The sequence below is a fragment of the Lactuca virosa genome, chromosome 2 (genome assembly GCF_052849685.1).
Source record: "Lactuca virosa cultivar CGN04683 chromosome 2, Lactuca_virosa_CGN04683_v6, whole genome shotgun sequence".
Taxonomy (NCBI): Eukaryota; Viridiplantae; Streptophyta; class Magnoliopsida; order Asterales; family Asteraceae; genus Lactuca; species Lactuca virosa.
In genome coordinates this window covers 38,766,494-38,838,582 of record NC_136427.1, presented here as the reverse complement: position 1 = coordinate 38,838,582, position 72,089 = coordinate 38,766,494, and the positions used below count along the sequence as shown (strand labels likewise).

General features: G+C 37.0%; 3 protein-coding genes across 3 annotated transcripts; 2 read left to right on the top strand and 1 right to left on the bottom strand.

Moving 5' to 3' along the window:
* Positions 1-13,680: 13,680 nt before the first annotated feature.
* Positions 13,681-16,772, top strand: STT3B (staurosporin and temperature sensitive 3-like b). Its single transcript, XM_079077929.1, has 5 exons — positions 13,681-15,355; positions 15,424-15,884; positions 15,979-16,101; positions 16,187-16,246; positions 16,375-16,772. Exons 1-5 carry the CDS (start codon positions 13,889-13,891, stop codon positions 16,502-16,504), a joined length of 2,241 nt encoding a protein of 746 aa, XP_078934055.1. The 5' UTR covers positions 13,681-13,888; the 3' UTR covers positions 16,505-16,772.
* Positions 16,773-17,469: 697 nt separating this feature from the next.
* LOC145159035 (uncharacterized) lies at positions 17,470-20,660 on the bottom strand. The gene is made up of 3 exons (XM_079077928.1): positions 20,048-20,660; positions 19,640-19,723; positions 17,470-17,806 (listed from the first exon to the last, which is right to left on the bottom strand). Exons 1-3 carry the CDS (start codon positions 20,528-20,530, stop codon positions 17,702-17,704), a joined length of 672 nt encoding a protein of 223 aa, XP_078934054.1. The 5' UTR covers positions 20,531-20,660; the 3' UTR covers positions 17,470-17,701.
* A 2,269-nt stretch (positions 20,661-22,929) lies between these two features.
* On the top strand, positions 22,930-24,274 carry LOC145156303 (protein PAL OF QUIRKY-like). Its single transcript, XM_079075732.1, has 2 exons — positions 22,930-23,649; positions 23,746-24,274. The coding sequence occupies exons 1-2, from the start codon at positions 23,339-23,341 to the stop codon at positions 23,831-23,833; spliced, it is 399 nt and encodes a 132-aa protein (XP_078931858.1). The 5' UTR covers positions 22,930-23,338; the 3' UTR covers positions 23,834-24,274.
* Positions 24,275-72,089: the final 47,815 nt, after the last annotated feature.

The window sequence follows — 72,089 nt, the reverse complement described above, 5'->3', positions numbered from 1 at the left end:
TCTTAATTTTCCAAAGGTGAAGATTTTCATTCATAATACTATACAACTTGCATGATTCCAAGTTTCGGTCCAATTGAAACTTGGGTGATGAGAATCTTCCCTTGTTTGGTAAATTTAGACACTACCACAAATGAAAGAATCAAATTTACATTTCCATTATTGCTAGAAACATACAAACATCAATTTTCCATAAATGCCATTGTAAGGAGATATAAAATAAAACAAAATTTTATTTATTTATTAAAAATGCGGAAAAAACATTTTCCTTACAATGCAACTTTAAATGAAAACTATGCTATTACATATTTTCTAGCAATCTATAATAACTCCTAAGTAGTAGCTCAAGAATCTGATCTTCGAACCATGCGATTGCAATCCATCTTCGAGATCAGATTCGGCATATTCCTTCTTTAAGTTTCATTCCCTTTGTTTGATCCTGCCAAACATCAAAATGCAACCGAGTCACATTTTGTATTAAGAATCATTAATAAGGAACTTAACAGAGTTAGATAGTGGACTTACCCGAAGCAGAGTCAAACTTTTTGACTTGACCTTCTCTCAGATCTTTCAGGTAGTTAGGGCAGCTTCGCAACCAATGCCCCTTCCTTTGGCAATAGAGCCATATGGACTCTTTGGTAATGGTACATGGGACTATCTCAGACTTAGCCTTTCTCTTTACCATTTGGTCAATCGAGTTGACTATGGCCGGTCCCTTTCCATTGGGAAGAGAAGGCTTTTTTGGATATCCAATGTTACCATTGTCAATGTCCATGGAGGTTTGGGAAGTTGATCTTCTAATCAAATTTGCTTTACCAGTCCTCCAAATCATTGCTGATTCAGCAGCACCAAGCAAATAGATAAGATCATTAAGGGTCATGTCATGGTCTGTTTCATAGTAGTCCCAAAGGAAACTCACTATGTGACTTAGAAATTGATTGAACAACCAACTTTCTCAAGACTTTGACACCCAACTCTCCCGTCTTGTCAATATGTGACTTCATCTCCAAGATGTGAGCACACATAGACCTTGCTTGCCAATAGGGCTTGAGTGACCTTGAACTATTCAAGAACTTGTGGGTTAGGGAGAATAATTGGAGGCGGTGGAGGAAGTGAAGTATGATTTCCATGAGCCAACCACGGGACATCATCTTCATTAGGAAATCTTGTTCCATGAGATTTGGGAAGATCATAGTTTTCTGAACCAGACATTTACAATGGGAGAAATTCAAGTTAGTTGATTTAAAGTCCTTAATATAACACCCAATATGAAATATTAAGGCTAGGACCCAACACAATATTTTATAACTTGGAAGATGGACGCCGTAATCCAAGCTACAAAATATTTGAAGGTAGGTGAATGACGATTCACCAATTTCCACCATGAAAAATGAAATAGGAATTAGGTTTTAATTGGTTTTGAAACTCCTAGATCTTTTGAGATTCATTGAAATTTTCAATGGCATGTTTAAATCTCGATTGTGCCCTCTCAAGTTTGTGACTGGGATGCCGAGGATCACAAACAAGGTGTAAATAACCATGCAAATATACAGGGGCGTAGCCAGAATTTTATGATAAGGGGGGCTTACACCAAAATAAAATATTAAAATCTTCTTTATATCCAAATAACATAATAGAGCTTATAAGATTCAAAAAGAAATTGATAAACAAAAACCGTCCAAATATGAGCTACATCGACCTATGCAATTAATCAATCTTCAAATGTTTTCAAACGATCATAAGCACCGATTCTCATCCATTAACCTTCTAGAATTAAAATAATTTGTTGGAACATAGATACATATTGTATTATGCTTCATTTCATAAGGACTCATTTATATAGAAATTGTAAAAGTATAAGTAGTCCCTTGCTCACTTTAAATTGGGCTCGTCTTTGTTTCATAAAATAAAAATCATTTATAATTTTATCTGTGAAAAATATATCGTCTCTGTGTGTGTGTGTGTGTGTGTTAAATAGCAGACAACCTTTAAGAAAATCATCACCTATGGTATTTCGAAGACGTGTTTTAACTATTTTCATTGTTGAGAATGCTTTTTCAGGTTGTGAGTATATATTGTGAACATTTTGCCTAATATTATCACTAACCGGATGTAATGGAGGTCATTCACATCTTTTTTTCGTTTAAAAAAATGAAAAATCGAATGTTTTTTTTTCTTATTCATGATTTACCCTAAAGTTATAAAAACCTAAATTACCAACTATAATACTATCATTAATTTAAATTGCTAATTACATAAATTAACAAAATAAAAGAACTAAATATGTAATAAGGATTAAAAATACCTATTACTAAATTTAGAGTTAAACTTTCAAATTTGGAGACCATAGTACTAAATTGGAGAATTTAGAGTTAAACTTTCAAATTTGGAGAACATAGTACTAATTTGGAGATCGTAGCTTTGAAGCAACCAAACCAAAATTTCTTATTTACTGTGCCGTCAATGAGTACTGTGGATATTATTTAACTAAAAGTATCTATTTTAGAATAATGGAGGAAGGGTTTTTAGTAATCATTCAAATTAAACAGATAGGTTAATTAAATAGATAAAGGGGGCTAGTGGACTTTACATATGTCTTCGATGGTTAATTAAATAGATAAAGGGGGCTAGTGGACTTTACATATATTTTCGATGTGGGTTAGTTTAATTGGGTCATCATATAGCAAGTAAAACAGATGGTATTAGGGGGGGGGGGGCAAAGCACCGGCTAGCCCCTCCATTCCCTCCGCCATTGCAAATATACTTGGTACCCTTAATATTTATCACTTAATCGATGTGTCGGTTAACCACACGTGCTCCACCGATCCTATGATAAACATTAAGTTACCCTTTGCCTACCTTGTTAAATCCAAGTTAGTGTGCTGGTTAACCACACGTGCTCCACTAACGACTTAAGCAAGGTGCAAAGTGTAATTTCATGGGTTAGCACCAAATTCACATTTTCCTAAGTAACTAAGATTGAGAATTTATAAGTGTTTAGTTACTTAGTATTTATCATTATACTTTTAATGAAGGGTGAATTAGAGTCCTGTCAAACCCGTTCGGCTAACGACCCTCCACCAGTCAAGGAAGCGGTGGGTGAGAGTGGACACCCATTAAGCTGCCATTTTATAGGTAGCAACCTTATATCCCCCTTATAGATCCGCTTCGTGAATGAGGTCTACTAACGGTAAGACTGACTTTGTTCTTATACATATATATATTATTAACTTATAATACTATAAATTATAAGGGTTGAATTTTAACTTTTAAAATTCGAAGGGTTTAACTTGGAATTAAAGTATTCATGAGGAGAAACTTTACAAATTCCAAAACTTGAGGGCAAGTTTGAACTATTCAAAAACTTTTGGATTTTCATAACTTATGAGTTTAATTAAGGTTTTAAAACTTTAATGAAAAGACTCTTGAACATCCATAACTTGAGGACAAGTTATGGAGTTCATAAGACAAAAAGACTCTTCAATTGTGTAACCTATGAATTTTAATGGATCTTTAAAAGAAACGACTTTTGGTAATCCATAACTTGAGGACAAATTATGGACTCCATAAAAAAGCATTTAGATCAAGAATTAACTAACAACCAATTTGCAAATAATTCCTATGATCTACCAAAACTCATAAGTGTATGAACAATCATATCAACAATTTCAAGAATTACATAAACACACATAAAACTTGAAATTTTGATAACAACCTTGAAATTGGTTTACCATAATCATTACCACATCAAAAAATAGGTTTTATAAGTCCAAAACAGTTTAAGGTAATGATTCTAGACCAATTCCATCCTTAAAACACGAAAATCTGCAAATTGGAAGACCAACTCGTCGAGTTCTATAAGAAACTCGTCGAGTTCATGCTTTAACACATGAACTCGTCGAGTTTTTGGCGAACTCGTCGGGTTTTCAGTCTGGGCAGATTCTTGGTTTTGAAAAATAAGTTGCATCAAGTATAAATGAAAACAAGCCTAGGCTCTGATACCACTGATGCGTTTTGAGCATTCTAACACTCCTATGGTGTACATGCAACCCTATAAACCTTGGATCTATTTTTTCTCTATTATACATGCAAATATTCAATATTCAAAGGTTTCATCCTAACTAGCATAATATGAAACAACTATACTACAAAAAGCCTAATTAGATGACATACTTTTTAATGAAGCTTGAAGTCTTGAACTTTAAGAGCTTAGCCCCAATAGTGTGGAAGCCTCAAGTGGAATCACAAATCACCAAAACACCTTGGAAAACTTGAGAGAATAGTAAGCACACTAGAAATTGGCCCACTCTTGTATCCTCACACACCAGTCCCATTTCATGTGCCAAAGACCTCTTTATATAGTATGGAGGATTAGGGTTTCATCCATGTAAACCCTAATACCCATGACCTTTCATTTCCATAGGATCCATGGGTTAAAAACTCCATGGACTATCCATGCAAGCTGTGACATCCCCAATTTCACGGCCAGAAAAGACCGATTTGTTTATGCTTTGTTTTAAAATCAGAGTAATCTTTTTAAGAAAACAGTTGCGGAATTTGTTCCCAAACAAAATATGATAAAACTTTATCAAAACATTTCTCAAGGAGAATGTACTTTTCATTAAATAATAAAACCTCGGGATGTCATGTTCCGATACAGACCAAAAAGCATAAATAGTACAATTTAACCTTACAGCAGTTATTTACAACTACTGGTCCAGAATCTCTCGTCAAGTCAACCAACTTATACTCTTGTGCCATTACCTGTAATGCAAAGAAAACTGAGTGGGCCAGGCTTGGGAGCCTGGTGAGCATATAGGGTTTTCAACCCACAATAAGTAAATTTATTATGTTTAAGCATCAAACATCTAACCAAGTTTTCCCATCCCCATTATCTTCTTTATTCTTAAAGATCTTAATAATCATTTGTCCTCCATTCATTCATTCCTAAGGATTCTCCTAAGGTGATTACCCGTTCCCATATTCCTCACTTTACGTCCCTAAAGTATCTATTTATAAGGGACCTAGTCTAAGGATTTTTCAATGGGGCGACAACTCTGCTTCGGGGTTTCCTTAGCAATTTAAGTCAAATAGGACAACCATCGGAGTGACAACATTGCTTTCCCTAGCAATTTATGTCGAATAGACAACCAAAGGGGTGACAACATTGCTTTCCTCTGCATTTTATGTCAAATAGGCACGAAGTACATCGTTTCCAGGGTTTATACAACAGGCACTAAGTCCATAGCTACCAAGATATATATATATATATATATATATATATATATATATATATATATATATGTATATATATATATATATATATATATCATATTTCTAAAACATTCTATCCCATCCCGTCGATCCCCACATACTGACCCTACACAATGATCTTACGAGATCTAGTCTAAGGAATCGATATGAACAACGAACTGACGAAGCTGCTTCGGAAATTCCTTGGCAGCAAATGAGGATCAATAAAGACATCAAATGAGGGGAATGGAATAAGTTTCACCACGAACCTCCGTTCGTAAAAACAACCACAAGACAATTAAGTCAGGGGTAGTTATCTAGATAAAAATGCCTAGCCGTGGTCCGAATATCGTGAGGTATTTTACCCCCAGACTCACCCTATCCAGCATCGAACTTTGCCTAGCAGTGGTCTGAATATCGTGAGGTATTTTACCCCCAGACTCACCCTATCCAGCAATATAACACCAGACATACCTATTAGTGGTCTATTACCGACACACTTTATTAGGCAGTCTACGAAGTTCCCTCAATTACTTCGTGAAAGGAAACGCTGACATATGAAGCTCGTTCGATCACTTCATAAAAGAAACGATGACTCCAAAGCTCTTTCAAAATAAAAAGTATGGGGAAATACTAATAGAGTACTCCCATACGCTCCCGTAACCGACACACAATAGTGTCCAAAAAGACTTTGTACATGATAGTACTTCTGGCACATTATAGTACTCTGGTATGCATAGGACTCGTACCCGAGAACATAATAATACCCCGGCGCAAGCAGCACCAAAGACACAGGGCTTTGAAAAGGACTTCGTACATAAAATGTACTTCTGTACGTAAGACGTACTCCACCGCTCATCGATCTCACCACACACGTACTCTTAATAAGAGGCTACCCAATGTCCAAACTTAATGGAACTAAACATCCCTTTTTAAGTCTTAACCCATCACTAGGCAAACCTACGAAGTTTATAATCAATTTTCGATACTATCTCCGTTTAGGCAACGCTAACTAGTGTATACTTAACACAGAGTTTTAAGTATAATATCATATATACACATCTTAACACATATTGAACCATAACTAGTTCGCACGTTGTATATCATCAAATATATATCTAACACATATTTCGGGCAATAACAAATATTTCACATACATATATATTTAATACTTTGATCAATACTTGTATTAGAATCATGTTCATGAAAGGGACTATGCACATGATACCTTATCGGATGAACACATAGTTCAAAAATATCTGATGAACACATAGTTCAAAATCACCTAATGAACACATAGCTCAAAAATATGTAATTCGTACTCCCGGATCTAAAATTTACCTCCTTACCTAATCCATATTCCCGGATCGGGTATGTCTAATCCATCTTAATAAACAAACAATATATATACACATAGTACATATTTTATAAGATACTTCATATCTATGTGTAAGATGAAAGTGACTATACACTCACTTGATAAGATGATTATCGGACAACACTACGGCTCTTCCAGCAGTATTCTTCGGTGAAACTGTGATCTCTTCACACACCGGGCTTCTTGCGGGCAGAGCTTCGGCTCGAAACTCTTTTCTTCTCGGGATCTTCGGTGCTTCGGGACTCGCTTCGGGTCTCGGGATGATAACGGGGCTTCGGGGGGTTAAAAGAGGGCTTAGAGAGAGTATCGGGAGTGAGAGAGAAGAGATTGAGCAACCAAACTCGGCTGCCCCTTGAATTCTATTTATAGGGCCATTTTTCTGGATGCACGTCGTGAATCTCAAATATTCACGTCGTGAGTTCAGTAGTCATCAGGTGCATCATCACAACTTGCATCTGTCAGGCTCCAGAAGTCATAAATACTGAGTTCACGTCGTGAACACTATATTCACGTCGTGAACTCTGACACAGTGTTAGGGTTCGCCCCCCGAACTTCAGAAATTCATATCTTTCGCATACGAGCTCCGTTTTCGACGTTCTTTATATCCACGCGTAGGTGAGATTATGCTCTACAACTCTCGTTTAGACTTCGTCGGCTAATTTTAACTTTATTTTTATTATATTATTTTTAGTAGGCCGGGACAGGAAAACTCCGTTAGAAAATCATAACTCCTTCGTCTGACGTCCGTTTTCGTCTGTCTTTTCACCGTTGGACTACTATCGACGATATATTTAATTCTCGTTTAGATTTTTTCGGCTAAATATCGCTCGATCTCATATTCGAACTTCGGGCTGTACACTGCTAAGCCGAAACTTCGAAAAATCATAACTTCCTTATACGAAGTCAGATTTGGGCGTTCTTTTCATGCACGCTCTCGGTTTAAAGTATTCTACGACTTTCGTTTAGATCGCTAAATCCAAATATCGCTCTATCGTAAATTCACTATTTACGCCGCGCTGTGTCGTGCCGGTTCTGTCGCGAAACTTCGACATGTCATAACTTCTTCGTTATAACTCGGATTTCGGCATTCTTTATATGTACGGAATCCTTGTAACATATACTACAACTTAGTTAAGATTAATCATTCTAAATAATCTTCCAGCAAAAAGTCATTTTTGATGTTTATCGTCTCTAAATTGACTAGCCCGGATCTACGGGCGTTACACAAGCTTAGCCCAACCTAAATGAACTTGGCCTATACTATATATAAGAGTTCATATTTAATTAGTTCCTTTTGATCACTAAATTAATTCTTGATCAATACTAATTAAATAATATGATTCCATATTAATATATTAGAACTTATAATATATTAATATAAATCATAAACATACTATTCTCAAAAGACTATCCATATAAATTGTTCCGGTGAAGTGCAACCCAAATGGACCATGCCAAATCGAATCAAGTACATACCAATTATAGTTATGGACTTAGACACTAATCCAACAGTTTTACTGGGAACAAATTCCACAACATTTTTATTAAAAGAAGTACTTTGATTTTTATAAAGCATAAACAAAATCGGTCTTTTTCTGGCCGTGAAAATGGGGATGTCACAATTGGTATCAGAGCATTAGTTTAAGCAAATTAGGAATAAAGATTTATTTCTAGATTTAAACTTAGAATTCTAAGCGATGATCGTGAGAAGAGTGTCTAATAAATTTAGGTAATACACCTAAATAGACACAAACACTAGCTTATTTAGGGAAAATGCCTAACATTCCTTTATGTGCTAAATGATTTATGATATGCATTATATGATCGGATCTATGGTCTGTTGCCGACCGGATCTGGAAAATTTATCAGATTTCTAAACGTTTAATTACGGTATTAGAACTGACATGTAACTATTCGGAGTGATAGAGAGAATTACACGTCGATCGTAAATAAAATCTTCTCTATCTAAATTCTCGTCACTACACACCGAACGTCTAAATTGGATGTATAGATCGACATGGTAAGCACTCAAAGTGGATTCGAAAGCAGTAACCCGCAGCCAGAGCCACAAGTGATTGAGAATGCACCAGAAGTAGCAGCTGCATCTGAGCCAATCACGATGGCAGGGGTACAGGCAATGGTACGAATGATGTTGGAGCAACAGATGGAAGAGACAAGACGATTACTTCAACAAAGTAAGGACGGACTTAATGTGCCAGTACGCCAGGCACCTACTATTGAGGCAACCATCTGGGTTGCTAAGTCAGTCGAAGAAATGATCAACGATAGGATCGCCAACAAGGTTGAAGTGGGCAAGAAGAGGAAATTTGAGGGGTTTTCAAGGTTTGACAAGAACAACATGTTCTCAAAGTTTGGAGGAGGAGGTGAAGCAAAATGGTGTGACAAGTATGGAAGGAAACACAACGGGAGATGCCCTAAGGAAGTGACTTGCTTCAAATGTGGGAAGACTGGTCACTATTCCCACAAATGCCCAACCGAGGAAGAAGTTTGCTTTAAGCGTAGTAAAGAGGGACACTTCAAGCAAGATTTCCCGATGAGAGCTACAAAACCGCTGAAACACCATGGGAGGTACTACGAAAAAGTGACTTGTTTCAAGTGTGGGAAGCATGGGCATTACGCCGATGATTGTACATTCAACCCAATGGTGTGTTACGAATGTAATGAGGAAGGGCACCTCAAGCAAGATTGCCCAAAAAGGAAAGGAGTTACAAAGCCAAATGCACTGCTGGAGCACTATGGGAGATGCTACGAAGAAGTGACTTGTTTCAAGTGTGGGAAGAATAGACATTATGCCAATGTCTGTACATCCAACAAGAGGTTATGTTACGGATGCAGGGACAAGGGGCATATATAGAAGGATTGCCCGAAGAAAAATGAAGCAGCAAGAGCGAATACACCTCCAAAGCCAAAAAGCATACTTGATGAAGCAACTGACAATGCAAGGAATCAGGAGTGAGGATGGATAACCGGAGATCAAGTTATGACATAGTCATGTAGATAGTACCACATGGTGTAGCCTATTAGAGGCATAGTCTAAGGTGAGCTTGAACACCTATGTAATCGTTTCAAGGAATAATATAAAACCTTCGTTTTGTTATCTGATGTGTTAAATGATTATGTGAAAATTCTTGCATGGTGACTAGAAAAACTGCGAGACAATACTTGGGACGAGTATGAGTAGGTGTGAATGGTAGTAGAGGCCTATACTACCGGAAGCACAGGATTCACACTTGGATCAGGGAAGGTCACAAGGTTACCAAGGCACTAGTAATTGATTTTGTTTTATTCAAGTATGTCGTTACCCTTGTTTCGGTAATGATTAAGAAGATATTGTTATTTCGACCCTAGTGGTCATATCAAATCGAGTTCGACTAAGATGAGAACTCAGTTCGATGTCACATCTGACTTCAACTAGAAGATTGAAATAAAAGATAACCAAAGCGATCAGTAGAAGTATCGCGATAGTTGTTAAAGAAGCTGGTAGTTAGAAATGCTACTTTTTAAGATGTGATTATATCACATTAAAACATGAAGGAAGTACATTCCATTCTGGAATTTGACTCTAAGAGACCTGAGTTGAAGTGTTGCATAATACGATGAAAGGTCATTTGAACATGACCCATCGGTCTGTCATAATAATCAAAATAAAGAACTTCTCTTAAGTAAAGTCTATTTAAGAAGGAGCAGGAGTCTCCAATAAGTATTGAGTTTGTAACTCGAAGGTTACAACATAGTATGAAGAACGGGTGCAAGATGGAGCATTGTATGTAGTAAGAAGTACAAGAGATAGATATTCATTCGAAGGAACATAAAAGTTATGATTATTACCTAGGATGAAGAGATAACTTATGGAGTCGTTATACAAGCCCTGTTTTGTTGATGATTCCGGGACGTAATAATCCTAAGGGGGAGATAATTTTAACGCACGCAGATTCGGGCTAGTCAATTTAGAGACAATGAGCATCAAAAATGAGTTTTTGATGGAAGATTATTTAGAAGGAGTAATCTTAACCAAGTTGTAGAATATGTCACAAGGGTTCCGTACAAATAAAGAACGCCAAAATCCGAGTTATAACGAAGAAGTTATGGCTCGTCGAAGTTTCGCGACAAAACCGGCACGGCACTGCGCGACGTAAATAGTGAATTTACGATAGAGGACTTTTTAGCATTATCAATCTAAACAAAATTTGTAGTATATGTTAAACCGAGAGTGTGCATAAAAAGAACGTCCAAATCTGACTTCGTATGAGGAAGTTATGATTTTTCTAAGATTTGGCTTAGCAGTGCACAACCCGAAACTCGAATTTTAGATCGAGCGGTTTTTGGCCAACACGACCTAAAGGAGAATTGAGGATCTCATTAATAGGAACTCAACGACAAAAAGACAGACGAAAACAGAGTCTGTATATAGAAGTTATGAATTTTACGCGATCATTTAACAGTATAATCTCCTCATACTGTTAAATTTAAAATAGGTCGGGAATTAGCCGATGGATTCAAAAGGAAATTTGTAGATCTTATTTTTACCTACACGTTCATATAAAGAACGTCGAAAACGGAGCTCGTATGCGAAAGTTATGAATTTTTGAAAATTGGTTGTTTTACCCCCTGTGTCCGATGCCACGTGTCAGCACTAGGCTTTGCCTTGATGCCCAAGCCAGCTCACGGAGTGAGCACTAATGTCTCACGACATGAGAGGCCTCTAGGCAGCCTATAAATAAGGTCGCACCTCTCCTTCATTCCTCACACCTTACCCTTTCTTCCTTCACTCTAAACACTCTCTAATACCCCCTAACCCCCCCCCCCCCAACCCCAAAAAAAAAAGCTTAGGGAACCTCCCTAGCACGAGGCGGAAGCCCCGGAGCTCCCGACGACTCCGACAAGAAGAGCTTTCAGCTCAGAAGTTCAGCCCCCGCAGAGCCCGGTTTCCAGCGAACCTCGTTGTAAGTGAGCTACGCCTACCCTATCTTTAGTATAACTTATGTTTAAATATAGTAATGTTATTAGGACCTTATAATAAATATTTGGGCTATTATTATGATTTATATAAGTGTCGTTATAATATCTTTTTAACCATTCGCGGTACGGGGAATTCGGTTTGAAGGGCCGCTTGGGTTGCTGGATTCAGAAGTGCTATATGCTAAAATGATCTTGCCCTCCGGTGTTTCATGTCTGGCCCCTGTCTGTACATAGTGGGTGAAAAGTATTATGTTAACTCTTATATAACATTAATAATAGCAAGACTATTAATTAGTCTCGGTGAACATTAGACTAAACTCTAGTGGTAATGATACTAGGTTTTGTTAAAGGAAATTGATTTAAGTAAACGAAGTCTGCCCGAGTTCAGAATCACCACCTTATCAGGTGAGTGCATAGTTACTTTCATCTTACACATAGATATGAAGTATTTTATATAAGTTACATGCTATGTGTGCATATTATCTGCTTACTTGCTATCTATGCTAGATGAATGATTTTATACATGTTTTAAATGATTTAAACTGTATATGTATTTTATATCTACAAAATATGTTGGGTAAAACATGGGTAGATGAAATATGATTTGGATGATGAGATGAGAGGTAATATAGACCATGAGATAAGGGTGAGAGGTGAACCGTGAGAGAAGCCTTTTACCCAAGTATTGGCCCCGTCATCTAGCAGAGTATGGATGACAACCACAGACTATTCTAGACAGCTCAGTGGAACACTAGCAGGCTCGCAACCTGTAGGTGTAGTGAATGAGATATTCACTTGTTGTACTCTAAAAATCCATTGACATGTATTGCGAGAGGAGTCTCAAAAACGATATTGTCGATAAACGAGATTAACCCTTATTTGACACACTAACCACTGGCCATCCCTCATTTGACACATCAACGATTGGTTAAAGTCCACTTCAGCTTCATTGCAGGTTAATCCCTTTAGTTTTTGCAAAAATGGTTTTTTTGGCCTAACATTTCATACTTCAATGGCTCAAAAGTAAAAAAAAAAAAAAAAAAAGAAGAAGTTTAGGAGCCATTTACAACCGAAAGTAAGAGTTTATAGGGTTTTTGATGACAATAACCAACTTTTTTAGTTTTCTGCTAATTTTTTAGAAAAATGGTTTTCCCACATCGTCCACTGTGGGTCATCGTATTTTTGAGGTTTGGGGAGAGGTTCAATATTTGGGGATGATGCTAACCAACCATTTAAGGACTATGTCGTACACCTTCTGTGACCACCTTCTAATTGAAACCTATAGGAATTAGACTAAGGCTGAAGGGAGTGGCCCACGAGCTCCCTCGCCATGAACTCGCCACCATTCGTTTTCCATGTGTTAAGCCTCTCACTTCTTCCATGCTCGCCAGGAGCTTGACGACAGGAAAGAGAAAAAGCATAAGAGAAGAAGGGCTATGATTGGTCCTTTTTTTGTTTTGTTTTTTTTTTTTTAAATCAAGCCCTTTGATTGGTTCTTTTTCAGTTTTTTTCCCTTAATTCAGGTGTATATGTGTTTAAGATAAAAGCTTATGTGGAAGGTAAAATATGATGTGACAATGTGATTAACATGTGCTAGACATGCTACCACTCCTCGTAGCCTAAGAATCTAAGGTGCTGTTTGTTTTTTCTAAAAAACATTTTCTAACCACTTATTGTTGTGCCGCGCAACACTTGGCCCTTCGCAGCTGTTTGTTTTTCAGAAGACTTCTGACTTAAAAACTGTTGCGCGTGTGCTGCGTGGCGCATCACTTAACCCTCTGTTTCAAACCTCTTCACACCTTAATTTAACTTATTGTAGCAATCTGCAGAGATTAAAAAACAAATAAACTTTTTATTACATGCTGCAGCCGTTTGGTCCCACTCTTCTGTTACAGAGGGTTGCAGAGATGTTCCGCAGACTTCAGACATTTTCGCTTCGAAAATGTCTTACCTGGTAGGCCACTTTGGTTTATATATATAAAAAATAAGTTAAATTTGTTTGTTTTTGTTTTTATTTTTTTACATATATTTATAATTTTTATATAGTCCTCCGGTAAATAACCCCAAAAATTATCATTTCGTTGGAAAAAAAAGCTGGTTGGTGAGGTTTTGGAATTTGGATCTTGCTCGCGACTTCAGAGTTGAAACACCACCACACCAGTCTACTATTCTACCATATCCGCCGTAGGGTTTTGAGGTTTTCTCCTAAACCTGACCAAAAATTCATCATCTATAACAAAATTTTGTTCAGTTGATCGTTCACAGGTCTACTCATCGACCATGGTTGGAAAAGTAGACGCCGCGAAGGGAGGTGCGAAGTCTTTGCAGTCGCCGGCGTCCAATCAAGCTTCCTCCAAGCCCGATCTGTCATCCATGTCCACAACATTCTCATTCAAAACCCTAAAACTGAAAACGAAGCAACAAGAGCTGTTGATCCGAGTCACAATCCTCGGCCTCGTCTACATTTTAGCTTTCATCACTCGTCTCTTCAGCGTTCTCCGCTACGAGAGTATGATTCATGAATTTGATCCTTATTTCAACTATCGAACTACTCTCTACCTAACCGAAAAAGGTTTCTACGAGTTCTGGAACTGGTTTGACTCCGAGAGTTGGTATCCGCTTGGCCGAATCATTGGTGGAACTCTCTATCCAGGTCTTATGGTCACCGCCGCTATCCTTTACTGGACTCTCAAATTTCTCCGATTCGCGGTTCATATTCGCGAGATCTGTGTGCTAACTGCTCCATTTTTCGCTTCCAACACAACGATCGTCGCGTATTTCTTCGGGAAAGAGCTGTGGGACTCAGGTGCAGGTCTAGTTGCGGCGGCCTTGATCGCTATTTGTCCTGGATACATTTCGAGGTCGGTGGCTGGGTCTTATGACAATGAAGGCGTTGCCATTTTTGCTCTGTTGCTTACTTTCTACTTGTTCGTTAAGGCTGTCAATACTGGATCGCTTGCCTGGTCTCTCGCTTCAGCTTTTGGATACTTCTACATGGTCTCCGCATGGGGTGGTTATGTGTTTATCATCAATTTAATTCCATTATATGTGTTGGTCCTATTGATCACCGGGAGGTATTCCATGAGGTTGTATGTCGCTTATAATTGTATGTATATAGTCGGAATGTTGCTAGCAATGCAGATTCGGTTTGTTGGGTTTCAACATGTTCAGTCAGGGGAACATATGGCTGCCATGGGAGTGTTCTTCTTGATTCAGGTATTCTACTTCCTACTTTACGTGAAGCACATGTTGAATGATACAAAGCTGTTTCAAGCCCTTTTGAGGATCGGTGTAACATCAGCAGTAGCTGTGGGTGCTATTGCACTTGGAGTAGGAACAGCTTCTGGTTATATCTCACCATGGACAGGCCGGTTTTACTCTTTACTGGATCCAACATATGCTAAAGATCATATTCCAATTATAGCATCAGTCTCTGAGCATCAGCCTACTGCATGGTCATCTTTCATGTTTGATTTCCACATTCTTCTTTTCCTATTTCCAGCGGGTTTATACTTCTGCTTCAAGAGATTATCAGATGCCACAATCTTCATTGTGATGTATGGTCTCACGAGTATGTATTTTGCTGGTGTGATGGTTCGATTGATTCTTGTGGCAACACCTGCAGTATGCCTCATAAGTGCTATTGCAGTATCTGCTACAATAAAGAATTTGACCCAAGCCATTAGAGGAAAAACCAGTCAAACAGTATCTTCTAAGGGAACAGGAAGCACAAAGGGATTATCTAAGGTGAGAATCTTTTTCCATTCTATTGTCTTCAATCTTCTATAGTATGTTACATCTTTCTTTTGTTTCAGCAACAAGCTTCTCTTGACCAAAGTATCCCATTCCTTAAAAATGGTGCAACTGCATTACTTCTTGGAGCATTCTACTTACTAAGCAGATACGCAATCCATTGCACATGGGTGACATCAGAAGCCTACTCATCTCCTTCAATTGTGTTAGCTGCCCGAGGTGCCCATGGGCAGAGGATTATCTTTGATGATTATCGTGAAGCATACTTTTGGATTAGACAAAATACTCCTTCAGATGCTAAAATCATGTCATGGTGGGATTATGGGTATCAAATCACAGCCATGGGGAATAGAACTGTGATTGTGGACAATAATACATGGAACAATACACACATTGCTACAGTTGGAAGGGCAATGTCGTCATATGAAGACGAAGCTTATGAGATTATGAGATCACTTGATGTGGATTATGTGTTGGTTGTTTTTGGTGGTGTTACTGGCTACTCTTCTGATGACATTAACAAGTAAGAAATTTCTTTATTTTACCCTATTTTAAGTCTGTTTATTCTGTGAAAATAATTCTACAACAATATAATAATGTTTGTGTTATGTGTATAGGTTTTTGTGGATGGTGAGAATTGGAGGTGGAGTTTTCCCTGTGATCAAGGAACCTGATTATCTTGTTAATGGTGAATATCGTGTTGATAAAGGAGCAGCTCCCAAGATGTTGAATTGTCTAATGTAAGTTTCTCATATAAATATTCCTTTTTCTTTTAATCCTATTTTTGTTTATTTTTTTATTTTTTATATATATATTCATTTATAGGTACAAGCTTTGCTATTATCGGTTTGGAGAGCTCACAACTGAGTATGGAAAACCACCAGGGTGCGTATCGTAACATAATTGAAAAGACATAAATGCCCTCGTCCTTGTCATTCATTAATGTGCTATATATATATATATATATATATATATATATATATATATATATATTTTGTTGTATGAAATGACAGGTATGACAGAGCACGGGGGGTTGAAATAGGGAATAAAGACGTGAAACTTGAATACTTGGAAGAAGCATTCACAACATCAAATTGGATTGTTAGGATTTACAAAGTTAAGCCACCTACCAACAGATGGTAACTAACTAAGAAAGACCAGAGCTTTACTTTACTACAACATATGGATATGATGATGATACTTATAATTTATCAATCAGACTTTTTTTTTTTTTTAGTGGTGGTGAGTCTTAGAAATTTGCGTATTCTACTTTCATTATGTAGCTTTTGTTTCTTTATCTCCCACTAGGTCTTAGTATGTTTGATTTTGCATCAACTGTTTCTTAATCAGAAGTATTACATACCAAAGTTGTTGGAGAATCATATGATTAAAGTCGCTTTTTTACCATTTACCTTGATTTGACTAAGTTCGTGTTTTTTTGAGCAACAAATCTAAGAGTAAATTACACAAATGGTGCCTATGGTTTGGGGTAATTTCCACATTTGGTCCTTAACTTATTTTTTTAACTCGGAAGGTCCCTACAATTTGTTTTTGTTGCGTGCTTGGTCCTTGCCTTATCTAAACCTTACCTAAAAAAAAACTATTTTTCCTTTTATTTTTTAATTTATTTAAATAAGGTGGAGTAGGTAATGTGAGATGGAAGTGAGGTTGGGTGTGTTTATTTAAATAAATTAAAAAATCAAGGGCAAAATAATCTTTTTAGGTAAGACAGAGGCCAAACGCGTAACAAAAACAAAAGGAAGGACCATTCATATAAATTACCCCAAACCATAGGTACCATTTGTGTAATTTACTCCAAATCTAATTTACTTTTAAACCACTCACTTTAACCCTCAACAACAAAAAAAAACCTCAACAACAAAAAAGAAAGACAACACGGGCCTTTGGTGTTGTGTTTGTGTTTAAAGATGATTTTTTTTTGTTAAGTTGTTTTTTTTGCATTAAGTCAAGAAAACATTCTATATAGATTTTTATCATATTAATTTATATCCCCATTATGGGGTTGTATCTTTTTGTATTAATGGGCTTAACGTGTTAAGCATCTATATTCGACAACTGTATATTAATGATTTCTTTTTGACTTGATATGAAGAGAATGACTTAATGGATAAACCAAAAGAAACTAGGTTAAAAAATACTAGAGAAATTGTTCTTAAAACACTGGTACTAGTTAACAAACTATTATAAGCTACTTTTGTGAGTTCACCAAACATAAGGTTTCAATAAGCTATTTAATACGTGCCAAACACAGCCTTTTTTACATCCTACTTTTAAGCAAAAAGATGTTTTGGTTGCCTTAATTTTTGAGATCCGGTTCAATCACATATCTTCCATGGCTTCAACCTCTTGTATCACCTTAAACGCAGGGTTTTCATAGTCTATATGCGGCTTAATCACATTCACTACTTCCTTCACTTTTGATTGCTGCAACAATTTGTCCAAGATAATAAGTACATAAAAAATGCATGAACAAATACTAGTTTAAAAGTAAGGAAACTTTGAATGAAAATGAAGTTTAAGATAGTCAAGGATTTTGTGATCTTCTAAATTGTGTTAATCAAAAGAATTGAATCAATATTTTGATAGACTTTTTATAATCATATTTAATAGGCACAAATACTAAACATTTATGAAATTAGTCACTTAACTATTATTTTTATAAACCTTATCCAATAAACTATAATAATAATAATAATTATCATAAAATGATAATAGTTGAGTGACTTAATCGACATACGAACAATTGTTTATTTAAATGGTAAAAAAATAACCAAAATGTTTACTCACTACACAAAATAATTAAATAGTTCAATGTCTAAATTGTTAAAAATCTAAAAAAAACAAGTGTTTTTCTGTCTTTTGTCTACTCTATACTAAACATTTATGAAATTTTCCACCCTTCAGAAAAAAGATTTATGAAAATCAAAGAAAGAAAAATGACAAAAAATAAAAACATATTTGAGAAATTAAGGATTTAGGGTTGGGAAATCTCGATACAATCCTTACATTTTGACCTCATATTCAATTAAGTCTCTATATTATTATTTTTTTTATTAAGTCCCGGATACGGAGAATTGTATTCAATTTCATCATTTTTCCAGATATCATGTTTCCCACCTTCAAAGTTTACACTTTGACCAACATTTTAAATTTTATTATAAATTTGGTCCAAAATTTACATTTTTAGTCTAGATTTCAAAAATTTGTTACAAATTCATCCTAAATTTAGTTTTTTTTTACATTTTTTTTTTAAAATTGTTTCAAATATGTTATTTTTTCTTTATAAAATCATATTTATACAAAGAAAACATATTTTTCACATAAAACCCCTTCTTTTTTCTATATAAAAACCTTTTATCACAAAATAATTTTGTTAAAATATTTTTTTTATGTAAAAAAAATGTTTTTTTGTATAAATTTGGTCCAAAAGGTTTTGTTCGTGCACCTATATAATTCAAAAACAAATAACATGTCAAAAATTACTTTTTGTAAATATCTTGGTTTTCAATGTGAAAATATATTTTTTATTTTAGTAATTATCTTTTTGTAAATATTTTGGTTTTTTTTATGTGGAAATATGTTTTTAGTTTTTAAGCAAAATCTAGTAAACATAATCAACTTCAACATTTTTTCTTATTGTTCAACCAAGGATGAAAAAAATTATTTTCACATAGGATCAAAAAATTATTTTTGTTTGTGCACATATATAATTCGAAAACAAATAACATGTCAAAAATTATTTTTATAGATATCTTGGTTTTTTATATGAAAATATATTTTTTATATTAGTAAATATCTTGGTTTTTAATTTGAAAAATATGTTTTTTAGTTTTTAAACAAAATCTCATAACCATAACCACTTCAACGTTTTTTATTTTAATATAAACCAATAAATTGTACACCCATTTTCACTTATAAAAGTTAATAAAGATAAACATTTTTTTATAAAAATGAAAGTGAATATATTTTTTTTTGGCTAAAATGATCAACATGAAACTTGTAGTAATCGTCAAAACAAACACGTGATATAAAGAACATAGAAAATGGAGTTTGTATGCAGAGATTATGATTTTTATAAGTTTTGAGGCAAATAATAACAAATATAATGATGTTAATAAAACTTAATGTGACCATTGTTTCTTTCTTATGAGTATTTTAACATATTTTTCACGTATAAGAACTTTTTTTTAATAAAAATCTTTTACATCCCTATTTTACCAAAATACCCTTGGAAATAGTTTTGATTTTGCAACTTACCAGAAGCTCATATTTGGTCTTTAATTCTTGATAAACCACAAGCTGACGTGGATCCGTCACTAGAATCGCTGTCCCAGCTCCAACCTGCATCACATAATCCCGACCCGACCCGACCCGTTTAGACACATCCGGTGGATTTTTAGGTTAATGGGATTTGGGTATTTGCGCTATGAATCAATTGGATTGGGATTTGAGTCATCTGACTATGAAATTATAGGGACTTGGGAGTATACATGCTTAGATCGGAATGGAATCATTCAAGATTGACCATCATGTAATTGTCTTCTATAATTCTAATCGCATGAGACAAGTCCAGTTTACAACAGAATCGATAACAATTAATGATAAAAGAACCAAGAACTTTAAAGTGAACAAAAGAACAAGAAGATAGAGACGGAATTTGATTACCTTGTTAGGTTTTCCCACAGTCCTTGAACCCAATCCACGACCGCCGGCACCGCCATTAGCAGCCACATTTGATCTTCCATCCCTCTTCTTCGGTCTTCCTCTTCGCCGGAGCACATTTCCAGATAACGGTACAGTCACCGTTCCGATTCCGATCCTCCTCGGTCTACCACGACCCCTCTTACTACCCATCGTTCCTGACATCATTTTAGGTTCGCGTGAAGAGTTCTCAGATGGCGTCTCGACAGCCTGAGTTTCACCACCACCAAATACAGTCATATGACCACCGGTGGTAGCGCCAACCTTCGGCGGACGACCACGGCCTCTTTTCGCCGTCGCTGCTGAGTTCTCAGTTGGTGGAGGTGATGGAACTGCAACACTGTCATTACCCAGTCCTGGTGAAGAAGAAAGAGGCTCAGAATCAGATCTATGCTTAGGAGGACGACCCGGTTTCCTTTTCGACAAACCAGGTGGAGAATTCATCATGTTAGGATCAGGATTGATTAGAGATACAGTCGATTCAATAATGGGGATGGTTAAAGTTGCAACGATTGATACGTTTGGAGCCGATCTGAAATTGTATACGTCGCCGATTACAAAACAAGAGGAAAAAGCCCCAAAATAATGGCCTTTTTTTTAACCCTAATTTAAGTATTATTATTTTTTTTTAAAGATGTTTAATTTTTTGGACCTTATTTTCTAAGTTTGTAATTAACCATAATATTTACGTATGAGTATCCATTTAACTTTAACATTTTTTTTTCCAATTTGCCATTATATTTTTTTGAAAAATTTTCATTTTAATCATTGGCCAGTCATAAATAAATATTTTAAAACGTAATAACCTAAATTGAAAAAGAAAAAATCAAAGACAAGAGTCAAAACTACTTCTTCTTGAGGGCGTCGTGTGCTAGTCAGTAAGTCAATGACTGTTTTTTTGTATTATTAGTGTTTGTTGTAATTAATGCACACATGTATTTTAAAATGAACGATAAAGACCTAGTGTAAGGTGTCGTTTGTTTTTACGAAGCAAAAATGTCTGAAGTTTGCAGACCACCTCTACAACTCTTGTAGCAGAAGAGGGGGACCAAACGGCTGCAATATGTACTAAAAAGTGTGTTTGTTTTTTAACTTCTGCAGACTACTGCAATAAGTTAAAGTAAGGTGTGAAGAGGTTTGAAACAGAGGGTCAAGTGATGCGTCACGCAACACATGCACAACAATTTTTAAGTCAGAAGTCTTTTGAAAAACAAACAGCTGCGAAGGGCTAAGTGTTGCGTGTGTGCTGCGCGACGCATCAATAAATGGTTAGAAGAAGTTTTTTAGAAAACACAAACACCGCCTAAGTCTCAAGTCTGAAACATCAAATAAACAATATGACATGTTAATATTTGAGCCAATAAAAATTATCATTTCTTTGGTTTCTCAATCAATATGTCATTAGAAATAACAAATTGTTTCTTCGATGAGTTATGAATGAATTAACAATTTTGATTTGCTTAAATATTAGCATGTCATATTGTTTATTAGATGTTATGGACTCAAGACTTACAATAGACATTTTCCCTTCATTTTAAAATGCATGTGTACATTAAATACAATAAACACTGTTAATAAAAAAAAGAGTCATTAACTTACTAGCTAACACGCTCCACCCCTCAAGGAGAAGTCGCAGTTTTGATTATTTATAAGGTGTTGTTTGTTTTTTCTGAGGCAAAATGTCTGCAGTCTGCGGACCACGTCTGTAGACCTCTGCAACAGAAGATGTGGACCAAACGTCTGCAGTCTGAAAAAAGAAGACTGTTTGTTTTTTTAACATCTGCAGGCTACTAAAATAAGCTAAAATCTAAATAAACTAATCGTTCTAACTACAAAGTGATTTTTTAATATTTTTATGACTTTATTATAAATAATTAACAAATCTAGATCAACTTTTATGTATTATTGTATAAAAAGTGAAAATAAAAATGGTACAAATTAACGTATATATTTGATAAAAACCAACAATTTTGGTCGCAAAGTTATACATAAACATTGTAATTGTGAATCAAAGAATTTGATACATAAATGGATGGAAATAAACTTTGATTTTTCCAATTAAATCAATTAAAACCGTACCATAAATATTTTTCTAAGAAATTGACGATACTATATTACATAATGATTTATAAAATTTAGCACAAAAAATATAAGAATATATTATGATTTTTTTTTCATATTTATATAAACAATTTCAGTGACCATTATTGTAATAAATTTTTATTTATAAATTTGTCAAAAGTATCATGTTTGTGTCGTCGAACTTTTTCTTTTAAGTATTGTAACTTTTTTTTTTCAAATTGTTTATCACTAATAAAGTTGGAATAAATATAAATTCAAAAAAACTAAAAAAAATAAAGATATATGTGTTTTTTTAGGCTAGAAGATGTTAGAAGACTCTGGTCCACATCTGCGCCAAGAAGAAGTCGCGCATACATTTTTAGGTCTACAGTCTTAAAAAAAAACAAACAGTCTGCGAAAACTAATGTCTGCGCGTGGTCTGCGCCGCGCAGACAGAAGAGGCTAAGAAGATCTGCGGGCAAAAAACAAACATCACCTAAATATAGTAAATTACATGAATCGTCCCTTGTGTAGGTGTCAAAATACACGTTTAGTCCCTATTTTTAAAATTAACTCGGATCGTCTCTTATATCGTAAAAATGTGCACATTTCGTCCCTAAAATTATTTACCAAACTTAAAAAGTTTGTTTTACCCTTATCTAATTATTTTTGAATTGTTTATTTATTAATCATATTTAAAAAAATAAAAGAAAATAACCCCTCCCTACCATTCACTTGTGGGTCCCAATCCATTCTCGTTTTCCTCTTTTTTTTTTTTTTTAAACCAGATCTCCAACTCCTTCATCCTTCACCAATTCATCTTCAAAAGATCTAGAGAGAAAGATGGGTCGTCGGAGCCACCGTCCGTCGTTGCCAGAGCTATCAAGAGAGAGAGAAAGAAGACCGCCGCTTCTCTCCAGCAGTCGACTAACACCCTTCTCTTGCCGGAAACCACTGTCCTCCGCCTCCGTCAATTTCTCCTCATCGGGACCCAACGAGGACTTCGATTCTCTCATTTGTACCACCACCGAAGAAGATCTTTAGAACAGGCTCAAAGAACATGACTGAATCGCAAGCTCCCCAACTCCTTCCCGCATCAGATTATCCATCTTCCCTTCCAGACTCGAATCTTTTGGGTCGTTATTGCTCGAACTGAAATCAAAGACCTAGTTTCCCGATTCTTTGAAGAGCACTATGATTATTAGCAGATGCTTATTTGATGGGTCTGGTGTGGGTAATGGATTAGGTTTAATGGGGTTGGATTGTTTGGAAGGGAATGGTGAGAGTTTGATGAACAGAGGGGATTCAGGGAAATACAATGATACTGGTGGTGATTCGGGTTCGGTGTCGGAATCAATGGTGTTGGAAACTTGTTCCTATTTTGGGCCGACAAATTCATCGATTTCAGCCTTAAATTTGACCCAAATTAGGGCTAACAATGAAGATGGTGGAGGTAATTTGGTGGATAAGAAGATTAAAGTAGCTGCACCTGGTTCGATTGAAAGGTAATGAAGAACAAATCTCAACTTATATACTTATGTTCATATTCCCCATGATTTGGCTATGAGTAATAATTACATAATTTTGTTTTCTATTGATAGTGATAATTATGTCGCAAATGGTTTTCCCGATAAAAAAGCTCGAATCTATCAAGAACAACTGATTCTTGAATCCAAGAGTGTAATCTAAATCCTTCATCCACGATTCAAATGCAAAGGACCACCACCGCCAGTTCAATATATTCTCGCCGGAGAAAGGCGAAGTGATGAGGATATATTGTATTGTGGTTTCAAGTCGTCGTTGATGTAGTGTATTGTGGTTTACATGGAATGTAAAAGGAAAATGGGGAAAGGGGAAGTGAAGGGGGATATTTATTTTATTTTATTTATTTTTTTACTTGAAAAACTAATAAACAATTAAAAGAAAACTAAAAAAAACTATTAAGGGTAAAATAGTCATTTTATATACGTCAGGGACGGTCCGAGTAAAAAAGAAACAATCAAGGGATGCTCCGAGTTAATTTTTGAAAATAGGGACTGAACATGTATTTTGGTACCTACACGAGGGACGATTAATGTAATTTACTATTATAAATATTTGGTTCCTCGACAAATATGTCATTAGAAATAATCAATTGTTTCTTAGATGAGTTACAAATGAATTAACAGCTTTGATTGGCTCAAAGATTATCATATCATATTGTTTATTAGATATCACAAAATCAAGACTTACCTAGGTCTTTTTTCTTTCATTTTAAAATGTATGTGTACATTAAATATAACAAACACGCATAATACAAAAAAGATAGCCATTAACTTACTATCTAACAATTTCCCCGCTCAAGAAGAAGTCTCATTTTTTACTCTTTAAAATATTTGGTTTCTTAACAAATATATCATTAGAAATAGCCAATTGTTTCTTAGATGAGTTTGAATCAATTAACAATTTTGATGTCTCAAAGATTAACATGTAACATCGTTTATTAGATGTCTCAGACTCGAGACTTACACTAGGTCTTTTTTTCCTTCATTTTAAAATACATGTGTACATTGAATAAAACAAACATCGATAATACAAAAAAGAGAGACATTGACTTACTTGCTAATATCACTCTACCCTCAAGAAGAAGTCGGAGTTTCGACTCTCGCCTTTGTTTTTTCCTTTTTCATTTTAAGTTATTACGTTTTAATATACTCATTCGTGATCGGCCAATGACTAAAATGATTTTTTTTCTAAAAAATAATGACAAATGGGGAACAAAAAAATGTTGGGGTTAAATGCAATCTCATACGTAAATATTGGAGCTAAATGCAAACTGAGAAAAATACGAAACCGACACGTCATCATGACCTATTGGTGACCGGCCAAGGGCCCGAAAATAAAATGTTTTCTAAAATATAATGGAAAATGATGAACAAATAATAAAGTCGATACTAAAACAAAACAAAGTTGTATATATAATGACTTTTGTGGCATAAACCCTTGAATTATCAACAAAGTGAAAGGTATCTCTTGAAATTAGAAATAAAATTATTGAAACTATATTATTTAGATTGTTTCGTAAAAATGTTGATTGGAAAAATAAAAATAAAAATATATTTAGTGCAATTTGACATCATCATTCTTAGAGAAAAGTACATGTTATTAACAAAAAAAACAACTACGAAACTCTAAAATCTATACAATAAGAAATGTACTTGTCTTTAACAAAAAAAAAGAAAAAAAAGAAACTCTAAAATCTATACTTATTGTATTGGTAGCTTCAGTCGATTAAAGTTCATTTATCAAGGTGATTATCTTTTTGTTTTGTTCACATTTTGATATTTTTTTTTCTGTACAAATCTAGGTAACGAACTTGTTGGAAGTGTTCACATATGACCAACTTTAGCAAGTTACAACTTACGTGACAACGATAATTACTTAGAATGGTAATAAACTATTGGTTTTGTTCACATCTAGGTAATTTTTTTTGTTCACATTTGACAATTCAACTTGTTGAAGTTGTTCATATAATACTATTATAGCATAAGAGAATGCAACATTGGTGGAGTTGATCAAAATGGGAGTTATTGGTGTATTGTGAGCTTTGTGAGCACCTTTAGTTGGAACATAGACGAAGAGAGGAGAAGACATGGTTTGCAGGTTTTAGGGTTTTTCAAAGGCTTTTCTTGAGAGAGAATTTCGAATAATAATGATCATAAACTATTGAATGTGACTTTGATCTTCCTTTTATAGGATTTGGAATGATTTAGAAAATCCAATGACGAAATCAGTAATCATTATGTTAGGAAGATTCAGCATAAATATTGAATCCACAAGACCGACTCTTCCATTATCATCCAAAAGTTACCGTTAGTCAAACGTGTCTGAAAATATGTTGGTGATGAAGTATATAATCAGTGAGAAAAAATCTTGCACAACAAAATAATGTGGGATGTTTAATGTCTCACTCGTTGTATGGTGTAATACAGGAGGTCTTTGACATATAGTGATTTGATGCTCACACACTGTATATTTTGATATAGAGGTTCCTAGTGATCAGTTTGTTTGTCATGTTGCGCATATTGTATAGGATAATATAGAAGTTCTTAGACACTGGGTGGCTACAGCTCACACACTGTATGGTTTAATACAAAGTTTCCTCAACATCAATGTTTATAATGTTTTACTCACTATCAGTGACATAGTAAGATCATTAACATGTAGGGAAATATATTTCAAAAACTGTTGGTTGAACAACCAATCCTTAATATCAAGGAAGATGATTGTAAAATCTTAGAACATGTGATCCATCATCAACTCATTTAGGAACATTGGGAAGGTTTTATAGATGCCATATCTCAAACTATGGTGATAATATATGAGGTTAAGGACATAAGTTACCCTTTGTCTAAAAAGGACCAGACAAGTATCTCTTATACTGTAGACATTGCTACCGGGGCAAGCCACATGGTAAAGCACAATGAATCAGCAAAAAACTAACTTGATACATATGGTAGCATGTTCTATGGACATGGTCCATGGATATGGTTTGGAATAATAATTAAATTTTAAAGAAACACCCAAGGCCTTATAATAATTTTTCTGATAAGGAATATATAGTCTCAACCTAAACGATATACAATGCTTAAGCTATCAACGCGAGTGAGTGACTCAATGTCATCTCAACAGTCGGTCTCACTGATGAGATATATTGACAAGAGTTTCATGCTATAACAAAGTTCTCCATCAATTATTTTAGACATGGTACAAGACAAAGCAAATAAAAAATAAAAAATAAAAAAAATAGTCTAAAAGGAAATAATCAAAAAGAGAAATTTGCAGCTTTTTCAGAAGATTCATTAACACCATGATATTGCGAATCTTCAAATGAATGCACATAAAAGGATTTCTATTAATCGAAACAGCTACCATCATAGTCTGTCTATAAAAGAGAGACATATTAGAAATCTTTTCACATAACAAAAAAAAATATCTCATCCCTTAGCATAAAAATGAAATCATAAATGCTCTTTTTCTTTGAAGAAACCATTATTCTGAAGGATTACAAGCTTCAAGTTTATCATCACAAAAGGAGGTCCATGAGAAATCAATATTTTTAACCAACGAGTTAAGCGTTTATAATCTTTGTAACCTTCAAGTTATGCAAATCAACATGAATATACTTGAAGGGTCAAAAGATTATGAACCAAGGGATAAGAGACAAGAATCATTATCTTGATAATGAGACCTTGAATCTCTAATAAGAGACAGGGGTAGCATAGAGAACTTCTATGAAAAATTAGTCATGCCAACCACTTTATCTCTACCTGTCCCTCAACAATAACTGAAGGGTTTTGATGAGGCGAGGAAAGCATTTAGAAAATCTGTCTTTACAACAATTCTTCCATTTCTTGTGTGCATAGTAAGATGTTCAGTGTCGAACTCGCCAAACATCACCCTCAAACTGAAAGTTGCCACCGCTGAATTGAAGATGTAGAGAGACTGTTTGGTCATGAATGGGGAAGAATCCTGAACCATGTACTTGAGAGGAAAAAGACACGAGGGATTAATCATTAAAAGATATAGGCATGCAATGTATACTCCTTTGGTAAAAATGAATGAAATAAAAAAGTAAATGAAAGACTTATTTTTTGTGTTTTTCCTTTTAGTTGAATAATAAAGTACTGAAAAATAACTTTAACTAAAGATTACTTTACAAATATTCAAAAATTATACAAAAAACATAAAGGAACAAAAACCTTAGGACATAGAAAGCATGCCCAATTCACCAGTAAGCAAAGTATTCTTTTTCTCATACAATAGCTTGGTGAAGATATCAACGAGTTGATTATCAGTTGGGATATACATCAACTCAATCTTCCCTTTTTGCACATTGTCCCTGATGAATTGAAGTCTAATCTCGATATGCTTGGTCTTGGAATGTTGGAAAGGGTTTTGAGTGATGAGAATAACATGTGCATTAACACAGCAGATGGGAGTCTCAGAAAGTTTGAAACCATAATCAAGAAGCTGGTTTTGCATCCATAGAATTTGAGCACAATATCTCCTAACAACAACATACTCAACTTTAGTAATAGAACATGACACGTAGGATTATTTCTTGCTAAACCAACTTAGCAGACTGTTTCCCAAAATCTGACAACCTCCATAAGTACTTTTTTGAGCAAGGCTACAACCTGTATAGTCCGAATCAGTGAAACCAACTAGTTTGAAATAAATTGAAATCAGAGTCACAAGCATACCAAAGTCCAAGATTGGGTGTATGCTTTAGATATCTAAAAATGCGCTTAACAACAACAAGAAGCAACTCTTTTGGTTTTGCTTGATAACAGGAACACATGCTAGTTGCAAACATGATATCAGGATGACTAGTCATGAGATACAATAATGACCCAATAATTCATAACGTTGGATTGACATCAACTCCAGATAAATCAGTTGAGATCTTCATAGACGAGGACATATGAGTCTTTGATGGGTTTTGCATGCAATAGCGTGGATAGATCCTTATACACTTAAGGGTACATGCAAACTATTTGATCTAGCCATAACACTATTGAAGTAACATTCTATTGAACAACAAGAACCCTATAACCCTAGCTAATTTCAAAATTCAAAGAAGATTACATATCTTTTGATTTTTTGTAGTAAACAATCAAATAATCCTTCTTGAAAAAACTCTTGGAAGCTAGCACCAGAAATCTTGTGCCTCTGTTGGTTCACACCCAAACCCTAGCAACTAGGAAACTTGAAGGGAAGAGAGGGAAGGGACAAAATTTTGGCTATGCTCTTAGCTATTGAAGTGGCCAAAACTTTTAGGCTGTAATGCCCTATTTATAGCTGACAAAGAAACCCTAGATAACCCTTAATTGATTAAAATAATAATATCTTAAATCAAGTAATTAATAGGTTTCCTAATTATCTCTAAAGGATATTCTATGTAACGCCCGCAGATTCGGACTAGTCAATTTAGAGATAACAAACGTTTAAAATAACTTTTTGATAGAAGATTATTTGTAATAAATAATCTTAACCAAAGTTATATTATATGTCACAAGGATTTCGTACATATAAAGAACGCTGAAATCAGACTTATAACAAAGAAGTTATGACTTGTTGAAGTTTCACAATTAAACTAGCACGGCTTCGCGTATCGTAAAAAGTAAATTTTTGACAAAATACTTTTTAGCCTTAGCGATCTAAACGAAAGTCACAGAAGATGTTAAACCGAGAGTGTGCATATAGAGAACGTCCAAATCTGACTTCATAAGAAGAAGTTATGATTTTTCGAAGTTTCAGCGTAGCAGTATACAACTCAGAAATCAAATTTTAGATCGTTCAATTTTTAGCCAAAAATATCTAAATGAGAATTGAAGATCTCATAGATAGGAGTTCAACGATAAAAAGACAGTCGAAAACGGTGTCCGTATGTAGAAGTTATGAATTTTACACGGTCGCTAACAGTGTAATCTTCTCATACTGTTAAATTTAAGATCGGTTGAGAATTAGCTGATGAGGTTAAAAGGAAACTTGTAGATCTTATCAATACCTACGTGTGGATATAAAAAACGTCAAAAACGGAGCTCGTATGCAAAAGTTATGAATTTTTTAATATTGTCTGTTTTACTTGCGTCCTGCGCCACGTGTCTGCACCAGGCGAAGCCTTGGTGCCTACGCAAGCTCACGACATGAAGAGCCCTGGATAGCCTATAAAGAGATCAAAAATTTACCCATTTCATCACACCTCTTCATCCAACCCTCTCCCAACCCCCCAAGGTCCTAAGACCTTTTCTCTAGCACTTCCTAGGTGTTAGTAGCGAAGCCCCAGAGCGTCCAAAAGCCTCAAGGAATAGAGCTTTCGGTTTAGAAGTTCTGCTCACGCAGAGTCCGGTTTCTCGCTAAACCACCTGTAAGTTGAGTTATGCTTACCATACTTTAAGTATAACATATGTTTAAGTTCATTATTGTTATTATTAACATATAAACAAGATTTATTAGTGATTCCAAGTCGTTATACTAATTGATCTACTTATGGGAGAGGTGTCTAGAATGGTCATTTTGGCTTGGTTGTTGGATTTCAGAAAGGCTATAAGCCAAAATGGTCCTGCCTCCCAACTGTCATGCGTGGCTGATCCTTACTTGATAAATCTTTAAGTAGACTTTGAATTAATGATAAATATAGACTAATATTTAGTGGCAATAAATATTAGACTAAGACTTGGTGATAATGATACTAGGTTACGTCAAAGGAAAAGACAATTGCTAAAAACGAAGTGTTGTCCGAATTTCGAATCATCACTTTAACAAGTGAGTGCATAGTTAATTTCATCTTACATATAGATATGAAGTATTTAATATTAATACATGCTATATGTGCTAAATATCTGTGTTCATGATATCTATGCTAGATGAACGATTTATAAATGTTTTGCTTGATTTAAATTGTATATGTATTTTTATACCTATAAATATATTGGATAAAGATGATTAAATGAAAGATGATATGGATGATGAGAGATGAAAGATGAAATAGATGATGAGAGGTGAAAGAGGATGAGAAGACATGACTTTAAAGCTGATCCAGTCATCTAGCAGAGTACAGATGACAATCACGGTCTATTATAGACAATCGAGTGGAACGCTAGCAGTCTTGCAACCTGTAGGTGTTTTTCAACTACGTGTTCACCAGATTTACTCTAAAAACCCTGGCAGCTATGGACTTAGTGCCTTATAAATGAACATGGGCAACTATGGACGTTTGCCTAATAGATAACATTGGCAGCTGTGCCTAATAGATAACATCTGCAACTATGGACTTAGTGCCTGTTAGATAAACCATGGAAGCGATGGACTTCGTGCCTATTCCTTAGGACAATCCTTAGGAATAAATAAATGAAGAATAAATGATTCTTAGGGTAGAACCTTAAGGATAAAGAAGATAATGGGGATGGGAAATTGGGTTAATTGTTTGATGATTAAACATAATAATTATATTATTGTGGGTTGGAAACCCTATGTGCTCACCAGGTTTCCCAACCCGACCCACTCAGTTTATTGTATCATAGGTAGCAATATGAAAGTTACATTCAGCTGAGAGATTCAAGGAGTATTAGGCCACTAGTTTAATTACTGTAAGGCTTGTAATATTTCGTTATGCTTATGTTTCTGTATTGACGATGACATCTCAATGTTTTAATATAGATAAAATACATTTCTTCGGAAATGATTTGATAATAACATTATCATGTTTTTGGGAACAAATTCTGAAAATATTATTCTTCAAAAAGGATACTTTGATTTTTAAATAAGCATAAACAAACGGTCTTTTCTGGCCGTGAAATTGGGGATGTCACAGTTGGTATCAGAGCATTAGTTTATGCGGACAAGTAATTTGTAGGATTTCTAGACTTAAACTTAGAAATGCTAAGCGATGATTGTGAGATGAGTTTCTGCTATATTTACGAAGTATGCCTGAATAGACATGAACACTAGCTTATTTAGGGGAGATGCCTAAATTGCTTTAATGTGCTAAATGATTTATGCTATAATATGCATTATATTCTTTATGATGCTATCGTTTGATCGGATCTATGGCTTATTGCTGACAGGATCTGGAAATTTTATGTGCTCAAGTTTCTAAACGTTTAATTACGGTATTAGAACTGGCATTTAACATTTCAGAGTAATAAGGAGATTTATACGTCTATCGTAAATAAATATTTCCCTATCTTAATTCTCTTCATTGCACACCAAATGTCTGATTTGGTGTATAGATTGACATGGTGAAAACTCGAAGAGGATTGGGAAATGAAAATGGGAACCAACACCCTGAGCCACGAGTAATTGAGTGTGCACTAGAGGTAGCAGTTGCACCCGAGCCAATCACGATGGTAGGAGTCCAAGCAATGATTCAGGCTATGATGGCCAAACAAAGGGAGGATATGAGATAAATGTTGCTTAATAGGGATGAACCTAATGTACCCATTATACTGTTGGATTAGGTGTCTAAGCCCATAACTATAATTGGTATGTACTTGACCCGATAGTAGCATGGTCCTTTTGGGTTGCCTTCACCGGAGCAATTTGATAGGATGGATATTTGAGAAAGAGGTTATTTATGATTTATTAATATATTATATGAATAATATATTAATTGAGAAATCATATTATTTAATTGCTATTGATCAAGAATTAATTTGGAATTAATTTAGTGATCAAAAGAGACTGATTAAATTTACGGGGACTGATTAGGTAAATCAGTAATACTTATAGTTTGGGCTAATGATCCATGTTGATTAGGGATGGACTAAATCTTATGAGAGTCCATGAAGGTTTAGTCCAAAGGGCCTATCAAATGTGAAGAGTACATGATGAATTAGGGTTTTCAAGTTGAAACCCTAGGAATTCCACACTATAAAAGTAACCCCTAAGCACCCTAGAACCGGCAAATCATTTCCAAGAAGAAACCCTAGCCGATTTTGGTGCCTCCTAGCCTCTATCTCACAATCACCCTTTTGCTTTTGGTGTTTGTGACTCATTTGAGGTATCACATTTGAGGTACTAAGCTCTTGAAAAGCCAAGAACTTCAAGCTACAACAAAGAGGTATTCATCTAACTAGTTTTTATGTTGTAAATCTCCAATTGTATGCTAGCTAGGGTTCATGCTTTGGATAAAATGAAATTGCATGTATAACTTGAGAAAACTTAGATCGAAAGCATTTAGGGTTGTATGTGCACCATATGATTGTTAAAGTGCTCAAAACCCATCAGTGGTATCAGAGACTGGTTGTTTTCTGTTATATTGATGCAATTGCATTGTTTTTAAAGCTGAAAAAGTTTCATTTTTTGCCTCTGACTGCTGGACTCGACGAGTCCCATGAGGGAACTCGACTGGTTGGATCAAATAGTGTTGAACTCGACGAGTCCATGCCCTGACTCGACGAGTTGGATCATCTGTTGGCAGATTTTTTGAGTTTTGGCCAGGTTTGGATTAGGATCATTACCACAAACTGTTTTGACTGATAAAATTAGATTTTTCTGATAAGGTAATGATTATACTCATCCAATTGAATGATGATTGTCAAATTTTAAGATAATTACTTGATTTTGTGAAAAATTAATTATTTGTAAAATTTGATTTGAATCATCTTGCTATATGAAATTAGATTAGGTCAATTTTGTGATATAGATAAATCATATGAATAATTTAATTGTTTTCAAATTGATCCAAAAGGTTTTGAAAAGTTTCAAAACTTGCCCTCAAGTTTTGAAATTTAAAATTTGATTAAAAGTTTTAATTGTGAAATATTAAATTCTAAAACCCTAGTATTTTAAATGTTTAAAATACATCCTTTTGGTTTCATAATTTAAATTTAGAATTAAATGTTTTAATTTTAGAAATTTAAATGGACAAAACTAAAAGGAATAATTATGGCTTTGTTGATAATTAATTAAAAGTTTAATTAAAGGAGTATTAATAAATCCATAATAGAATGGTTTAAAGATTAATTTAAATAAAAGTCTAATTTATTTAAAAGATTAAACCTCCTAGTATTTTAAAGGTTTAAAATACACTATTATACTATATAAAATTAAAAGTCTAATATATTATATATGTATAAGTTAAAAGTCAGTCTTACCGTTAGTAGGCCTCATTCACGAAGCTGGTCTATAAGGGATGTTTAAGGAAGCGGACTGTAAAATGACCGCCATTGGGTATACACTCTTACCCACCGCACTCTTGACTAGTGGAGGGTCATTATCCGAACGGGTAGGATAGGACATTCTCATTAATAAGTATAATGAAAATACAAGTAACTAAACCTTTTATAAATTCCCAATCTTAGTTACTTACGAAAAAATATGAATTTGATGCTAACCCATGAAATTGCACATTGCACCTTATTGGTCGTTAGTGGAGCGTGTGTGGTTAACCGACACACTAATATGGGACTAATGAAGGATGGAAACGGGTAGCTCATAGGTTATCATAGATCAATGGAGCGTGTGTGGCTAGCCGGCACATTGATTAGGTGATAAATGACTTCGAGTGTACCAAGCTAATTTGCATGGTTATTCACACCTTGTTTGTGATCCTCAGTATCCCAGTCACAAACTTGAAGGGCATAATCGAGATTAAACATGCCATTGAAAAGTTCAATGAATCTCTAAAGATCTAGGAATTTCATCTAAAACCTAATTCGTTTAAAAATTTTGTTTTCGTGGTGGAATTGGTAAATCGTCATTTACCTACCTTTAAATAGCTTGCAATTGGATTACGACATCCCTCTTCCGAATTGTGAATTATTGTGTTGGGTCCTAGCCTTAATATTACATTTGAGTGGTATATTAAGGATTGAATCAACTAACTTGAATATCTATGTAATCGTTTCAAGAAATAATATAAACCTTAGTTATGTTATCCGATGTGTTAGATGACTATGTGAAATTATTGTATGGTGACTTGGAGAACTGAGAGGAAATACTTGGGATGAGTATGAGTAGGTGTGAAAGGTAATAGAGGCCTATACTACCGGAAGCATAGGACTCACACTTGGGAAAGTCACAAGGTTACCAAGGCGCTAGCAATTGATTCCGTTTTGTTCATGTCTGTAGATACAATCGTTTCGGTAATGACTAAGAAGAAAAAAATTATGCCGACCCTAGTGGTCATATAAAATCGAGTCCGACTAAGATAAGTATGTTCAGAGAACCAAGATCGATGTAGCATCTGACTTAAGCCAGAAGATTGAAGTAAAGGATAATCGAAGCAATTAATAGAAGTATCGCAATCGCAATTAAAGTAAAAAGCCTGTAGCTAGAAGTGCTACATGCTAGAATGTGATTATATCACATTAGAACATAAAGGAAGGTATCTTCCATTTTGGAATCTGACTAAAAAATACCTGAGTCTAAGCGTTGCATCATACGATGAGAGGTCATTAGAACATGACCCATCAGTCTGTTATGGTGATCGAAGTAAAGAACTTATCCTAAGTTAAGTCTGTTTAAGTAGAAGGAGTCTCCAATAAGGGTCGAGTTTGTAACTCGAATGTTACAATTAAAAGCCCAACATAGGATAAAGAGCAAGTGCAAGATCAAGCACCGCCAACAGTTAAGAAATCTAAGAGCTAGATACTCATTTGAAAGGACATAAGAGTTACGGTTATTACATAGGATGAAAAGATTACACGAGGAGTCATTATACAAGCCTTGCTTTGTTGATGATTCCGGGACCTAATCATCCTAAGGGGGAGATAATTGTAACGCCCGCAGATTCGGGCTATTCAATTTAGAGATAATAAGCGTTTAAAATTACTTTTTGATAGAAGATTATTTATGATAAATAATCTTAACCAAGGTTATATTATATGTCACAAGGATTTCGTACATATAAAGAACGCTGAAATCGGACTTATAACGAAGAAGTTATGACCCGTTGAAGTTTCACGATTAAACCGGCACGACTCCGCGTATCGTAAAAAGTAAATTTTTGACAAAATACTTTTTAGCCTTAGCGATATAAACGAAATTCGTAGTAGATGTTAAACTGAGAGCGTGCATATAAAGAACGTCTAAATCTGACTTCATAAGTGGAAGTTATGATTTTTTGAAGTTTCAACGTAGCTGTATACAACTCAGAAATCGAAGTTTAGATCGGTCAATTTTTAGACAAAATGATCTAAATTAGAATTAAAGGTCTCATTAATAGGAGTTCAACGATAAAAAGATAGTCAAAAACGGAGTCCGTATGTAGAAGTTATGAATATTACACGGTTGCTAACAATGTGATCTTCTCAGACTGTTAAATTTAATATCAGTTGAGAATTAGCTGATGGGGTCAAAAGGAAATTTGTAGATCTTGTCATTACCTACGCGTGGATATAAAGAACGTCAAAAATGGAGCTCGTATGAGAAAATTATGAATTTTTTAAGATTGACTGTTTTACTTGTGTCCTGCGCCACGTGTCAGCACCAGGCGAAGCCTTGATGCCTACGCAAGCTGGCGACGTGAAGAGCCCCTGGATAGCCTATAAATAGAACCTAAATTCACCCATTTCATCACACATCTTCATCCAACTCTCTCCCAAACCACCCAAGGTCCTAAGACCTTTTCTCTAGCACTTCCTAGGTGTTAGTAGCGAAGCCCTGGTGTAACTCTCGGTTTCAGATTTGCTTCTTTATTCGGGGCTGCGGTCCAGTCTTCAGTGGTTATGAGGCTTAGGGCCTTGGTAAAGGAAGAATTTTTCCTTCTCGGGTATGGGTGTTATGGTCTAAGTGATCCAAGTGTTCGATTGTGTCTTCGTAGGCCAAGGGTATAATCGTAATTTGATATTTCGGTCTTTTATGGATTTTGGGTTTTTTTTCGGGAGGTATTAAGGCTTGGGTGTGTTGTTAGAAGCGTAGGGATTCTCGCCACCTTTCTGTGGATATAAGGTTTGTTGGAAACGGACCTAAGATGAGGAAGTTATGACATTTTGAAGAAATTAGCAGAATTAGCCCCTAATGGAAATAGTTGGCAAAGCGGTCCCATGCAGGCGAGGAAGGATACGCGTGTCTGGATGGGTACACCCAACGTAATGGTCAGAGTGCCAAACCCTAATTTTTAGGGGTTGGGAACTATTTAAACATATTTATGAGCTCAAGGCTCTTTCATTCTCAGCCTCCTTTGCCTTATAAGCATCATTTCAGAAACCCTAACCTCATTTTGAGTGATTGTAAGATCTAAGTGTGTTCTTGGTGTATTCTTGCACATTTTCAAGAAAGAGGTGTTTGGTGCTAGCTTGTGGTTCAAGGGAGGACGTTTAGATCCATACTTTTGGCTTCATTTCCAGCTCATAAAAGGTAAAAAGTTCTAACCTTGCTCATTAGAAGTTGAGATTTATGATTATATGGGTTTTGGTCCCATTTTGACCTCATGGATGAAATCTAGTGGTTGGACACCACTCCAGGAGCTTTGAGTTGCCACTCTTAGCATTTATGAGGATATAAGTTCATAAAGTTGCCACCTTTAAGGTTAAAAATCATCCATACACGTTTGAGGTGGATTATGTTGGATCTTAAAGGATTAAGTTGGTTGTTGGGTCCCATTGAGTCATGTAAATGCATAAAGGTGTCGACTTTATGCATTAAGAGCTTAGTTGGAAGGTCTTCTGAGGTTTTTATGGAAGGAATTAACGGATTAAGTCGTGAAATAAGTTTTGGGCAACTAGCGGTTACGCCTCGCGCAATTAAAGGTACGCCCAACGTACCTCCTTTTGGTCGCGATTTGGAACTCCTCGAGTACACCCAACGTAGCTGAGCGTACGCCCCGCGTTCGTCGATCTGATGGATTTTGGGTTGTGGCATTTTGGGTTTTGTTTTCCTTTGGGCCATTTTATTAGACTTGCTGTTTCGGCTTGGGCCATCTGAGATTTATCATTAGACAAGGAATTATTGGGCTTTAGGATAAGGCCCATATGGGTTCGGCACGATTTGGAAAATTGGACCATTAGTGGGTTTTTAGGTATCTTATAGTTTTGGGCTTGTTTGGTTTTGGGCTTGGGCCTTAGTTGTGAGTCTAGTTGGGCCAAGGGTAAAATGGTCATTTTACCCCAAGTATGGATTATGGAGCATAGTTTGGAACCCAATTGCTAATTGGGTGTTATTTTGGCATTAATAGTTTGGGAGGTCGTCAATGCAGCAGGTAGGGATTTCTTTCAGTAAGCTTCAGCATTCGAGGTGAGTCTCCCTTTGTGAATGTTATGGGTCGAAGGCACCAAGGCTGACCCTTTATTTATTGCATAGTATGATGGTTGGCTGTGTGATAATTATCATCGTTCATGTACTGCTTGATGATCATGTGATTTATGTTGTTATTATGTGGTAGTGGTAGGGGTGAAATAGACCCTGTAACCGGTTAAAATAGATCGGAGGGAAGGTCGGGCACCCAAATATGCCTGGCAGGGTAGGTAGGGCACCCATATATGATTGGCCGGGTAGGTCGAGCACCCACATATGCTCGGAAGGGTAGGTCGGGCACCCAGATATGTCTGACAGTATGTTTGTGTTGTATGTGGTATGTTGGGGGAACTCACTAAGCTTTGTGCTTACAGTTTTCAGTTTGTGTTTCAGGTACTACGATTTTCAAACCAGGGAGCTCCAGATGATTGCAAGGCACACACCACATGTTTCCGCATTTTATAATTTACTCTGATTTGAAATAATACTCATACACTTACTTTGTTAAACTTGTATGAACAATGTTTGGAGCAATGTTTTTATTGGATTAAAAATGAAATTTTATGGTCTTATTTTTGGGACGTTATAAGTTGGTATCAGAGCCTTAGTTTGAGGGATTCAGACATAGTCTCAGGTGTGTCTGAACTCAAACTGAGGATTTGGTATGTTTTTTTTTCAAAAAGGAATACATTTTTGAGAAAATAGTTTTCTAAGGCAACAAAGGGTGTGGTGCATGCAATCTGCAGCCGAGCTCAACTAAGTTTTCCCAAAATACCAAACATGTTTATTATGATATATGATATGATTATGAGAATTGCATGTTATTATGGTTTCGAGATCAATGGATAGAATGCCTTGATTAGTGTATGTTTTAAAATTGTATACGATTAGGATCTTATAGCCCTAGAATGATTGATTTGACCTTATTTCCTGTTCCTTGTTTGGTTGTGGTCCTAGGGTAGAGTCTTTTATTCAACAGTCTATTTGATCATGTATTGTCTATAATTTGCATGCATAAGGCAATCAGAAGTAAGAGTGGAGGTTCCCAGCATGAGTTGTAGTATATGAGTTTGAATGTTCTTTGATTATTCTCTGGATTGGAGCGCTACTGCACGAATGCTACTTGATTTGTGGGACTCTTAAGTGATGTGAGTTAGCTATTAAGTGAATGTGTTAAGTCACATGTAGTAAAGGTTGAGTAATCTCAGAGTGATGGATTTGACCCTATTGCGCAGTTCTCGTTTGAGTCTAACCGTTGTAGGGATGAGTCTTTTACTCGAAGGATTATTTGAGCTTTATTGCATGTGACTATATTCATGAGGTAGCTAACTGACATTATGGGGAGTTCTTCAGCAGCTGATGGCAGGGTGATGACGGAAACATAGGAAAGCCTAGGAAATGCTTTAGTGGATTTAGTTGCGCTGTTAGCAAGCATTAGAGTATCGGTTGAGATTGCGACTTAGAGGATTTGGGATGATTCTTGAGGAAAGTATGGATAGGTGTGGAAGGTAGTATTGGGTCCGTACTACTGAAAGCACATGATCAATACTCGAATCGGGGGGGGGGGGGAGTATTGGAAAATCTAAGAAGCCTGTGGGATGAGGATTCTTGGGTATATTCGGATCTCTTGAATGTTGTTTCAGTATGGTGTTGAGCACTCAGGAATGGGATTCAAATTCAGGTTCCAGCTCAGGTGCAGGTGCTGAGCCGATTAGCGAGCAGTTGCGGGAGTTCATCTCATCGAAGATTACTCGCAGTATTTTGGAGATCTTGGATGAGCGCTTGGGCACGTTCCGTGTTGAGGTTATGGATATTGTAGGAGCTAACACTCTTTCTTTCCGGGAATTCCATGCTTGTGGAGCTTTTACGTTCCATGGGGAGAGGGACCGCATTGCCAGTAGGAGGTGGTTAGCGGATATGGCTAATGCGTTCAGGATGAGTTTCTGCCCCAAGGAGGCGACGGTCAGATATGCTTCCTGCCTATTGAAAGACAAGGCACGGGATTGGTGGGAGGAAGTTGGTAGTGAGTTGGGTGATGATGCTGTTGATGCTATGTCATGGGATGACTTCTCGACCAGGTTCCGAGATGGGTTGCGCTGTGATTGAGGTGCAACAGTTGGCACGAGAGTTTCTGGATCTTCGCCAGACTACTAGGACTATGGCAAAGATCACTGCCAAGTTCGGAGAGAGGGTTTTATTGGTACCTCAATACGCAACAAATGAGGAAATGAAGAAGGTGAGGTATCGTGATATGTTGCGGGATGATATTAGGGAGTTCCAAGTATTTCAGGGTGTGAGACCCTGAATGATATGGTTTCTAGATCCCGAGAGCAGGAGATCGATTTGGATAACCTCGAGAAGAGGGGGATCAGATCAGGTGCATGTAGTGGAGGGTTCCGGGAAGAGACCCACGCCTTCGGATCAGTAGGGTCGGGTTCAGTGTAACACATGCGGGAAACCGCACGATGGAGTTTTTCGTTCCAAGTGTTTGGGCTGCTACAAGTGCGACAGGGTTGGCCATGTCAGCATGGATTGTCCTCAGGGGGCAAGCCCGTTATGTTTCCACTATGATCAGGTGGGCCACAAGAAGGCCGACTGTCCGATGTTGTCAAGTGGAGCAGTGAGTGCGCCTGCTCCGACTACTTTCATCATAGGACCAATTTCCATCAAGATCCAAATTACCAAAGTACCCCTTAAAGTAAACTTGGTCAACCTTGGTAAAAGCAAACAGTCAGCAGTCGACAGTCAAGGTCAACAGTCCTTGTTGACCCAACTCGTCGAGTGCATCTAGCAACTCGTCAAGTTCCTTCAGAACTCAGAGACCAAAAACTCGAGTCAACTCGCCGAGTTCATGCAGTGTCCAAGAGACGGGAAAACCCTAACCAACTCGTCGAGTTATATCACTAACTCGTCGAGTTCATGCATAATCCAGAAAGCGGGAAATCCTCATCTAACTCGTCGAGTCGACTATACAACTCATTGAGTTCCTTCAGTCCTTTTCTCATTCAGACGCTTTTAAGCCAAACCAAGGCTTCAAACTGTAGATCTAGTCTCCTAGGGTGTAGTTACCACGTAAAGTTGCTAACTTTACGTGCATGCAAGGCTTCAAGAAGCTAAAAAACTCAAACTAGCCTTAGGAAGAGGTTTTGGACATGGAGGAGGGCCAAAGATTAATAAAGCTTGATATTTATGTCCATAAGGGCCTAGAGGAGTCCAGATCTGAAACCATGCCATTGTGACAAGCTCAAATCCGAAAGTGACTCCATTTTGCACTAAAAATGACCATTTTCTTTTACAAGGGAAGATCTAAGAAATGAGAAGTCAAGGTAATGACTTTTTACTTTCAAATGAAATCCAAAACGATGTTGATGCTGGATCTACAAGCTCCTTCTCGTTCCAAGCTTCTCAACCTTCAAGTTTCTTCAACAAATGCAACAAAAACACACTTTTAGCCTCACAAACACTCAAAATAGGGTTAGCTTCTCTTAGGGTTTGCTTCTGGATGTGAAAAGGTAGTAAGGAGGCTGGGGGAAGGACTTAAGGTCCTTTAAATAGGGTGCAAACCCTAAAAATTAGGGTTTTCGTGCACAACCTCTACTCGTCGAGTTGGGGTCCTCTAACTTGTCGAGTAGATTCCTTAAACCACGCGGCCTGATCCGTCTCTACACGACGAGTTGGGGCAGCCAACTCGTCGAGTAGGTCTAAAACATGAATATATAAAGCTTTAAATTTTATACCTGGGAGTTGGGATGTTATAATTCTCCCCCACTTGAACTAGACTTCATCCTCGAAGTCTGTTGCGGTGCACAACTCCGGATAATGCTCCCACATCTATGCCTCCGACTCCAAAGTCCACTCGGAGCCCCTCCGATGTTCCTATTGTACCTTTACCAAAGGTACCTCCTGTTGGGTTTTATGTACTATAACACTCCTATGGTGCACATACAACCCTAATAGCTTTGGATCTAAGTTTTCTCTAGTTATACATGCAACAAAAATTTCCAAAGCTTGGAACCTACAACTAGCATACAATTTGACACATGAATCATAAAAGTAAGTTAGAAGATTACCTCTTTGTTGTAGCTTTTAGGAATTGTTCTTTCAAGAGCTTAGCACTCTAAACAAGTCACAAACATCATGTTCAATTGGAAGACAAATGAGAGAGAGGTTAGGAACCAAAAATCGTCCATACTCATGCAATGTCACTATTAGGTCCGATTTTGGCTAAAGGGGGTACACATATATAGTGTAGAATTCCAAGAGTTATATGTAACCCTAATTCTTACACTTAGGCTTATGATCCATAACTTATATGGACTAATAATTTATGGACTTTCACATAAGCTTAGCCCATTACAAATTAATCATGGATCATTAGCCCAAACCATATGTCTCACTGATTTACATAATCAGTCCCCGTTAATTTAATTAGTCTCTTTTGATCACTAAATTAATTCCAAATCAATTCTTGATCAATACTAATTAAATAATATGATTTCTCAATTTATATATTATACTTATAAGATATTAATAAATCACAAATAACCTCTTACTCAAATATCCATCCTATCAAATTGTCCTGATGAAGGCAACCTGAAATGAACCATGCTACTCTTGGGTCAAGTACATACCAATTATATTTATGGGCTTAGACACCTAATCCACCAGTCTCCTACTTGGGTAAGTCTAATAACTATAATTTTAAGTACGACTTCAAAACCCGACTAACAATCATAGCTCTCAAAATTCGCTGTCGAACTATGATCAATAACGCGTCCATTAGATAAGGGATCATATATTCCACCATTCTAGATATCGTATGAACTGAGACATGGATTATAATCATTCTCTCTGTTCATGTGTTGTTTCCCGATTTCCGATTTATGATGACTGACTAATTGAACAAATCAAATCAGTCCAGGCTTGGCCAAGCGCTTAGAGTTGTCATCACTAAATCATCGAGGGGCCCACAAATATCGCTTTTATCTCTTTTAGGGTAAAAGGAATGGATAAACTTCGACTCATGTGCTTGCTCTATTTACTCATCAATTCACACACAAAAATATGTTTTATAACACCAAGTTACTGGTGCGTTTTCACATTATCAATGTGCAACCGACTTGTAAACTGCAACTCATATCTCTCCATTTCAAGAATATAATATATTATCGTCTCATGATCACTCGTGATAAAATCCATGATGTGATTCAAATGAGCGTGGGTTTAATCCAATACTCAAATCTTATTACAGGAGTACTCATGAATACTGCAGCAAACTTGTGCTATGTCTAAACACCTTTAGACAGTATACAGACCCATTCATGACAGTCTAGCTTAAATACCTACTTCCAAAGTATGATCGACTATGGATAGTTTGAATAATCTAGTTATTCGGGAGGTCAAAACATGCAACGTGAAACACAAGAATAATCGAATCCAATATGGTCTCAAAACTTTTGAATATAAATAAAGCACCTTTTATTTAATCACCATATTGATTACACATTATTCATTGTATAATGTTTCGATTAATCAACTTAATACTTGAATTAAAACAATAGTTATCCCATGCTCCAAGCATGCACACTATGTTTATCTATGTTCCTTACTATGTGAAATAGATCAATTAAAAACATTTCAATGATGCTCATTTCACAATTCCAAATCCTTATTGCAAGTGTAATAATACCAAATTCTTTTCACTGCTAGAATGTGTTAGATTCTAAACTATCATGCAATATAACCTTTTGTAATGTCATGGTACTAAAGTCACATAGACTTTGCCAACGATATTACAAGGTATTCCTTTGGAGATTGTTACAAAACAATTCCATGGAAGCGAAGTCTCAATTTCAAAGTACATTCCTTTGAACATCCTTCTTGCATAAAAGTTTCTAACTTCCACATAGATTCGTAATATCCAACTCCCAATATGGAAACATTTCCATATTTTCCATACGACAACTCATTATTAATAGAATCATGTCTATTCATAATAATGTCAATATGGTCCATTCATTACTTGTGACATCCCCATTTTTACGACCATAAAATTCCAGTTTTATTTATGCTTTATAAAAATCAGAGTACCCTTTTAATAAAAATGTTATGGAATTTGTTCCCAGAAAAACATGATAAAAATGTTATCAAAGCATTTCTGAAGAAATGTATTTTTATTCATTTTCAAAACATTGGGATATCATCGTCAATATAGAAACATAAGCATAAACAGAACTTACATTCATTTACACTAGTGATCTACATCTCTTTTAAATCTCTCAGTGTAAAGTAGCTTCATATCGACACCTGTGATACAAATAAGTGGGCCAGGTTGGGAAACCTGGTGAGTACATAGGGATTTCAATCCCACAATGTTATATCATATATATAATTTAGAACTCACAAAATATACAATTTCACCATATATATAAGTAACTCTTACCCCACCTCATCAATCCTCAAAACGAGTCTATCCATACTCTCAGACCTTAAAATTTACCTCTTTACTTAATCCATACTCTCGGATCAATAACTGTGCCCGTTCTATAATCTCGGACTAGGGACAATTGTCTATGTCTAAATCCATACTCCTGGGTTAATGACAAATAAATATGTCCTATCCATACTCTCGGACTAAGGACAACTGAGCCATGTCTTAATCCATGCTCCCGGATTATGACAAACAACTATGTCCTATCCATACTCTTGGACTAAGGAAAATGACTATGTCTGATCCATGCTCCCGGATCGATGACATATTTTAAAGTTCTATTCTCTGTGTATAACTCACTCATACTCATAAGAAGATACTACCCAATATTCCTCATAATTAATTTAGGTTTACTCTTTATCCTAAATCACCATATATAATCAGGTATATTCTTTAAAATGTATTTCAGGCAACATCAAAATAACTCGCACATAAACATATATTTAATACTTCAATTAATACTTGTATTGAAATCATGTTCATGAAAGGGACTATGCACTCACTTGTTAAAGCGATGATTCCAAACTCGGGCAACGCTTCGCTTCTAACGATTCTATTTTCCTTCGATGAAACCTAGCATTATTATTGCTAAGTTTTAGTCTAATCTTTATTGCGACTAGTTATTAGTCTAGATTCATCATTAACTCAAAGTCTACTTTCATGATCTATCAAGTAAGGATCAGCCAGGCAGGACAGTTGGGAGGCATGACCATTTCGGCATATAGCTTTTCTGAAATCCAACAACCAAACCCAACGTGACCATTCTAGACACCTCTCCTGTAAGTAGTTCAATCACTATAACGACTTTGAATCACTGATAAATCTTATTTGTAGGTTCATAATAACGATATTATATTTAAATATAAGCTATATTTAAGGTAGGGTAAGTGTATTTCACTTACAGCGGGTTTTATTAAAAACCGGGCTTCGCTGGAGCGGAGTTTTTGAGCCGAAAAGCTCTTTTTCTCGGAGCCTTCGGGAGTTCTGGGGCTTCCTTCGGGTGCTAGGGGATACCCTAGGCTTTGGGGAGGGGGGGGTTGGGGGATGGTTAGAGAGATGTTAGAGAGATGTTAGAGAGAGAAAGAGAATGGGAAATGGTGTGGAAAATGAGGCTGTCCCGCACCTCTATTTATAGGCTGGAAATCTGATCAACTCGCCGAGTTGGAAAACTTACTCGCCGAGTCCATGACACATGTCACCATCTGGTGGCAAGACTTGGGGAGAAAGCAATGGCTCAGATCGCGCCACGTCACCACCTTCGCAGCAGCACACTCCCGACTTCTAAACCCCGTAACTTTCGCATACGAGATCCGTTTTTGACGTTCTTTATATCCACGCGTAGGTATTGACAAGATATACAACTTTCCTTTTGACTGTGGTCCTAGGGTAGAGTCTTTTATTCAACAGTCTATTTGATCCTGTATTGTCTATAATTTGCATGCATAAGGCAATCGGAAGTAAGAGTGGAGGTTCCCAGCATGAGTTGTAGTATATGAGTTTGAATGTTCTTTGATTATTTTTTGGATTGGAGCGCTACTGCACGAATGCTACTTGCTTGGTGGGACTCTTAAGTGATGTGAGTTAGCTATTAAGTGAATGTGTTAAGTCACATGTAGTAAAGGTTGAATAATCTCAGAGTGATGGATTTGACCCTATTACGCAGTTCTCGTTTGAGTCTAACCGTTGTAGGGATGAGTCTTTTACTCGAAGGATTATCTGAGCTTTATTGCATGTGACTATATTCATGAGGTAGCTAACTGACATTATGGGGAGTTCTTCAGCAGCTGATGGCAGGGTGAGGACGGAAACATAGGAAAGCCTAGGAAATGCTTTAGTGGATTTAGTTGCGCTGTTAGCAAGCATTAGAGTATCGGTTGAGATGGCGACTTAGAGGATTTGGGATGATTCTTGAGGAAAGTATGGATAGGTGTGGAAGGTAGTATTGGGTCCGTACTACTGAAAGCACATGACCAATACTCGAATCGGGGGGGGGGGGTCTTGGAAAATCTAAGAAGCCTGTGGGATGAGAATTCTTGGGTATATTCGGATCTCTTGAATGTTGTTTCAGTATGGTGTTGAGCACTCAGGAATGGGATTCAAATTCAGGTTCCAGCTCAGGTGCAGGTGCTGAGCCGATTAGCGAGCAGTTGCGGGAGTTCATCTCATCGAAGATTACTCGCAATATTTTGGAGATCTTGGATAAGCGCGTGGGCGCGTTCCGTGATGAGGTTATGGATATTGTAGGAGCTCACACTCTTTCTTTCTGGGAATTCCATGCTTGTGGAGCTTTTCCGTTCCATGGGGAAAGGGACCGCTTTGCCAGTAGGAGGTGATTAACGGATATGGCTAATGCGTTCAGGATGAGTTTCTGCCCCAAGGAAGCGAAGGTCAGATATGCTTCCTGCCTATTGAAAGACAAGGCACGGGATTGGTGGGAGGAGGTTGGTAGTGAGTTGGGTGATGATGCTGTTGATGCTATGTCATGGGATGACTTCTCGACCAGGTTCCGAGATGGGTTGCGCCGGTGATTGAGGTACAACAGTTGGCACGAGAGTTTCTGGATCTTCTCCAGACTACTAGGACTATGGAAAAGATCACTGCCAAGTTCTGAGAGAGGGTTTTATTGGTACCGCAATACGCAACAGATAAGGAAATGAAGAAGGTGAGGTATCGTGATATGTTGCGGGATGATATTAGGGAGTTACAAGTATTTCAGGGTGTGAGACCCTGAATGATATGGTTTCTAGATCCCGAGAGTAGGAGATCGATTTGGATAACCTCGAGAAGAGGGGGATCAGATCAGGTGCATGTAGTGGAGGGTCCCGGGAAGAGACCCACGCCTTCGGATCAGTAGGGTCGGGGTCAGTGTAGCACATGTGGGAAACCGCACGATGGAGTTTGTCGTTCCAAGTGTTTGGGCTGCTACAAGTGCGACAGGGTTGGCCATGTCAGCATGGATTGTCCTCAGGGGGAAAGCCCGTTATGTTTCCACTACGATCAGGTGGGCCACAAGAAGGTCGACTGTCCGATGTTGTCAAGTGGAGCAGTGAGTGCGCCTGCTCCGACTACTTTGAGGATCACCGATGGACGAGAGGTTAAGGCAGGAGCCCCTGCGGAGAGGAGTCGGGCCTTGCAGTGTCAGACAGGGGAGGTCAGGACTCCAACAAGCAATGTTGCGGGTATTTATCTTTTGCTTTCTTTCTGATTTTTATCAATATTTATGTTGTTTTGGAATCCTGCATCGGTTTGGGTAAGCGTATCTTTGGTTTATTTTTCTTCTTATGCTTGGATTATATGTTCAAGAAATGTTATATGCCATTTGCATGCCAAGAATCGTTAGTGGGTTAGTAATGGGTTCTATCTTGTATAGCGGGTTCCAAGTGTTCGGTTGTTATATCTTGTTTTGGTCGAGATCGGATCAGTGGCATTGGGTGGAAGGTCTGTGGTCAGGGTTCAGCGGAACCCTTGTGACATATGTTAAAACTTATATTAAGATTATTCATTCAAACTAATCTTCCATCAAAAAGTTGTTTTCGACACTTATTGTCTCTAAATTGACTAGCCCGGATCTACGGGCGTTACTATTATCTCCCTATTAGGATGATTACGTCCCGGAATCATCAACGAAACAAGGCTTGTATAATGACTCCATATGTTATCTCTTCATCCTAGGCGATAACCGTAACTTCTATGTTTCTTCGAACGAGTATCTGACTCTTGGACTTCTTGACTGCAGGCGGTGCTCGATCTTGCAACCGCTCTCTATCTTATATTAGACTCCACCTTATGACCCTCAAGTATCAATCGCGATCCTTACTGGAGACTCATTCTTCTTAACGGGGGCTGATTATGTAAATCAGTGATATATATTGTTTGGGCTATTGATACATGATGGGCTAAGTTTATGTAAGTATCCATGAAGAGTTAGCCCAAATGAAATATGGATCTTAACCCAAGTGTATGGATTAGGGTTTACCCATGACTCTTAGATTCCTACACTATATATATGACACCCCTTTGGCCTAAAATGGGTTGAACATGCATTCTTGGAGAAGCATAGCCGAATTTTAGTGCTCCATATTCTCTCTAAAAAGTCCTCCATTTGTTCATGGTGTTTGTGAACCATTTGAGGCATCACATTTGAGGTGCTAAGTTCTTAAAGGCCAAAACTACAAGCTACAACAAATAGGTAATTCTATAACTCAATTCTATGTTGTTTATGTCAATTGTATGCTAGTTGTAGGCTTCATGCTTTGGAAACAATATTGCATGTATAATTAGAGAAAACATAGATCCAAAGCAATTAGGGTTGTATGTGCACCATAGGATGTTGTAGTATACAAAACCCAACACCAGGGTGTATCGAAAATCTGGACTTATGTGCCTCCTCCAGTACAGTCTGCCCGATCCTTCCAAAAATTGGCACCCAAACCCGACCGCACCGGGTCAATAATCCATGGCTATCGGTAGAAAACCTATCCATCTCGCCTCGGATTCTCTCCTACTTCCAATTATCCTTCTTGAATCCCTTGGCCTGAGTCTCTTTGATTAGATCAAAAAGTGGCGAATCGATAAATATCCTCATAGTAAGCTCCCAACAGAAGAACTGGCCAACTTGTGGCTCAAAGCATCAGCGACCACATTCGCTTTCCCCGGGTGGTACAAAATCTCGCAGTCATAATACATGACCACGTCAAGCCACCTACGCTACCTCATATTCAGATTTGGCTAATCCATGAGGTACCTCAAACTCTTGTGATCCATGTAGATGGTACACCAAACCACATATAGATAATGCCACCAAATCTTGAGGGCAAACACCACCACTCTCAACTCCAGATCATGCGTAGGATACCGCACCTCATGCGGCTTCATCTGCCTAAAGGCATACATGATAACCTTCCCTGATGTATAAGAACTGCCCCCAAAGCAGTAATGGAAGCATCACAGTAAACGACAAAATCCTCCACACCCTCCGGGAGGGTCAATACGGGGGTACAACAACCTTGAAGAAATCCTGAATAAATCTCCGATAATATCCTGCTAAACCCAAGATACTCCTGATCTCTGAAGGAGACTTTGGGACCTCCCATTGCATGACTGCCTCGATCTTGGTTGGATCGACCAAAATACCGTTCTGGTTAACAAGATGTCCTAAGAACTGGACCTACTGTAACCACAACTCACACTTGAAGAACTGGGCATAGAGCCTTTCCCGTCTCAAAACTCCCAGTAGCTCTCGAAGGTGCTCCTCATGTTGCTCCCAAGTCTTGGAATAAACCAAGATGTCATCGATGAAAACAATAACTGATCGATCGAGCATTGGCCTACACACTCAATTTATCAAATCCATAAATGTCGCAGACACATTGGTGAGCCCAAACGGCATCACCACGAACTCGTAATGACCATAACGAGTTTGGAACTTGGTTTCTGCATGTCCTCCTCTCTAACCCTGATCTGATGATACCTTGATCTCAAATCGATCTTAGAGAACCAATGTGCACAATGAAACTGATAGAAGAGATCATCAATCCGTGGAAGTGGGTAACGGTTCTTCACCGTCAACTTGTTTAACTCCCGATAATCTATACACATGCGGTGGGACCCATCCTTCTTCTTTAAAAACAAGATCGGTGCTCCCCAAGGAGACCTGCTCGGTCTGATAAACTATTTTCCCAATAGCTCCTGAAGCCAAGAGTGTAACTCTTGCATCTTCGGTGGTGCTAATCGGTATGACGCATTAGAAATTGGCGCTACACCAGGGATTAGATTGATCCTGAACTCCACTTGCCTCGTGGGAGGTACGCCAGGTAATTCCTCCAGGAACAAATCTGAAAACTCTCTAACTACAGGCACATCCGAAATCGAAACTCTCTTCTCTACCCAAGTATCAACCATATATGCTAGATAACCCAAAACACCCATGTTGAAGATACTGCCAAGCCCTGGATGCAGAACAAAAAGCCGATCCAACTCTGATAAACTCTCCGAAAATAACCAGTTCTCCCCTACTTGGGGTTCGAACTACTACTCGTTGTCCCTCACATTCTATCATGGCACCAAATAAGCTCAACCCGTCCTTTCCTACTATCACACGTACATCCCTCATGGGGATAGGGATTAGATCGATCAGGTAAGATACCCTGAAAATCTCCAAAGTGCAATCCCGAAAAACAATCAATGTAGAAAATCTGAGCTCATTGGCGATGGAAACTCACAACGGGATCTCCAACTCCACAAGAGACATATCAAAACCCCTATTGAAGGACTGAGACACAAAGGACCGACTCGCACCTGATTCAAAAAGCACAAGAACATGCAAGGAGTTCACTAAGAATGTACCTAGCAGAATCATGATCATAAGCATACAATAAAATAAATCAATTGAATAATAAATCAAAACATACCAGTAATGACGTCAGGCGCTGCCTTGGCCTCCCCCGATATGATCTAAAAAGCTCTATCCCAGGCCTTTGTGGCGTCAACTCTCCCCTGCCGTCCATCTGTGATTCACAAAGTATTTAGGGAAGGTGCCTGTACGGGCCTGGAAATAATCAAGGGACATTGGGCCTTCACATGGCCCACCTGATTGTAATGGTAACAAATCCTAGTGCTCTGCACTGGGGCCTGCTGACAATCCCTCGTATAGTGACCCACCTTGCCACATTTTGGCGTCTAGTAGCTGATTGACAAGGACCCTCATGCGCCTTACCGCACTTGCCACAAGTGTGGCCCCTCTGTCCTCTAGATTGTGTATCAGTGAGCTTGAACTGCTTGGCTACAGACTGTAACTATATCGGAGCCTGCCTCTGCTCCCTCGTTTAGGTCTCAATCTCAATCTCTCGTTTCCACGCGGCATCCTGAAGCTCGAAGTGGGTGCTTCAGTGTTGGGTAGACAAAAACTATAGGATATCATTCTATAGTATGCTCAAGTATTGCGCCATGTGAGCCTGCTCAGAAGCAGCAACCTTGGAACAGAATAGAGCCCTCTCTGTGAACATCTTGTTGATCTCCGTCACCGACTCTGTCATCTGCCTCAAATCCAAGTACTCTTGAGCCAACCTCTCCCTCTCCACTAAGGGGAAATACCTCATAAGAAAAATCTCTGAGAATTGCTCCCAAGTAATGACATCCCTCTGCTCAGAAGTGTAGGAACCGGTCACCAGGTTCCACCAGTCCTTTGTGCCCAGTCGAAGAAGGTCCAGGGCGCACCTGACCTTCCACTCCTCTGGATAGGAACAGGTGAAGAAGCATCCCTCCACATCAAAAATCCATCTCATAGGAAAAATTGGGTCCTTGACCCTGTCAAACTCCGGGGGCTTCATGTTGGTGAATCCCCGGTACTCAAATGATCCTTCTCCTTGGCTTCCCATAGCAGCGATGACTGCGGTAACTACAAGAGTAGTAGCCTCAGCCCGGACGGCCTACCGCTCATCAAACAACTCTATCCATCTCATATCCGACAATCCTAGTCTATCCTGCTACCCGCTGTAGATCCAGATCCTCTCGTGAATGCCATACTAAAAAAGAACCAAAATATAGCAGAAATTCCACAATCCATACTATTAAAACCATCACAGAGAGACTAAACTCCCGGGGTTTGTGACTTCCTCGTTACGCGTACGGGTCCTGTGCTTTTATTAGTACGAGACCATACTACCTTCCACACCTACCCGTATTTGTCTCGATGGATCATCACAAACAACCCGAAAACAAACCAAACAACCAGGATATGGATACATCCTATTCTCACTCTCTTGAGAGTGGCCAATCATCCCTCAGTCGGCCTGCTTCACTCACACTCACTCACGAAGTTCCACCAACCCTGCACCAACTCGTACGTGCTTATCATACATAACAATGGATTTTATAGAGTCGAATACTTAATTCTCCCTAAGCCCACAACCCAGCAAGGAATAGGAAATAAGGCTAAACCAAACATTCTCAGGCTATAAAATCTTACTTATGTACAACTATGATGCACACACTAAGCAACTACAATAATGATGTCAATTTCATCTAACATACAAGAAGTTCTCCTAGGCTATCATGCATCATACATCAAGAAATTCTATCATGCGATTCCTGAGGATCTCTAGCCTATCACTAGCATGCAATTTTACGATAAACATCATAACAAATAATAGTGTGGGTAACTTCGGGTATACTTTCTTGCACCTACTGATCATACACATCTCATCCTTCCTTTGGCTACTTTTTGAAAACTTTTATAGTTCCTTAGTTTGAGTCTGGATTTACACGAATGCTCATCCAATTCGCTCAAAATAGGGCTCTGATACCAACCTGTAACATCCTAAAAATCAACATAAAACTTTTGTTTTTCAAAACCAACGTAAAACCATAAATGTTTACAAAACATAATTTCCAAAAATCAAAATCACAAATCAGAGTTTCCCAATATCCAATGTCATAAAATCCAAAGGATGTGAATGATCAAGCCTTCGCCTTACCCCTATCCTCTGAAGTACCTAAAACCATAACCAAAAAATTGTAAGCCAAATCTTAGTGTGTTCCCTCGAGGTACGACACACAACAAAGCAGATAACAACATGCATAATATGAGCCTTCAGCCTGATTAAAGTGCCTCACATGCCTACAACCTATCTAGTACGGTCTCCGGGCCTTCGGCCTGACTGGACGCCTCTCAGATCTTCATCCTATCCAGACCGCCATGGGTATCTTGTCCTTCAGCACAAAACAGGATCACATCAACCTAATAACCATAAGATGTTAAAATATAAAATAAGAATAAGTAACCAACAAGTATAGGTAATCATACAGATCTACCAATCTAATGCATACTTAGAGAACACAACTAATCATATAGATCTACCAGTTTAATATGTAACCAACATAACATCAATTCAATATACTAGGATACATAATCCAGTGGGCCAACATTGGTGCCTTTGACCCACAAGTATAGTGAGGAAAACTCACCTTACAGTCTGAAAGGTTGCATAAATGAATGTTGCTCTGAATGCCAACTCTACAAGTTACCTATACAACAAACAGTGACCTAATATCAATCTACTGCTCACTGTCACAACTAGGAAATTCTATATCCTTGTAACTATAACAATGATAGAAATTGTAACCAAAATTTTGAAAGCACGCTTGGTGTTTATTCAATGACAACAAATTTCATCAAAAACCCTATATAAACACTTCAATTGGTCAACGAAAGACTGGAAACCCTAAAATTTCCGGTTTAAGTCCAATGTGGACTAGGATTTCCTTATTGGGCCTAATGGACCAATAAGTTTCCAATTTGACTATTTTGGGGATTAGAACCCTCAAATGGGTTCTAATTGGACCCACTTTCATGAAACTAACATTTTGGGCCATAATGGATCCAAAATGAAATAGTTTATCTTAATAAGCCTTAATGGGCCATAAATCCATTTCTTTATATAATTTGGGTCGTGAACTACTCTAAAGGCCTAATGGGCTGAAAACTTTCTCTATGGGCCTTAAAAATCTCGAACCAAGATTGGAAGTGGGCCAAGTTAATCCATTTCTTCTTCCTTTAGCCCATTCTCGGCCATATATATATATATATATATATATATATATATATATATATATATATATATATATATATATATATATATATATATATATATATATATATATATATAGATAAAAAAAAAGAGAAATATATGGACTAAGGAGGAGTAGACACCTAATTTTTATCTCTTGGATTTCCATGCAAGTTCCCATATCTCCAAGAAACTATCACTTCAAGCTTTTCTCTTCTTCCCTCTTCTTCTTGTTTCGGTCGAGAATCCCACACACACACACAACTCACTTGAAGTTTCTCTCAAGAACTCACAACAACAACCTCTTATTTCCTCTCAAAAACAAAAAAATTTCGAGAATCATAAGAGCTTCAAGGAGGATTTCATCCAAAAATCACTTCAGGTTATATACTAGTGGTAAGATCTTACAAACATACTTTATTTCTACACTTATTCACTCTTCTTACCACCTTAATCTCTTAATCATTCTCCCTAGAACTCATCAAAATTCGAAGGACCCTTCAAGAAGCTTGCTAAGGCCGAAAACCACACCATCTCCTTCCATTTCTTCTTCAAAACCGAAACCACAAACCTAAGGTGAGTTCATACCCCCTTGTTTTCGGTTTTTACTTGTTTTTGGGGGGATAATACAAGTGTTATGTGTTGATCTATGTGTGCTTGCATGTTATATGTGATTTCTTTGATTTATGTTGTGAAAAATTGTGTTAATACATGTTATATCAAGAGATCTATAGCCAAAGTGTGAAAGATTCATAAACAAAAACATAATAAGACAACCTACTTCAAAGATCTAAGAGTCTTTAGGTTTAAGAAGTGAAAACAAAGCCAAAAATCTTTATAAGTGTCATTTATGCAAAAATAACAAAGATTTGGGTAAAATATGATATTTTTGGTTTTATAAGGATAAAATAGTATTATTTACATAAAAATCTGACTTTTGTGAAAATAACACTTCTCAAGGGGCCAGAAACATAAATTATAGCTTATTGGGCTTACATTTGGGCCTCACGGGTTTTTGGGCCCAAAATTGCGAAAATGAAGAATTTTAGGGACTGAAATTGTAAACTCATAAAAGTATTAGTCTAAAACATAATTCAACTATTTCAGGGGCTGAAAATGACCCTTTTTGCTAAATAGGACTAAAAATGCAAAGTTTTTAGATTTTGGGCCAAAAGTGTAAAACTTACGGCAAATGGGCCAAAAGTGTAAACTTTTTACAAATAAGGGCTGGAAATGGCAAATACAATAGTTTTGGGCTGAAATTATTATTTAAATTATGTTTGGGCCGAAAATGTCAAGAAAAATGGTTTAAGGACCATAAATGTCAATTTTCGTCAAAAGGGACTAAAAGTGTCATTTTTATTAATAAAGGGGCTGAAATGGTCAAAACCAATATTTTTGGGTCAAATAGGCTAATATTTAAATTATTGGGTCAAGAATATTTAACTTATAACGCATGGTTTTTAAAATGTTTATATATATATATATATATATATATATATATATATATATATATATATATATATATATATATATATATATATATATATATATAACCAAAGCTTCGTTTTAAATCAAACGTCAAAGTATTTTTAACATCGCGAATAAACATTTGGTATACAACAAAACCTACACTACGAACGTAAAACCGATAATCAGATAAATGATACAATGATTGGGCCCAAAATCTTCTATTCGTGCTATTGGGCCTTTGTGGCCCAATTCCATGATTAATGGGCCCAATATATTCAAACATGTTTATTGGGTCTTAGTGGCCCAATTACATGCCCAGTGGGCCTTTATCAGCTTTAACATGCTATTGGGCCTTAGTGGCCCATTTGCATTGCTAATATGGCCCTAAACATTCATTATATGCTTAATGGGCTATAACGTGTCCGTGGCATACTCGACAGCCTATAATAACATACATGATTAGTGGGTCACCGTTGTCCTCTTTCGTGTCTGTTTGGCTTACTTCATATTCAAGTAAACATCAATAGGGTTGTAAAACAATGTTATTCAATTTCAATGAGATTTAGTGAGAAATATCAGGTGGCACCAATAAGTGTCGACCGTAGCCTGTAGTTATAATCAGAATCTCCTGGAGGGAGAGCGAGAGTTTGTGTATAGATCTATACGGGGGTGACTCCCCTACACCTGAGCTGTTCGCTACAGTTAGACTAGGCCAGTCTAGGGTGACAAAATCTTGATCAAAACCGGCGTTTGGAAAAATGCCAAGACAGGCGAATTAGTCACTATTATGCATGGTTATAATGACTCACATAGAGATCCATTACCATCTAAGTATTCATGGGAAATCATATTCATACACTGAGGCCATACAAAGTGATTCACACGATAATACAAAACTATCATACTATCTAAATCGGAAAACATCGGGTTTTTCGGGAAACGACGTTATTCATTTCTACATACATCAACTTTAATACAAGGAACAATTATGAAAGTCATCCACTTCTATATGTTTTGAAATCACATACATATTCACATATTGGATCACCACATCATGTCGTAATTAGTTTTATTACAGGAAATATCGGATTTTCTGGGTTTTACAAATAATACAAACCTTTTATATCAATCATGCTTATGAACTCACCAACATTATAAATGTTGACCGTTTTCAAAATAACTTGTATTCGCAGGTAATCGTTAGAATGAAGAATCATCAAGTGTGTGTTTTCGAAATTTCTTTTGTGTAATGTCAATCATCAAACAATTTATGTTTTGGATTATGTAATGTAAAACAATGTACTTGATGTGAACAATGTCAGTTGTAATATATTGATGCATGGTGATGTTTATGTTATGTTTCATGTATAATCATTGTGATGATATTTCAATTTAAGTCACATGAGCCCTCAGACGTTTCCGCCGTCTGGTTCGGGGGTGTGACAGGTTGGTATCAGAGTTTTGTTTATAGTGAACTAGCATATCTAACCATACATGATATGCAACTATAAACATAATGGGAATAAATAACTCTGAACAAAAATAAAAATTTCATACTTATGTGCTTATATTAAAACAACAATATAACAACATTTAAAAGTCTTTGGAGGATTCGAGCATTTTCGATTGTGCTCGGACAGTTATGAAGCCATATTGGGGGTAAATGTAGCTTGATCAACTACATTCACCCAAAGTACGACTGTCATGTTCCTGAGTCTGATTGTGATGATCGATGAAACAAAACTCAAATTTTATGCCCAAGAAGAGAAAGCGTATAAGATCCAACTTAAACTAACTAAAATAATAAAGGAATAGTCTATGTGTAAATACTTATGCACTTTCCTACAGACGCTATGGCAGGATTTCATCTTCCTGGGGATCCCTATTTCCCCGCGTAATGGAATGCAGGATGGCTCGAACCTGAAGAAGAAGGACCCGAAGAAGACCCCGAGGTGGAGCCTGCGGAAGAGCTTGAAATAGAAGTCGAGGGCGGACCTGCCGAGCCAGTGGTAGACTTGGAGGAAGAACAAACCAGTGACGAAGACGATGGTGATTCGGACGCAGAGTCTGAAGTCATCAACCCACCTTACCCGATTAGGGTGCCCGCTCATCGGATGGGCCCAAATGGCCCCACGCCTCCATGGGGTGTTGATATTTGGAGATGGAGCAGGCAGCAGGGGCAGCGGCCCCCATATGGGATGGCTAGGGAATTCTATGATCTGAGAGACGGAGGGCCAGCCGACCGGGCACTTCCTGTCATGAGGAGGCGGTTACGGAACACTGGCGACCTAGCCCAGGACACAACCAAGCAACTGAATCAGATGCGAGCCGCAGTGGCAAGAACGGAACGAGAAACTCAGGAAGTAATCCATAACTTTCATGTACGTCAAGCAATTTGGGAGGATCGACTACGAGCCACAGAACGACAGGTGGCGCGTCTTCATGGCGCATCCACGTCATCAACCCCACCACCCGACACATCTCGGCGCACTCCGGATCAGTAGACCCCTCTACTAGTGTTATGTTTCTTTTATGCGCACTACGTTATGTACTGCCGACTCATAGAGTCGTTATGCTGCCAAACTTTGTACCCTTATGTATGCACTCATAGAGTCGTTATGCTGCCAAACTTTGTACCCTTATGTATGCCCTTTCGGGAAAATTTTCATATATTAAAGCGGATATTTTTAGTGAAATATGTCATGTGGTTTTTTTTATTTCATATTATCACACGAATTCGTCTCAGAACCAAAACAACCTATATACTCTGTGGATAAACTTAATATTCGTGCCAACTCTACGATTACTCGCTATCATAAATACATCATGAGGATGTAAGTGGACACATTGTGAATCATACGGAGATGATGTCTAGGCTAGATTTATTGAGGTGTTTAAAGTGGGATTTCTAAACTAATATACTCTTTATACCAAACAGACCCTACCTCCGATATGCTCCTACCTGGTTGCCCCTTATCAACTATAGATCAGTAGAGCTTGGGATTGTTGAGGAATCTAGACTATTAATTAGTCATAAGAGATAATAATAATTAAGACCTAGTGATAATTAAACCTAGGTCACATCAAAGGAAAATCCAAGTGCTGAAGCGAAGCGCTGTCTGATTTCTAAGTTATCCACTTTAACAAGTGAGTGCATAGTTACTTTCAGCTTACACACATATATATATATATATATATATATATATATATATATATAAAGTATCTAGAATATTAAATGCTATGTATGCCTATTATATGAACTACTTGATATATATGTTTGATAAATTATATGACTTCACTTGGTTAATCATATATGTATTTTCTTATATATTTGTATAAAATACGTTAGGTAGTAATGGGTGATGAAACTAATGAGATGATGATGAGAGGACTTTACTTTTCATGAACTAGTCATCTAGCAGAATATAGATGACGACCATGGAATATTCTAGACAACCCAGTGGAACGTTGGCAGGCTCGCAACATGTAGGTGTTAGTGGACTATCAGTTCATTGATGTAATCTATTCCCCCATGGTTGCCTTATTGACACATATTGCTATAGGAATCCCCAAAGCACTATTGTCTACCCATTGATGATAATGATCCTTAGGATACGTCCCTTGAGATCAGTATTTTAGGACCAATATGTGAAAATAACGGGAATGGGTAATCGGGTAAAATATTTGATGTGGAATATATTATTAAAGAAGTTAATTATTGTGGGTTGAAAACCCTATGTGCTCACCAGGCCCCGAAGCCTGACCGACTCAGTTTCTTTGTATCACAAGTAACGGTACGAAGTCCCAGGAATGTTGAGTGATTTAAGGAGTTTGTAGTCCATAATATAATAAGATGTTGTAAGGCCTATAATATTTTCGTTATGCTTATGTTTCTATATTGACGATGACATCCCACAGTTATTAATTAAATGCATTTATATGGGATTGCTTGGTAATAATATTATCAAATTATTGGGAACAAATTCCCCATTATAATTCTTTAAAAAGGATACTCTGAAATGAATTAATTATAATTAAATTAGTCTTTTTCTGGCCGTGAAATTGGGGATGTCACACATGATATGCCTTTGAAGTAAAAGAATATCCAAGAAAAATAGCTTCATCCGCTTTCGTATCGAATTTGTTATGGCTCTCCTTTGAATTATAAAGAAAACACATGGAACCAAAAAACATGAAAGAATTTCACATTGGCTTTATGATTCTTCAATATCTCGTAAGATTTATCAAAAATCTATTCTTAATGTAAGATCTATTTTGCGTACAACATGTTGTTCCAATGGCATCTTCCCAGAAGTAAAGTGGTAAATTTGCGAATGAAAGCGCTGTCCTCACAGCTTCACAGATCGAACGGTTTCTCCTTTCAACGACACCATTCTATTGCGGTGTGTAAGGAGATGAGAGATTATGATTGATTCCTTTGTTAGTAAAAAATTCTTCAAATAATTGATTATTGAATTCAATCTCGTTGTCACTACGAATCATCGTTACTCGCTTTTCTAACTGTAGCTTAACAGTTTTGACAAAATCATTCATAGTCTGTGTGGTTTTAGATTTCTGTTTATGAAAGAAAACTCATATAAATCGAGAAAAATTAACAAAAATAACAAGAATATACTTATTACGACCTATTCTTTCAGTTGAAGATGAACTACATAAATCTATATGAATCAATTCAAGTGGTTCAACAATTTTAGTATTCATGAGTGATGAATGACTTTTGCGACTTTGTTTTCCCAATTCACAAATTAAACATAAATTTTCTTCTTCATATTTAAGTAAAGGAAGCTCTCACACAAGATAACCAAGAAAAATCTTGTTGATATCTTTGAAGTTTATGTTCGAAAGTCTTTGGTGCCAAAGCCAAATATCATCAGAAGATGATTTTGCAAGAAAACAAATTGATGGCTTTCCTAATGGGCTTCATATCTAGTGGATACATTTCTCCTTTCATCTTAGACTTTAGAAGAACTTTCTTTGACTTTTTATGCTTAATTACTGATCCTTCTTCATCAAATTAAACTTTCAAACCAATATATACAACCAATTTTGAAACACTTATTAAAATTATGTTGTAAACCATCAACATAAGCTACCTTTCATATCGCAAACTCTCCATTCATAATCATCCCATATCCTTTTATTTTGCATGTTTCATTATTTCCATACTTCACTCTTCTAGCGTCCTTCAAACTACAAAATTCCCTCAACTCTTATTTCCTTCCATTCGTGTGGCATGAGCAGGCACTATCAATACTGCTCGAAATGAATCTCATACACAATTAATCTAATTTAGGAACTCAAACCATCTTGGGCCCTGGTGAGATTTGTGATTTGGAGTTAAAAACTGAAAAAATCTTAGTCTTGGCAATCCAAAAAGGATTTTGTAATCAAAACATTATTCACAATATTTCACCTTTTTATAAACTTGAGTCTTTTTGTCACAAAGATTAAATTCAACAAAGGTTATTTTGTTTTGAATAGAAGACTTTATTATTGGAATTAACTCTTTCGGAAACCCTTTTTTCTTGTTCTTTCTTCTTTGAATTTTATTTCTTGAAACAAACTTTTGATTAGAAACAACTTTGTTTTTAACATATGGTTGTTTTGAAATATTTTCTGTTGATGAATCTCTTTGTTTTGCAATAATATTTTTTGGTTTAACACTCCTAGTGTAAAAAGAGTTTGGACCAAAATTGGATTTTGGACTTTTGATTTTTCACATGAGATTTTGAACAAGAGCAATCAACATTTTGAGATTTAACAACATTAACAAAATTTGTTACTTTCTCCTTTTATTTCCAAAATTTCTTCTTTTTTTTTTAAAAAAAATATTCTTTTTGTGTCTTGCTCTCCTAGCCTTAATCTTTTCTTTCACGTCCTCTTTGATCTGAACATCTTGATCACACATCTTAGATTTGCCTTTTAAATCATTCAAACTAGATTTCTCCTTTGAAATAGGTTTTGTATCAGGAGTGTTAGAATTTTCTACAACAACTTGTGAAGTAGATGTTACATTTAAAGGTTTTGAAATATATCTATTCTTCACTCTCCAAGAAGTATTTTTTTTGTAAAATCTGTTATCTCCTCACCTTATCTATTGGTACAGACCAAAAATGACTCTCGCAAGAATTAACATTATCAATCTTCACAATAGAAGTTAAATCAACGGTGTTAGTTTTGTTTAATCCGTCTATAACAAAAACTTGATTAGGATTACTTTTGACCTTTGTATAAACAACTATTTTTTCTTTCAAAATCTCAATTCCATTAAGAGCAACAAAAATTTCAAATTCAACAGAATCTTTAAAAACCAAGTTCCATTTTGGTTCATTACCATTGATCACAAAATTGGAACACTCAATTTCATCTTCTACTGAAATCTCACTAATCTCACTTTAATCAGAATTAGAACCAATTTCACCATTACTATACTCCTCAGAATTCAATTTATTAAACACCAATATATATTTTTGATTTGAGTTATTTTTGATTTGCTGTTTATCTTCTTTAGTTAGTACATCTTTCGTCATTTTCTTTATTTCCTTTGTTTCAAAAATTCTTAAACATTTTCTAAACCAACCCTATAAGAATCATTTAAGGATTCGTTAAAAGATATCAAAGATTCACATTCTTAGCATCATGCATCTATTTCATCTTACTAAAATTCTAAGAATGACAAAATTTTCTTGTGCATTTCATCATATATTTTGCAGTTCAGATAGAGTTGAGTGATATGTCTATATAAGTGTTTTGCGATTTAGCAAATGATGTTTAGTTGTTTCATAAGCATCCTTTTATAAGAATTCAAAATACAAACATTGTCTTTAATTCTAAGAATATCTATTTCTAACTTCATTATCTTAAGCCTTCTTTCCTCATTTCTAAACTTGTAACTACTAAGATCATCATCAATTTTAGATACTTGCAACCTATTCCATCTTATACTTTCACTTAATTCACAAATATTATATCGCAATTCAATTAATTCATTATCATAATGAATAATGGGAATATCCAAAGATTTAAGAATGGAATGTACCTCATCAGCTACTTTGTTTCATGCTTCCATATGTTCTCCTGCACTCTTCGCAGTAAAACATGAAGCATATGAGTTCACATCATAAAAAATTATACCATTCTATGAATTTCCTTCAAGATCCTCTAAACTTATTCTTTGGACCATCAAGTATTTTCCTTTTTTCACACCTGCAGGAATATTAACAACAAACATTGCGGTTACATCCCAAAAATCATGACAAAATTTTTATTCTTAAAGCCACTCTAAATGCATAAATTACAAAAAACATATTTTCCAAAGAAACCCAAAATCAAGAATCATAGTATCCCAAAATCATAATCCAAGGAAGAATGCACGATGATGTTCACAATCAAGCCTTCTTCTTGCCCCTATCCTCTGAAGTACCTGATACCACAAAGTCAAACTGTAAACCAAAGCATAGTGAGTTCCCCCAAAGTACTCCACATAAAAAGATCAAGTATTAAGCATGCATATAGGGTTTTTTAGCCCATGGCCATAACCCAACCATCTAGGGTGTGCTGGCATATTGCCTCAACCCAACCATCTAGAGTCTGTTGGCTCATAACCTCAACTCAACCTGTAACATCCGGAATCCTAGGTATACTAATGGTGTGTTTATTTTGTGGTTTATTGAGTGACTCGACGAGTTGTGAGTCCAACTCATCGAGTAGAGTCGAGTTGACTGCGTGGGTTTAATGAGCTGACTCGACGAGTCGGAGAGCCGACTCGCCGAGTAGGTGTTGTGTAGTGAAACCATAAATCCCCAGGTTTGGGGCCTATATAAGGGAACTTATAGCCTCATTTGCGGCTCATGAGTTGCCCAACTTCACTGAGAGAAACCCTAGTCGCCTTTTTGAGCTAAAAGAGAGAATGTTGAGCTTATATTGAGTATTTTGGTGCATCTTTGGAGGGAAAAGAAGGAATTCAAGAAAAGAACGAGAAGAGGCTGTTAGATCTGTTTCTTGTCATCCAAGAGCTTCTGTAAAAGGTGAAAAGTTCATACCTTTATCATTCTTATGGTTAGATCTCTTGATTTTGGAAGGTTAGGGTTTATGCCACCTTTATTTGGGATTTCGAGCTTACAGAGTTGTCTTGAGGTTTAGACCTCAGATCTGGACCTTGTGAGGTCCCTAGAGTCCAAAGGTCCCAACTTTATTCACCAATATGAAGGATATTGTGCTTAACACATTGTGAGAGCATGTTTTGGTATGTTGGAGCAAAACTACCATGCATGAACGTAAAGATTGAAGTTTTACGTGACAATGGAGTCTTGGGATGCTAGATCTAGTGTTTGGAGTTGTAGAGCTGCTTTGAATTGTCTAAATGAGAAATCAGATTGAAGGGACTCGCCGAGTCTATGAGCTGACTCGACGAGTCGGCTGGGGTTTTTCCCCGATGAGTCTGGACATGGGTGACTCGGCGAGTTGGCGAGACAACTCGACTAGTCAAGGTGGACTTTCGTGATATGACAGAAGAAACAAGGGACCTCGACGAGTCACATATATGCACTCGGAGAGTTGGGTCAAACATGGACTGTTGACTCGAGTTTGACTTCTGTTGACTTTAAGGTTTGGTCATACATGAGTAATGGAGACCATGGAGGGGTAAAATGGTCTTTTACCCAATCCAAGAGTTAGAAAGAGAAAGAGAGGGCAACCTTTTGGTATTGAGTATGAATAGACTATTAATAAGAGATATTTATCCTATGCGATAGGCGGAGGCTAGTTCGAGATTTCCGTGTGCGAGATTATTACTTGTTAGCTTTCGAGGTGAGTCTTCTCACTATACTTACCATGTGTGGTATCTTTGTGTGACTAAGATGTCTTATGTGCTTATCTATGTATTATGATATTATGCATTATGTATTTGTGATTTATGCTGAGTATTATTATTATGAGCTTCCTTGATTTGTGATAAACAATTTTAAATAAAAAAATGTGTTGATAATTTGTTGCTAGTGATTTTGAGGAAATGTGACATATGTTTATTTGTGTTTTGAAATGAAAAATTGGTTTTAAATTTTACGGTGTTACAAGTTGGTATCAGAGCCTTGGTTTGAGATATTAGGATGCACCTTCGGGTGTGTCTGGAGTCAAATTGAGGATTTGAGAAAAGTTTTCAAAAGAAAAGATTTTCTGAAACGAGTAAGAGTTCTAAGAGAAAAACGAGAAGAAGCAGTGTGTACAATCAGCCAAAGCCTAAACGGTGATTTCCCAAAATACCCTTACTTATTTATTTGTGTTATGAGTTATTATTGAGATATTAGTGATGCATACTAGAAGATAGGCTAGGTATTTCATATATTAGGGCTAAAGTTTCCTGATTTGTGATGCCTTAGCCTAGGGATTGTCGTTATCTGTTATGTGCCTTGAGTATGTGCTGAGTAAGAGTATCTAGCAGGAATCACTTAAAGAGGGAGTTCTGAGTCGAGAGATAATATAGGAGAGACTAGATGAGCATTGAGGAGTCTGCTGAGAAGAGTAATTAGATACCATGAGAGGTAAGGTAGCCTGAGTTCAGTGATGCGTTTTGAGAGCAAGTAGAGCAAATAGAGTTGTAACCTAGAGTGGTTTTACGTGTTGGTGGAGATTATTCGACGCCCGAATGCTGCTTGCTTTGTGCTTTGTGGAACTCTTCATGATGGGAGTCAGCTAATAAGTGAATATGACGATATTCAGGAGGTAGATGGCTGGCATCATAAGGATTTCTTCTACAGCTGATGGCAGAGAAGTGTGAGAACCTAGGAAGAGCCTAGGAAGTGTTTGTAGTCAGAAGAGTATGCTGATAGAGGAGAGTATTTGCTGGGTAGTGACCGAGTATATCGAGATTGGTGATCGAGAATGGTTGAGCAGCTACTTAGGAAATCTGGGACGATCCGTGTGGAAAGTATGGGTAGATGTGGCGGGTAGTATGGGCCCGTACTACTGAAAGAAGAGGACCCGTACTCGAGACAGGGAGAATTCTAGAGGTTCTATGTAGCAAATTGAGAGGTGATAACATGGTTTGGGTACCATGATTCGTGGCAGATTGAGAGGTGATAACATGGTTCGGGTACCATGATTCGTGGCAGATCGAGAGGTGATAACATGGTTCAAGTACCATGGTTCGTGGCGATTAGTGCTTTAGAGTTTATCAGTTATTCCGTTGTGATTGATCAGAATGAGAGCAGATATGATAGAGTGTGGGGCCAGAGGGCCAAGTCGAACGAGTTTCAATGGAGCATACATTGAGAGGGAAATCGGGTTAGTTTCTGAGAGATTTTGGAGGTGCCAGTTAGAATTGCAAGACTCAGGGATTAGTAGACCTGATGCTTATTAGAGGATCGTGGTCTGAGTTGAGCAATCGACTGATAGATGAGGCATCACCTTCTGTGACAAAAGTTGTGTTGTCCTCGTTTCTTGGGAGAAGCAAAAGAGGTAGCAAGTTCCAGTTTTAGAGTTTGGAGGCAAGCCCCGTGGGGTAGCACAGGGTTGCAACCTTTCCGCCAGAGTATTTGGGCAGTATGTTGTTGCGAGGTATTTCTTATACCATGAGAGAGTTATTAGTGAGATTGAGATGGCAGAGACTAGAAAGGTGCCTTTGTGCGTGAGGCATGTTTTTAGCAACAGTTCCCGACGATCAAGAGGAGTACATCGGCGTATCGACTGTGAGAGTGAGGTCTCTTGCTTTTATAATTTCCCGCAATGGGAGGCTGGTCAAGGAATCATAGGCGACGTGCGTGATAGTGCATTATTTATAGATTGAGAGTCAGGATTGTTTCGGAACAGTCGGGGTATCCGGTGGTGTGTCGGTCTGAGGCATTCAAGATGACTAGAGATAGTCACGTTGGGAGGATTCTGAGGTTTTTTCTGAGATGCGGGATTTTTGGAGTTGCTTGGTTTCCATCGGGAAGATCAGTGAATGATTGCGTGGTTCGTTTCAAGAGTCAAGTGTGATATACCTGGTGAAACAGTTTATGAAGTAGATTGTTGGTATGCCTATGGTGATGATTCGAACCCTGAGTGGGGGAGATCCGAGTATTTTATTGAAAGGATCAGAGATTTGTTCAAGGGTGGCTAGAGAACTGGATATAGAGACCTGCAGTATGAATGCATGAGACCAGGGTTTATTGGTAGTTGAGGCGAGGTGCAGAGCGACATAATGCATGTTATACATGTTCAGGAAAGGACGAATGTCTCCACGGCAGGTGGCCATTGGTCAGAGACCTTGTGGTGGTTAGAAATTCTTCAAGGTTGTAATGGTAAGTTCAAGGTGGTTGGCTCGAAAGGATAGTTTCGACGGTTGAGAACTTCGGGCTCAACGTATGGGTTGTTATATGCACTTTGGAAAGGGCAGAAGTTGATTGGGCAACCAACTTCAGGGTCGGTATGAGTATTCTTGCATGGGTTTTGAGAAATAGAGGAGGGAGTCTCGGATTGTCGTCAAAATGTTCTGAGTCATTGATGATTCCTCTGTATTTCAAATTGAGAGTTGGGATATTTCGATGTTACGAGTTGTGTGAGAGGAAGATTTGCTGTGAGATTCTGAAAGGATGCATTGTGGTATCTGAGTATGGTGCCGTAAGTAGGAGGTCAGTGGTTGAGGCAAGACATCATGAGGTTCTGTGATGGTGTACCAAAGTATCCGAGTATGATGCCCTGAATTTCAGATCATTTTGAGACTTGAGTTATGAGATGGCAAGAGGAGCATCAAGTGACTATGGTTCCAGCGGGAGCCGTTCAACTATTGTCATCAAACGGGAGTATCCAAGAGTGTAAATTACAGCGAGAAAAGTGTTTGGTCACGACAGTTGTCGTCACGAGTGGTGATGCTTAACCCGAGTGGGTGTGTGTACCTATCTATGTTGGACCGTGGAGTATTCGATAGTGAACTCAGTGGGGTGATGACTCGAGAATAAGGTTATAATTATCATACTCCCACTTGCATGATGATTATTAGCATAACACTTAGGCTCGCACTAGCTTTGACATGTACTCAGAAATCAGCTGGACTTCTAGAAATCAATACTTTATTGACTTTCTTACCAAAGTTCAGATTTCTGATACGAGATGCATTGATAAAACTTTATCAAAGTCATACACCTTTCCTTAGATAGCTCATATGTGTGTCTAAACAATTTTAGAACTATTAAAAGGGATGCCGTAATCATAGTCTCAATTGTTTAAACCTTTGCCATTTCTCACAAGTCCATGTTAGTGTGCCGGTTAACCACACACGCTCCACTAACGACTTTGAGAATGCAAATATCATAATTTCTATCCCCTTAAAATCTACTTAGCGAAAGCGTTTCCTCATCATCATTTTCATGAATCGGAGAGAAACCTTATGACACTTAGATTTTATGATGTATGTGTTCATATCCATGTGAATTTTTCAAAACCATAATCACAAGACAAGGTTAGTGACAAATCCAAACTCATATGGACCGAACTTGTGCAGTCTTAACTTCTTGCCACCTGGCAGCACAAGGGCCTGCCATTGCTTCCAAGTTGTTATGCAACCGATTGAGAACTCTCAGAACTCATATGCAAAGCCAACTTTAACTGGAATGGGCACAGAAATAGGAATATGTCAACACGAAAGGTTATAAACCTCAAGTCGTGTGCTAGTGATAAACTACAGGTTTTATTATTGATTAGACTTTTTCAAGATCTACTAGACTCCCACAATCCTCTTGACATATAAGACTCTCTTGCCAAGAACCATTCCTTGACAAAACAAATATTCAAGAGATAGTGTGGATTCTTATCAAGACAAACACTTCACACAATTGGCCTTAGTTGGTCTTTGTTTTATCCAAAACATCACAACTTACCAATTTCAAATATACAAGAGTAGAACACATTTTACTCTTACATTTGACAAGTGTTAATAAACCTTCTTTAAGATGTGTCACTCAAGTTACAATCTTGGAGTATGACTCTAAGACTTGTTTTGGAACGAAGTATGTATCACCTTCTTGATTTAACCATTTCAATAATTCATGACTCCTCTTCTTAGCCATAAGAATGCACTAAGATGTCCCTAGAGGATGAATTGTGATATGGTCTCACAATCATTAAGATGATCATAAAACATGATACTAAAGTACTCTCCCATCTTTTCAAATTTGAGAAACTTTTATCTTTCTGCCAAATTTGATTCTTCTCATTCGTTCTGCCATACATCGAAACTTTTCCAATGCTTCAGAATTATACTTAAACTTGTAAGTACAACCATATTTACTAAGCTTTAGTAAATCATGACGAATAGTCTTTATCGATCTTTTGTGGTGGACTTGACCAGTGCACAAGAATGTGTACTCGGTCCCTTAGTCCTTCACTTGACTCACATATCCATGTGAACAAGGAACTAGTCTTAATTTTCCAAAGATGAAAATTCTCATTCATCATACAATACAAATTGCATGATTCGAAGTTTCTTTCCAACTGAAACTTGGTCGATGAGAATCTTTCCTTATTTGGTAAATTATGACACTACCACAAACGACATAATCAAATCCATTTTCCAATGTTGCCATCAATGGAATCATATAAACAACAATTTTTCACAAATGCCATTGTAAGGATACTTAAAATAAATAAAATCAAACATTTTCTTTTATTTTAAAACTTGCGGAAAAACTTATCCTTACAATGCAAATGCATATGAAAACTATGTTGTTATCTATTCCTAAGCAATCCATCACAACTCTTAAGCAGCAGCTCAAAAATTCTGATCACCGAACCATGCGATCGAAATCCATCTTCGTGATCAGAATCAGCTCACTCTTCTTTAAGCTTCCTCTCCTTTCTTTGATTCTTAAAACTTCAACATGTGACCCAGTCACATCATGTAATAAGAATCTCCAAATAGGAACTTAATAGAGTTAGATAGTGGAATTACCTGAAGTAGAGTCAAACTTTTTGACCAACCTTATGATCTTTCAGGTAAATAGGGCAGCTTTGCAAGCAATGCCCCTTCCTTTGGCAATAGAAACATATGGACCCTTTGGTAATGGTACATGGGACTATCTCAGACTTAGCCTTTCTCTTTACCATTTGGTCAACCGAGTTGACTATGGCCGATCCCTTTCCATTGGGAAGAGAAAGCTCTTCTGGATTTTCAATGTTACCATTGTTAATGTCCATGGTAGTTTGGGAAGTTGATCTACTAATCAATTTTGCTTTACCAGAGCTCCAAATCATTGCTGATTTAGCAGCACCAAGCAAATAGATAAGATCATTGTGGGTCATGTCATAGTCTGTTACATAGTAGTCCCAAAGGAACTCACTATGTGACTTAGAAAGTGATTGAACAACCAACTTTCTCAAGACTTTGACACCCAACTCTCCCGGCTTGTCAATATGTGACTTTATCTCCAAGATGTGAGCACACATAGACTTTGATTGCCAATAGGGCTTGAGTGACTTTGAACTTGTGGGTTAGGGAGAATAATTGGAGGAGGTGGAGGGAGTGAAGAATGATTTCCGGGACATCATCCTCATTAGGAAAGCTTGTTCCTAGGAATTTGGGAAGATCATAGTTGTCTGAACCAGACATCTTTTGGGAGATATTCAAGATAGTTGATTTAAAGTCCTTAATATAACATCCAATATGAAATATTAAGGCTAGGACCCTACACAATATTTTATAACTTGGAAGAGGGATGCCGTAATCCAAGCTATAGAATATTTGAAGGTAGGAGAATGACGATTCACCAATTTCCACCATGAAAAACGACATAATTTATTAGGTTTTAATTGGATTTGAAACTCCTAGATCTTTTGAGATTCATTGAGTTTTTCAATGGCATGTTTCAATCTCGATTGTGCCCTCTCAAATTTTGTGACTGGGATGCCGAGGATCACAAAACAAGGTGTGAATAACCATGCAAATATACTTGGTACCCTTAATATTTACCACTCAATCGATGTGTCGGTTAACCACACGCACTCCACCGATACTATGATAAACATTAAGTTACCCTTTGCCTACCTTGTTAAATCAAGCTAGTGTGCCGGTTAACCACACGCACTCCACTAACCGACTTAAGCAAAGTGCAAAGTGTAATTTCATGGGTTAGCAACAAATTCACATTTTCCTAAGTAACTAAGATTGGGAATTCATAATAGTTTAGTTACTTAGTATTTATCATTAATACTTTTAATGAAGGGAGAATTCTAGTCCTTGTCCTACCCGTTCGGCTAACGACCCGCCACCAGTCAAGGAAACGGTGGGTAAGAGTGGACACCCATTAAGTTGCCATTTTATAGGCAACAACCTTATACCCCCCTTATAGACCGGCTTCGTGAATGAGGCCTACTAACAGTAAGACTGACTTTGTTCTTATACATATATATTATTAACTTATAATACTATAAAGTATAAGGGTTGAATTTTAACTTTTAAAATTCTAAGGGCTTAACTTGGAATTAAAGTATTCATGAGGGGAAACTTTACAAATTCCAAAACTTGAGGGAAAGTTTTGAACTATTCAAGAACTTTTCAATTCCATAACTTATGTGTTTAAAGTAGTTTTAATGAAAAACTCTTCAAGTTCCATAACTTGAGGACAAGTTATGGAAGACTTTAAAACATTTAAAAATAAGACTCTCCATTTTTCATAACTTATGGAAATCTTATGAGTTTTAATAATCATAAATGTGACTTTTCATATAACTTGAGGACAAGTTACAAAAACACATATTATGAACAACTTTTAGATTAATTTGGATTGAAAACATATTATCACATAACTTTTCTATTAATCTAAATCAACTCATAAGAACAAGATAATTCAAATCAAACAATTTTCATGTAATTAGCCTAACCATTAAACTAATACAAAACATGAATCTATTGACAATCATCTCTGAAATTGGATTAGCATGAACATTACCACATCAAAAACAGGTTTACAAGTTCAAAAACAGCTTAGGGTAATGTTCCTAGTCCAATTCCAGCCAAAAAAACTCAAAAATATGTTGTCAGGGGGGTCCAACTCGTCGAGTGCATGAACCAAATCGACGAGTTGGATGATTTTACACATGGACTCGTCGAGTCCCCTGTCCAGACAGCAAAAAATTCGACTTTTTCAGATTTTTTCAGCAAATTGCATCAAGTATAAAAGAAAACAAGCCTTGGCTCTGCTACCACTGAAGGGTTTTGAGCATTCTAACACTCCTATGGTGTACATGCAACCCTAAATACCTTGGATCTATGTTTTCTCTATTATACATGCAAACTTGAACTTTCCAAGGTTTTACCCTAACTAGCATATAATCATTGATACTTGAGTAATATAAACAAGTTAGAAGACATACCTTTTATGTAGCTTGATTCCATGGAGCTTAAGAGCCTAGTTCCTCAAGTGTGACACCTCAAATGGTTCACACAACATCACCAACATCTTGGAATAACTTGAGAGAAAAGGTTCCTTTGCTCAAATCGGCTAGCCCTCATGTGTACACACACTAGTGCCAATTTCTTGAGCCATGGGGTCCTTATATATGGTGGCTATTAGGGTTACACCATGTAACTCATGTCTTTCCATATTCTCCATGCTCCATGGGTTAAAACCTCCATGGAGTATCCATGGGTTACTCCATGGGTTTAGCCCAACATGAAGAACTATGGACCAAAAGCCCACAT

What these genes read in the sequence shown, in the direction of transcription:
- STT3B (XM_079077929.1), top strand. Translation starts at nt 13,889, where the DNA reads ATGGTTGGAAAAGTAGACGCCGCGAAGGGAGGTGCGAAGTCTTTGCAG. An exon ending in GCACAAAGGGATTATCTAAG is followed by an intron (nt 15,356 to 15,423) that starts GTGAGAATCTTT and finishes CTTTTGTTTCAG; the next exon opens with CAACAAGCTTCTCTTGACCA. An exon ending in AAGATGTTGAATTGTCTAAT is followed by an intron (nt 16,102 to 16,186) that starts GTAAGTTTCTCA and finishes ATTCATTTATAG; the next exon opens with GTACAAGCTTTGCTATTATC.
- LOC145159035 (XM_079077928.1), bottom strand. Translation starts at nt 20,530, where the DNA reads ATGATGAATTCTCCACCTGGTTTGTCGAAAAGGAAACCGGGTCGTCCT. An exon ending in CTGTGGGAAAACCTAACAAG is followed by an intron (nt 19,724 to 20,047) that starts GTAATCAAATTC and finishes TATGTGATGCAG; the next exon opens with GTTGGAGCTGGGACAGCGAT. An exon ending in AGACCAAATATGAGCTTCTG is followed by an intron (nt 17,807 to 19,639) that starts GTAAGTTGCAAA and finishes AAATTGTTGCAG; the next exon opens with CAATCAAAAGTGAAGGAAGT.
- LOC145156303 (XM_079075732.1), top strand. Translation starts at nt 23,339, where the DNA reads ATGATTATTAGCAGATGCTTATTTGATGGGTCTGGTGTGGGTAATGGA. An exon ending in GCACCTGGTTCGATTGAAAG is followed by an intron (nt 23,650 to 23,745) that starts GTAATGAAGAAC and finishes TTCTATTGATAG; the next exon opens with TGATAATTATGTCGCAAATG.